The sequence below is a fragment of the Phaseolus vulgaris genome, chromosome 2, assembly GCF_051622355.1.
Source record: "Phaseolus vulgaris cultivar YP4 chromosome 2, ASM5162235v1, whole genome shotgun sequence".
NCBI lineage: Eukaryota > Viridiplantae > Streptophyta > Magnoliopsida > Fabales > Fabaceae > Phaseolus > Phaseolus vulgaris.
In genome coordinates, this window is record NC_143499.1 from 24,344,305 (window position 1) to 24,416,393 (window position 72,089).

At 35.6% G+C, this 72,089-nt stretch overlaps 8 protein-coding genes across 8 annotated transcripts in view; 1 reads left to right on the forward strand and 7 right to left on the reverse strand.

The window, feature by feature from the left end:
* Positions 1-526, forward strand: part of LOC137809659 (vacuolar iron transporter homolog 4) — a 1,008-nt gene extending 482 nt beyond the window's left edge. The window contains exon 1 of the mRNA XM_068610758.2: positions 1-526. This exon is cut by the window's left edge and continues 482 nt beyond it. Within this exon, the coding sequence (XP_068466859.1) occupies positions 1-358 (358 nt within the window). The 3' untranslated portion in view covers positions 359-526.
* Positions 527-21,123: 20,597 nt separating this feature from the next.
* On the reverse strand, positions 21,124-22,142 carry LOC137809660 (uncharacterized). The gene has a single exon (XM_068610759.2). It carries the CDS (start codon positions 22,095-22,097, stop codon positions 21,225-21,227), a length of 873 nt encoding a protein of 290 aa, XP_068466860.1. The 5' UTR covers positions 22,098-22,142; the 3' UTR covers positions 21,124-21,224.
* A 2,394-nt stretch (positions 22,143-24,536) lies between these two features.
* Positions 24,537-26,136, reverse strand: LOC137809661 (uncharacterized). Its single transcript, XM_068610760.2, has one exon. It carries the CDS (start codon positions 25,559-25,561, stop codon positions 24,689-24,691), a length of 873 nt encoding a protein of 290 aa, XP_068466861.1. The 5' UTR covers positions 25,562-26,136; the 3' UTR covers positions 24,537-24,688.
* Positions 26,137-30,546: 4,410 nt separating this feature from the next.
* LOC137809662 (uncharacterized) lies at positions 30,547-31,607 on the reverse strand. The gene has a single exon (XM_068610761.2). The coding sequence runs from the start codon at positions 31,527-31,529 to the stop codon at positions 30,615-30,617; it is 915 nt and encodes a 304-aa protein (XP_068466862.1). The 5' UTR covers positions 31,530-31,607; the 3' UTR covers positions 30,547-30,614.
* Positions 31,608-34,611: 3,004 nt separating this feature from the next.
* LOC137811011 (putative DNA (cytosine-5)-methyltransferase CMT1) lies at positions 34,612-40,480 on the reverse strand. Its single transcript, XM_068612559.1, has 21 exons — positions 40,212-40,480; positions 40,080-40,117; positions 39,886-39,988; positions 39,688-39,795; positions 39,467-39,586; positions 39,061-39,160; positions 38,728-38,945; positions 38,577-38,642; positions 38,229-38,489; positions 37,367-37,425; positions 37,214-37,280; positions 36,801-37,130; positions 36,613-36,681; positions 36,412-36,498; positions 36,212-36,299; positions 35,830-35,951; positions 35,647-35,748; positions 35,506-35,549; positions 35,351-35,420; positions 35,064-35,167; positions 34,612-34,925 (listed from the first exon to the last, which is right to left on the reverse strand). The coding sequence occupies exons 1-21, from the start codon at positions 40,386-40,388 to the stop codon at positions 34,742-34,744; spliced, it is 2,517 nt and encodes an 838-aa protein (XP_068468660.1). The 5' UTR covers positions 40,389-40,480; the 3' UTR covers positions 34,612-34,741.
* Positions 40,481-43,244: 2,764 nt separating this feature from the next.
* Positions 43,245-44,141, reverse strand: LOC137809239 (uncharacterized). Its single transcript, XM_068610373.1, has one exon. The coding sequence runs from the start codon at positions 44,139-44,141 to the stop codon at positions 43,245-43,247; it is 897 nt and encodes a 298-aa protein (XP_068466474.1).
* A 7,359-nt stretch (positions 44,142-51,500) lies between these two features.
* Positions 51,501-53,304, reverse strand: LOC137811013 (endochitinase). Its single transcript, XM_068612560.1, has 3 exons — positions 52,857-53,304; positions 52,175-52,322; positions 51,501-52,065 (listed from the first exon to the last, which is right to left on the reverse strand). The coding sequence occupies exons 1-3, from the start codon at positions 53,146-53,148 to the stop codon at positions 51,693-51,695; spliced, it is 813 nt and encodes a 270-aa protein (XP_068468661.1). The 5' UTR covers positions 53,149-53,304; the 3' UTR covers positions 51,501-51,692.
* A 15,351-nt stretch (positions 53,305-68,655) lies between these two features.
* Positions 68,656-71,256, reverse strand: LOC150029062 (uncharacterized). The gene has a single exon (XM_090297910.1). The coding sequence runs from the start codon at positions 71,254-71,256 to the stop codon at positions 68,656-68,658; it is 2,601 nt and encodes an 866-aa protein (XP_090154036.1).
* Positions 71,257-72,089: the final 833 nt, after the last annotated feature.

A 72,089-nucleotide genomic window follows, 5' to 3' on the forward strand; every position in this document is an offset into this window, starting at 1 on the left:
AAGAGAGAGAGAAAATAATATTATTGGTGGAGTGAGTGAAGAAGGTCAAAGGGAGAAGTTGCCAAATCCATTTCAGGCTGCTCTAGCATCAGCTCTAGCATTTTCTGTTGGTGCAGTGGTGCCACTGCTAGCAGCTGCATTCATAAGGAGCCATAAAATCAGGCTTGCAGTTGTTGTTATTGTGGCTAGCCTCACATTGGTGGTATTTGGTGGAGTAGGAGCTGTGCTTGGAAAAACTCCACTCACCAAGTCTTGCCTTAGAATGCTCATTGGAGGTTGGTTGGCTATGACTATTACATTTGGCCTCACCAAGTTATTTGCCTTTGCGGAGCAAATTATTACTCATAAACCTGGATGAGATCATAACATATACCAGATTATTACTAATATGTTAAGAAATATTTATTAGATTTTATTAAAATAGAATAATTTTAAAATTGTATTGCATCAGTTTACACTTTATCACAACAGCTTGTTTACAAGTTAATAAGTTATTGAATGTAACACTTTTTACATTATTAGAAAATTTGTTATGTAGTGTTTTATTGGATTAGGGACACTACAACAAAATAACCAAATAACTAAGTCCCTTTGAGTCACCAAAGCTTTAACCACTACACCATACAAGTTTTTTTGTCATCTTATGATTTTTATTATACTTATTATTACTAGCGAGAGGTCAGGCGCGATCTGCATTTTCTACTTTTATCATTTATATATATATATATATATATATATATATATATTTAATATTAAAATTTACTTAAATAAATATGAATATTGTTGTCGCCGGTTGACTCGCTCGGCAGTCCCTGGCCCGCCTATTTTCGCCTGAGAATAGAACTTCCTTGGTTGAAGAATCTCCCACCTGCAAAGACAAATGGCGTCTTGACGACCGTTTGCACTCCGACGCTCAAGTCAGTACTAGGACAAAGAACAATAAGTGTATCAAGTAGTTTCAGTCTCAGAAACGGTGTACCTTGTTAGGGTTCTTAGCAACCTTTATATAGGTTGTAACTAGGGTTTACTTCTGTTCTGTTACCCATGTCTAGGGTTCCTTGGAGAATGTCCCTGCGTCACTATTACGCAATCTTAGCATAATCTGGCACATAAGACTTCCCTTAACTGGAGTGCAACGACTAACAGAATGATCGCCTGGGTACCAACTTGTGCACCAAATCTCTGGGGCCATCTGTTCTGTGGGTGCCCTAAGTATTCACGTGTCATGCATGCAGCTTCCCTTGGAAACCCTAACCCTAACGGGCCTTAGTGCCTCCAAGGACTATTTACTCGTGTCGCGCTTGAATGTGCTATACACACCACCTACATGGATCCCTCGTGTCTTAGGGCTTCCTCTCATATCTGATGTTTTAACCAGTAACTAGTATAATTATGGGGCCCACCTTATGTGGCCCAATATAGTTGTTCAGACCATCGACGTCCGATCTCTCCCTCTGTTGGCAAGGTTTGATGTCGATCCCTGACATCGATGTCCGAGGACTGGTCGGTACACAAGCTCCCCAGTCTCGAGCTATAACTTGTTTCAGCAAAGAGACTAAGTGATCGCCCTAGGCGACCTACGTGGCACGGGGTGACAGGTTGTAAACAGTGCACCGAAGTGACATCTCACCATACTTTTTTATCAGCAGACACGTGGCAAAATCAACAGCTAGGGCTCGTTGCCGCTTGTGCTTCTTCGTATATGTTTAAACCCTTACACTCCCTTCACTGTTTCATTACTTCACTTTAAGCATTTCATTTCTCATTCACGAAACGCTCTCTCTTCCTCTTCGATAACTTATTTCTTCAGACCCTACCTGATCAAAGGTATGATCTTTACACATATTTTGCTCTTGCTTTATGATTTTGCTGCTCATAACATGCTATAACTGTTATGGGACTTTTTATGTTTTCCGCATTTTATGTTTCCTCTGTTTTTCGCTTTGAGTCTCTGTTTTCTAGGTTTCCTGAGTCACATCCCTCTTTTTCTTCTGAAACCTTCGTTTTTCCTCTTTTCTCTTCTCTCTTTTTAGCTTCCTTATCGAGATAGCCAGAAAAAAAAACCACATTGAACCCTTCTCCTTCTGTCAACTACAAAACCCTATACAAATGGGCTCCTGATGAACTTTTAGCCGAAACTTCCCAAATGAAAACCTTCAAAGACATTGACACGTAGAAGCAGTGCAAATCTCACGACAAGTTCCATGTCTTCGGGAAGGAACTCGACGTGTACCTAAAGGTTCTGCCTTGTCGGGAAGGTGTTCCCGTGTGTGTTGACGATCGCACGGATCCTGAAGAACCCTTCTTTTTCATGTACACCACCGTTTTCAAGCGGCTCAGACTCCGCCTTCCCTTCTCGCAGTTCGAGCGCACTCTCCTTACAGAGGTCAACGTGGCCCCTGCCCAGCTGCATACTAACAGCTAGGCCTTTGTACGGACCTTTGTGATCCTGTGCCACCATCTTGGCCACCGTCCCTCCGTGGACGTCTTCCTCTACTTCTTTGAGGCAAAGAATCCTGGGAAGAAGCTATGGTTGAGCTTCAACGGAGTAGCGGAGAGAGTCCTCCTGACTCTCTTCCAGCAGTCTTATAAGGGCTTCAAGAAGAAATTCTTGAAGATATGCTGCAGCATCCACGACCCCACCTTGCTAGATGGTTTTCCGCTTTACTGGGTGAAGAAACCGGGAGTCAAGAAACCTAGAAGCCTTGAGGACTTGACCCCTCCTGATCGTGAGATGTGCCAACTCCTTTCGAGCTTGGGAGTAGTGTTTGACACTGCTGAACTGATTAAGCTCGAGTTTTGTGCCAAGGCTCTCAAGAGCTATATTGGTACCCCCTATTTTCTTTGCTTTCGCTTATCCTGTATGCACTTATCTTTGCTTGTGTGTTTACTGACACTATGCCTCTTGTGTAGAGATGGTTCTTAACGCAGAGAAGAGGAACAAGCTGGCTGAGCTGGTTGCCCGTCGCAAGGATGCTTTGGCCGATGCGGGCACCTCAACCCCTGCGGGCCCTCCTCCTGCTACTTCTGCTCCAACCTCACCTGTACCAGCCCCCATTGACAATAGGCAGAAGGGGGTGGTGGTGGCCACTGCCTCCGAAGACGAGGACACCTGCACGGGCCTCGTCTTTAAGAGACAAAGGGTGGTCAATGTCGTGGCGCCATCACACTCTGCCTCTGATGGCCATGCTCCATCCTTCAAGGACAACCCTCCCAGTGCCTCCTCCCCACGCGACTTGATTATGCACGAAGGCAAAGGGGAGAGTGCTCCCGAAGGTGACCAAGTGTTGCCCGTGGTCGAGCTCCCAGCCTTCGTCTAGCAAGCCCTTAAGTGCTTTCAGAATATAGGGGCATTCTAGAGCTTGAGTGAGGACTCCCTACAGGATCGTGTGGCTCAGAGCCTTGGGGAGTTCCTTATCGCGTCCAACCTCTCCACGAGTAAGGCGCAAGACTCGCAGGCTGAGATGGCGAAGCTGAGGGAAGAATTAGCTCTCCACGCCAAGACCTTCTCCAAGCACGAGATTGCTTTGTATCAGGAGTTGGTGAGTCTTCGGCAATCCGAGAAGGAAACCAAGAAGCTTCTCTTCGAGAAGTCTCAAAAGGCCCTCCAATCCGAGTCGAAGATCCTACCTCTCCGCAACGAAGTGATTGATCTAAAGGAGAAGGTCGAGGAGGCGCAGGCCAAGATGGCCAAACTGGAGGAAAGGGCCACTCAACGAGAGGTCCAGCTTGGTCAACTAGAGGGGGAGTTGGACCAGAAGGTCGAGCTCTTCAAGCAGACGGAAGAAGAGCCCACCAAAGATGTCGCCGATGCTTATGGCGCTGGGTTTGAAGATGCCATGGCTCAGGTTGCCTGCGTGCATCCTGAGATGGATCTTTCTCCATTCGTGGTAACGAAGGTGGTCGTTGATGGGCAACTCGTAGCCAGGGAGTAGCCTCTTCAGCATTGTAATTTAACATTCTGACGAACACTTTGTAATTTGTACATATTTTTTTTATGGAATCCGTCTTTCTTTAATTTGCTTTCTTGTCTTGGTTGTTGTTCCGCCGCGTCTTGCACTAACTTTGCTAACAACGCCTTCGACGCATACTCATACCTTAGGTAGCACACTTCTTCCCACCTACTTTACCTCCTTGCGACCTTCATGGTCTTGAGGCATCGGTGATGTGTGTACAACCCTTAGCTGGTCTTACCTTCGTTGCACGGAGATAAGGAAAACCTTTCACTTGTTGTTTCTGACCTTCTACTCGTAAGATAAAAGGAAAGGTCTCCTTATTGATCTCGTCCCTACCCTCTTCAGGTCGAAGGACATGCCTTGCTAGTGATACCAGTGAACCATGCTGCTCTCGACCTTGACTTACAAGCAAGGGAGAAGCGCACCTTTCTGACCTTGACCTTGCTCCAAGAGGGCAAGAGTGGGCTCAACTGTTGAACAGTGTTGTTTCGACCTTGGTGTTTTTACTAAAGAGGGAGGCATTTTCTGCGAACCATCCTATCCCGATCTCGAGATTTCTAACCCAAGTGAAAAGCTCGTGACTGACCTTTTCTTTGCCTCTTAGGGCAGGGGAGGATTTAACTGGTGAACCATATTGTTCGACCTTGGCGTTCTCACTCAAAGGGGGAAGGTGTTCTCTACGAACCACCCTACTCCCATCTTGAGACCTCTAACCCAAGGGAACGGTCTGTAACTGACCTCGTCCTTGCCTCTTAGGGCAAGGGAGGATTTAACTGGTGAACCATATTGTTCGACCTTGGCGTTCTCACTCAAAGGGGGGAGGTGTTCTCTACGAACCACCCTACTCCCATCTTGAGACCTCTAACCCAAGGGAACGGTTCGTAACTGACCTCGTCCTTGCCTCTTAGGGCAAGGGAGGATTTAACTGGCGAACCATACTGTTCGACCTTGGCGTTCTCACACAAAGGGGGGAGGTGTTCTCTGCAAAACTGTGTACAATGCAATAATTCAACTGAAATAAAATTTAAGGTTAGTTGCGTTCCAAATACGAGGGATCGCTCCACCTTCTAATGTCTCGAGCCTGTATTCCCAAGGGCATCTGTCACTCTGAAAGGACCAGTCCACTTAGGGGACAACTTGTTCTCTAGCTAGTATGGGTGGGCCTTCCGCATCACCAGGTCGGCGACCTGAAACTACTGAGGTCTCAGCTTGAAACTGTACTTGTACTTGTACTGGTCCACGAGGACGCGATGCACCCTCCTTCCTGTTGTCACTACCGAAATCACCATCGGGTCATTGTCATGTGTTACGACATCCCGACGGTTGGCCTTGGTGAAGACGAGGTCGACATCGGGAGTATGATCTGCCTCCTGTACCTCTATTGTCGTCACCTCTCGTGCGTACTTCTTCCGTTGGGATGCGGTGCATCCTCCTCCTGAGAACCCTCCGGAGATGGTGTTGATCTCACCATGAATGGGCATCTCGTGCCCCTGATCTATTCTTATGGCTACTAACGCCTGGTCCTCCTGCGACTTTAGGAGGTAGTCATTCAAAAAGTCGTTTTTCACTAGCTCGTCCAACTGGTGCCCCAATGACAAGCAGTTGCGTATGGGGTGGCCATATGCTTGGTGGAACTCGCACCAAGCGTTCTTGTTGGGCCCCAACTTTTTGACGGTCTTTGGGGGCACCTTCAGCCTTGCCGCGATGTTGGGAATAGCGATCAACTCCTTGAGCTCTAAATGAAAATTGTGCTTGAGGGGCAGGTCTCCCCGTGTGCGTGCTCTAGTCTAGGGCTTCTCGTAAGGTTGCTGCTTTCCCGAGCCTTTCTTTTGTGTTGTCGCCTCGTGCACCCTCATGGGTTGAGGTCGACCTGTTGCTCAAGGTCGGACAGGACCGACGAAGCCATGTTTCTCTGTGACTTGATCTTCCGCGGTGATGTGCACCATAGCCCAACGTCTGATCTCGCAGAACGTCTTCGGGTAACATCTAAGCAGCGATTCACTGAAAGTTCCTGGTAGCATTCCTTTGGTGAAGGCGTGCACCGTCATGGCCTCATCTGTGGGTTTTAGCCTTACCACCTGGACTCCAAACCTGTTCAAGAACTCTTTCAAGGACTTTCCCTGGTACTGCTTTATGTCAAAGACATCGTTTGAAATTAGAGATGGAGCCCTGTTGATAAGGTACCGCTCTTTAAACAGCGTTGCGAATTGGTCGAAGGTAGTAATGTGTCCGTCAAGGAGATTGACGAACCATTCCAGCGTCGTGTCTGCCAACGTGCTCATCAATAACATGCAGTACACATGAGTTATTGCATGGTGACGTTGTCCCCTCCAGAGGGCACAACACCAGGGGGCGCAGCAAATCCCTGCCTTGTACTCCTCATATTGTTGGTAAACTCTTAACACGATTGCAACTGGGACCTTGTTTTATCGGGCCCCACGGTGGGTGCCAAATGTTCTCGTCGGTTGACTCGCTCGGCAGTCCCTAGCCCGCCTATCTCCGCCTGAGAATCGAACTTCCTTGGTTGAAGAGTCTCCCACCTGCAAAGACAAAGGGCGCCTTGACGGTCGTTTGCACTCCAACGCTCAAGTCAGTACTAGGGCAAAGAAATAATAAGTGTATCAAGTAGTTTCAATCTCAGAAACGGTGTACCTTGTTAGGGTTCTTAGCACCCTTTATATAGGTTGTAACTAGGGTTTACTTATGTTTTGTTACCCATGTCTAGGGTTCCTTGGAGAATGTCCCTGCGTCGCTATTACGCAATCTTAGCATAATCTGGCACATAAGACTTCCCTTAACTGGAGTACAATGACTAACAGAATGGTCGTCTGGGTACCAACTTGTGCACTAAATATCTGGGTCCATATGTTTTGTGGGTGCCCTAAGTATTCACGTACCATGAATGCAGCTTCCCTTGGAAACCCTAACCCTAACGGGCCTTAGCGCCTCCAAGGACTATTTACTCGTGTTGCGCCTGAATGCACTATACACACCACCTGCATGGATCCCTCGTGTCTTAGGGCTTCCTCTCATATTTGATGTTTTAACTGGTAACTAGTATAATTCTGGGGCCCACCTTATGTGGCCCAATATAGTTGTTCAAACCACCGACGTCCGATCTCTCCCTCTGTTGGTGAGGTTCGATGTCGATCCCCGACATCGATGTCCGAGGACTGGTCGGTACAAATATAAATGAAAAGACATAAATTATCTAAGTACACCTACTGATATATTGTGAAAAACATAGCCAATATAATGTTTATATATGGTAAATTCATGCAATATGGTAAATTTACAAGTGTCATGCAATATGGTAAATTTACACAAATGTCATGCAATTTACATAGCCAACATAATAGTTAACCATGAATTTGGTGTCTTAAAAAGTTTAGTAATAAAATATAAACTTTATATATATATATATATATATATATATATATATATATATATATATATTCTAAAGAAGAAAACACTAATTTACCATGTCATGGTTTTGTAGTAATAAATTTTAAGACACCAAATAAATATTAATATTCAAGATGCCTTTCATTTTTCCTGTCATTTAAAAGAAGTAAAGTATTTGTTCTATGCTTATCTTTTATTTGCAATATTTAGTCTCCAAGTTTGTCTTTCTCGTTCTAGTGTTAATCTTTTATCACTTATATTTTCCATTTTGCTATATAATCTAAACAAAAAATAAAGGAAAAATTATTTAAAAAATTCTAAAATATAAATATGATTAATGAAACTTGTAAAGTAAAAGTTTAAAAAAAAAGATGCAAAACAATTATAGTGTATAGTATTTGCTCTTATACCCTCCTTCAACATTACATTTTTAATTTTATAACTTTCATTCTTATTGATAACATGAACCAAAGTCTCAGAATGGAGATCTTGAACCAAAAGCTTTGTCTTCTAACCTTTTCCGTTCTTTTCAATGGACACGTTATGAGTACAAAATAATAATAACTGCTTAACACAAAAGCGGAAAAATATATAATATTCACTTGGTTCTGAGCATCTACCTACAATTATTGGCCATACCATCACTACCCATAATAAACCCTAAACCCTAAACATCTACTCACAAACTTCAATTACAATTTCATAAGACAAAGGTCAAATTAGGGTTCAAGAAAGATTAATCAAAACATAGAAAGAGAAAGAGAAGTGAGAATGAAAGTGGAAAGTGTTAGAATATATGGCTTTAAACTAGAGGGGGGTGAATTGTTTAAAGAGAGTTTTCGAAAACTTTTCAGCCTTGAATGAAATTACTTTAAGAAAACCTTAATTAAGAAATCAGTTTTTCAAAACATAAAGCAAAAGGCACAACACTAGTAAAAACAATCGGTTGTTTTACCGAAACAATCGGTTGTTTATACCAGTTAACAAATATCAAAACTTAATTTAAAGAGTTAGGGATAGAGAGAATGCACACAGATGTTTATACTGGTTCACTCCAAATCCAGAGCTACATTCAGTCTTCTCAGAAACCCTCTGAGGAAATCCACTAAGCAATCACAACTTGATCACTTACACCACAACCAAGAAAGTGACCTTGAACACCTCAAGACACACACTCTTCTTGGCCAACACATCAACACTAAGATTGTTGATCTTGATCCCCTCAAGAACACACAGCCAATCTCAGCAAACACAGAAACGAAACTTGTTCAGCAGAGTACAAGGATTACACTTGTTACAGAAGATAATCTGAAATCAATACAAGCAGAATCCTATTCCACACACTTTGATCAATCACAAACTCTAAGCAATCTCAGCTCTTTGAAAAACTCAAAAACTCTTTTCAAAATCTTGTAAAGATTGATTGATTCTCAAATCTGTTTCTCTGAATTTATTCAAAGATGTTTTTTTTTTATCAAATCTTAACAATCTTAAATTGCATTAAAAGATTGGTCAAAGCTTTTAATGACTGGAGCGTAATCAGTTAAATCATTTAAAGCTCAGTCAAAAGATAAAATAGTTTTTTTGTTATGGTCCCAAAACAAACAATCGGTTGTTTCCTCGAATCAATCGGTTGTTTTGGTTTTAACAGTTCAACCATTTGAAAAACAATTTTCAATCTTTTCTCAAAACATCTAAGTATAAACAATCGGTTGTTTCGACAAAACAATTGGTTGTTTTAACTTAGTTTGAAAAACATTTTACTTTCAAAAAGATTGGGAATGCCTATGCTTTAGATTTAATCAAAAGGTGGATTACAACACTCAAACTACCCCATAACTAAACTAAGTCAGCACAGCAACAGCAAGCACAACAAAGGCTTCAACATCCTTCAAAGGGTTTGGATTCTTCAAAGCTTGAACACCACTTGGTTCAACAATCTCCCCCTATTTGATGAAGACAAATCCCTGGTGCTTGTGTTTGAACTGATTGAATCTGAAGCAGTACCTGCAAAAATAGCATTTATACTATCCAATGCTTCTTACAGCAGCAGGTTAGATTTTTATATATTCAAAGCATAAAACATGATAAACAATCGGTTGTTTACACGAAACAATCGGTTGTTTTTATCAGCAGCAGCAGAAAACACTTTTATATCAGAGATTTTTACAGATTATACAGTATCAGATAAAGATATACAAGAACCAATTAATTCTCCCCCTATTTGTCTTCACAAATAGACTTTAGCATGTATCAAAACAGATTTAGGAGAGATTATTAAGATAAAGGTTACCTAACTCATTTCTTAAGAAGAAAAACCTCTCTTTTGATAAAAGTTTTGTGAAGATGTCAGCTAACTGCAGTTTGGTCTCCACAAACTTCACTTCACAGTTCCCATTGTTTACATGATCCCTGATGAAATGATGCCTTATCTCAATATGTTTGGTCCTTGAGTGCTGAATCTGATTTTTGGTAAGATTGATGGCACTTGTGTTATCACACATCAAAGGAACCTTGCTAATTTGTAATCCAAAGTCTGCAAGTTGTTGTTTGAGCCACAGAATCTGTGCACAACAGCTTCCAGCAGCAATGTATTCAGCCTCAGCAGTAGAAAGAGCAACACATGCTTGCTTCTTGCTATGCCATGAGATTAGGCTTGAGCCAAGAAGGTGACAAATGTCACTTGTGCTCTTTCTATCTAGCTTGCAACCTGCAAAGTCAGAATCTGAATAACCAATTAAATGAATTGGAGAGTGAGAAGGATACCATAATCCAACATATGATGTTCCTTTGAGATATTTCAGAATTCTTTTTGCAGCTTTGAAGTGTGACTCTTTAGGATTTGCTTGACATCTTGCACATAGACACACCGCAAACATGATGTCCGGCCTACTAGCTGTTAGATAAAGCAAAGAGCCAATCAATCCTCTATTTTTTGTTTGATCTACACCCTTTCCAGCAGCATCCGCATCCATGTAACAACTTGATGGCATTGGAGTGCTTGCTTCTTTGCAACTCTCCATTTCAAATTTCTTGAGAATCTCCTTGCAATACTTTGATTGACTTAAAAAGATCCCATCCTTTGTTTGCTTAACCTGCAATCCAAGAAAGAAAGACAGTTCTCCCATCATAGACATTTCAAACTCACCTTTCATTGCAGCCACAAATTCTTCACACAAACTATCTTGTGTAACACCAAAGATGATATCATTAACATAGATTTGCACAAGAATTATTTCTGCATTTGACTTCTTGATGAAGAGAATCTTGTGTACCATTCCCCTTTCATATCCATGAGATAGCAGGAAGTTGCTAAGCCTCTCATACCACTGTCTTGGAGCTTGCTTCAGTCCATATAAAGCTTTCTTCAACTTGAAAACATGGTTGGGATACTTATGATCTTCAAAGCCCGGTGGTTGATCTACATAAACTTCCTCATTGATGTAGCCATTCAAGAAGGCACTTTTGTCATCCATTTGGAAGAGTTTGAAACCACTCATACACGCAAAAGCCAGCAGCAACCTCACAGCCGCCAATCTAGCAACAGGAGCAAAGGTTTCACCATAATCTATGTCCTCTTCTTGATTGTAGCCTTTGGCAACTAGCCTTGCTTTGTTCCTTGTGATCACACCATCCTCATCTAGCTTGTTCCTGAAAACCCATTTCAAACCAATAATATTCATTTCATTAGTTTTAGGGACAAGAAATCATACCTCATTCCTAGCAAACTGATTCAACTCTTCATGCATAGCTTCAACCCACTTCTCATCCTTGAGAGCTTCCTCAATTGACTTTGGTTCAATTTGAGAGACAAAAGTTGTGTGCCTGCAGAAGTTTGAGATGGAGCTACGTGTGGAGACACCTTCCTTTATCTGCCCTATGATATTTTCCACTGACAGATCTCTAGGAATCCTCCACTCCTTGGGCAGCTCACTCTGTTGTAGAATTTCATTCGGTTGTTTCTGCGAATCAACCGGTTGTTTTTTTGCACAGATTTCCAGCTTCTCCAAACTGATGCTCTGTTCATCTTCTTCAGCACTGGTCTTTGGGATTTGATTGATTCTGCGATCTACCTCATCAAAGACAACATGAACTGATTCTTCTACAGTCATCAACCTCTTGTTGTAGACTCTATATGCATGACTTGTGAGTGAATATCCTATGAAGATACCAAGGTCCGCTTTCTCATCAAACTTTCCCAAGTTTTCCTTTCCATTGTTGAGAACGAAACAGTTGCAGCCAAAGACTTTGAGATGACTGATGTTAGGCTTCCTTCCATTGAAGAGTTCATATGGAGTTTTCTTCAAAATAGGCCTTATAAGCACCATATTCATCACATAACATGCGGTGCTCACTGCATCTGCCCAAAAGTACTTAGGAAGTGATGATTCACTAAGCATTGTCCTTGCTAGCTCTTCAAGAGACCTGTTCTTCCTCTCTACCACTCCATTCTGTTGTGGTGTTCTTGGAGCAGAGAAGTTGTGCAAAATTCCCATCTTCTCACAGAATTTGCTGAACTTCTCATTCTGAAATTCTCTTCCATGATCACTTCTAATAGAACCTATGTTGCTGTTCTTTGTATTTTGCAACCTTCTTGCTAGCTTTTTGAATGCAGAAAAGGCATCACTCTTTGATTCCAAGAAAAGAGTCCAAGTGTACCTAGAATAGTCATCAACTATAACAAGAGCATAATAATTTCCACCAAGACTCATAGTTCTTGAGGGTCCAGAGAGATCCATGTGAAGAAGTTCAAGAGGTTACAAAGATGAAACAACATTTTTAATTTTGAAAGAACTTTTCACTTGTTTCCCTTTTTGGCATGCTTCACAAATGTGATCCCTCTCAAACTTGAGTTTTGGCAGCCCAATCACAAGATCCTTTGAAATTAGCTTGTTCAAGTGATTCATGTGAATATGAGCAATTCTTCTATGCCAAAGCCAAGATTCATCTTGCTTGGATAGAATACATCCAATTGAACATGGTGAAGAGATATCTAGAAGATACACATTATTAATTCTCTTACCTACCAACATTACCTCTTTGGTGTTGGGTAGACAGATTTCACATGTCTTTGACTTGAACATCACTTGATATCCCTTGTCACATAGTTGGCTAATGCTCAGCAGATTATGCTTTAGGCCTTCTACATAAAGCACATCATGGATTACCAAGATGTCTTTGTCTCCTATGGATCCTCTCCCAAGAATCCTTCCTTTGTTGTTGTCTCCATAGGTGACATGACCCTCTTGCTTAAAGGGGATACTCAGGAACTTTGATTTGTCCCCTGTCATGTGCTTGGAGCATCCACTATCCAAGTACCACAGTTGCTTGCTCTCCTCCAAGATTTCCTACAAAAAGGATTTTCAAGTACAAAGATTTGGTCCCCTTATGAATGTGGGTCCATTTGGTTTACACTCATCAATTAAAGTTTTATAACCCTTAGGAATCCACTTCATAAGACCTTTAGGAACATCAAATTTTCTGATTTTGCAGAACCTCACAGAATGTCCTCTTTTCATGCAATAGAAGCATGTAACAATCGGTTGTTTCGATGGTCCAATCGGTTGTTTTTCTGGCATTTTCGAAAATGATTTTGAAAATCTATCTTGTTTGTTTTGTGGATTAAAACTCAATCCTGCTTTTCCAAAAACACAGTTTTGAGATGCTAGAACACTCTCAAAGTTGGATTGGCCTTTAGAAAGTTTATCCACAGTTTTAACAAGATAGTGGACCTTCTTTTCAAGATTTTCGCAATTTTCACAAACTAGAGCATCACACTTGCAAGAGGAGTTTTTGTAGATGATTTCAAGATTTTCAAAATCTATTTTTTTGTATTTTCTAATTCCTCTTCCAGTGTCTTTACTCTATTTTCAAGCCAGTTGTTCTTTTCTTTTAACCGATTGTTCAAGAGAGTCAATCGGTTGGCTTCTTCATGTGTTTCTTGAAAGGCTTGAAGCAATTGACCATAATTTTCAGAGTTTGAGGAGTTTGATGAACTTACACTACTTGAGTCATCCTTCTTTCTGGCCATGAAGCAGAGGTTGAGGCTTTTCTTATTTTGCCTTCTTTTCCTTCTTGCTTGACTCTTTGTCATTGCTTCCTTTGGTTCATTGTGTCCATGAGCAGCCTTGAGTGTGTCCCACATATCCTTAGCAGTTTTGCATTTTGATATCCTGAAAAACTCATTAGTATCTAGTGCAGAAGCTATTATGTTTTGAGTAGTACAATCAAGCTTGGCCATCTTACATTCATCATTGGTCCATTGAGACCAAGGTTTTGCAATGAAAGAACCATTCTTTTTAAACTTTGGAATGTAAGGACCATTCTCAATTGAATCCCAAATTCCTTGATCAATAGATTCCATAAAGATTTTCATTCTTGCTTCTCAATATTTGTAATTCAATCCACAGAATAAAGGTGGTTTGTAGATTGAAGCACCTTCCTCAAAAGATAGTTTTCCAGCCATAGAAAAAAGATTTTTGGATCAACTTGAATAACTTTCAAGAACCAAGCTCTCGATGCCAATTGTTAGAATATATGGCTTTAAACTAGAGGGGGGTGAATTGTTTAAAGAGAGTTTTCGAAAACTTTTCAGCCTTGAATGAAATTACTCTAAGAAAACCTTGATTAAGAAATCAGTTTTTCAAAACATAAAGCAAAAGGCACAACACTAGTAAAAACAATCGGTTGTTTTACCGAAACAATCGGTTGTTTATACCAGTTAACAAATATCAAAACTGAATTTAAAGAGTTAAGGATAGAGAGAATGCACACAGATGTTTATACTGGTTCACTCCAAATCCAGAGCTACATCCAGTCTTCTCAGAAACCCTCTGAGGAAATCCACTAAGCAATCACAACTTGATCACTTACACCACAACCAAGAAAGTGACCTTGAACACCTCAAGACACACACTCTTCTTGGCCAACACACCAACACTAAGATTGTTGATCTTGATCCCCTCAAGAACACACATTCAATCTCAGCAAACACAGAAACGAAACTTGTTCAGCAGAGTACAAGGATTACACTTGTTACAGAAGATAATCTGAAATCAATACAACAGAATCCTATTTCACACACTTTGATCAATCACAAACTCTAAGCAATCTCAGCTCTTTGAAAAACTCAAAAACTCTTTTCAAAATCTTGTAAAGATTGATTGATTCTCAAATCTGATTCTCTGAATTTATTCAAAGATGTTTTTTTTTATCAAATCTTAACAAACTCTTAAATTGCATTAAAAGATTGGTCAAAGCTTTTAATGACTAGAGCGTAAGCAGTTAAATCATTTAAAGCTCAGTCAAAAGATAAAACAGTTTTTCTGTTATGGTCCCAAAACAAACAATCGGTTGTTTCCTCGAATCAATCGGTTGTTTTGGTTTTAACAGTTCAACCATTTGAAAAACAGTTTTCAATATTTTCTCAAAACATCTAAGTATAAACAATCGGTTGTTTCGACAAAACAATCGGTTGTTTTAACTTAGTTTGAAAAACATTTTACTTTCAAAAAGATTGAGAATGCTTATGTTTTAGATTTAATCAAAAGGTGGATTACAACACTCAAACTACCCCAAAACTAAACTAAGCCAGTACAACAACAGCAAGCACAGCAAAGGCTTCAACATCCTTCAAAGGGTTTGGATTCTTCAAAGCTTGAACACCACTTGGTTCAACAGAAAGTACAGTGGGAACGTGGGTTTATACAGAGATATTCATATTCAATAGGGACCAAGTAGAGAGGAATTAAAAACGGTTTCTTAAATCAATTTGAAAACTGTTCTCTATGAAATTACGAAATGTCCAAAATAATTTAATAGAATGAAAGGTTGTTATAAGAGTAAAATGAAAAAAAAAATAAGTGTATGCAACTTTTTTTTTCTATTCACAAACAAAACTATCAACCTTTCCCTACACTCTCCAGTGGATGTAGAAGCGTATGCAACTTTTTTTCGAGGATGCAACACGCACCGAATCCAAATTACACACGTTCTTAACAATGTTCCTTCACATTGGAACCTTGCACTTGGGGGTAAGCACGACAATGATAGGAACACGCATGGGAAATAGTGTCTTGGGTTTAGTCTCTTCCTCTTTTTACTTTCTTCTAACTGAAGTTTCTCCCTATTTGAAGATTGTGAATAGCTAAATCAGCTTCGAAGTAACTTTTCAGTAAAACATGAGAAAATGATAATCTTTTTGAAAATTTAAAAATTTGTTGAAAATTTAAAATTTTTCAAAATTTGAAGTGTTTCGAAAAGCTTTAGAGTTTGAAAATTTTAAAATTTTGAAAATTTCAATTTCTGAAAAATTTAATTTTTTTGAAAAAATAGGAAATGATGCAATATCCATAATAATGAAATAAAATCAAATATTATATACATAAAATAAAATAAAAAATTGAGAAAAGTTAAAGAGGAGAATCCCTTTATATATAGGTATAGATTAATATTAATATTATAAATATTATTAATATTATAAATAATATTAATTTTATTATTATTATAAATATTAATAATAATATTATTATTAATATTAAAAATATTAATAATATTAAAAAAATCTTATATACGGATAAAATTCATATGTAACTTATTTCAAATTTAATTAAAAATAATTAAAAATATTACAGATATTATTCGTATGTAATTGTTTGTTTCTTTAATTTCCATTATATATGGATATAATTCGTGTGTAACACATTTTGTTATTTTTTAATTAAATTTAAAATAAGTTACATACCGATTAAATCCGTATGTCACAATTTTTTTTATTTAAATTTTTAATACATTACATACAGATTATATCCGTATGTAACACTTTTTTTTAATTAAATTTGAAATAAATTAATACGGATTATATCAGTATGTAATAATTTCTGTTTTTTGAATTAAATTTTAAATATTTTACATACGAATTAGAATCCGTATGTAAATATTTGTATGTAACATTAATTTTACATACGGATTTTTATCCGTATGTAATAATCGGTATGTAACTCCAAATTTTCTTGTAGTGGGATGACAATGCGGGACGGACAATGTGGATTGACCCATAGTCTATTAGCAAAAAGTGTGAGGCAGATTTTGGAATTCAACTCGCTGACTCGCTAAAGTTTGCCCTGCATAACCCACAACTCACGTGGAAAAAAAAAAACAAGTTGTGTTTTGTCATAATTGAATTATTGATGTTTGACTATGTTTGAAATTAAAGAATGATGATATTTGTTTTATATCAGTAGCAAACATAAGTTCAATTTTTTATTCAATTATAATTAATTTATATTCAATTTTTTATAATTATTAAATTTTTATATTCAATTTTTCAGTATCAATGTAAAAAAAAATAACAAATATTTGGATTGAATTTCTTTATATTCAATTTTTTTATAATTATTGATTTTTTATATTCAATTTTTCAATAAGATAAAGTAACAAACATTTTTATTTATAAAAAAAAAAAAAAAGCTTATGTGAACTTATTTGTAAACGCACGAGCTAGTCATTGTGAGAATTCAACTCGTGTTATGAACACAGGACATACTAACCTGGTCCGCATTCTGGTCTGCAGTCTAATCAAAGAAACAGGTTTTTGGTTTTGATCCAAGAGTGGGATACTCCAAATTTCCTTTCCATCTGCTTCAAATATGTGATCAACTTCTTAGTATTCTTCTTCATCTTCTTTGTAGGAACTAATTGAAGGAAATAAGAGAAGACAAAAGGTTGTAGAAACTGATTGAAGGTAATTGCACAAGATTGCAAAATTGTTGAGCTGATCACATTGATTATGATTTACTTCAACAATATATATAATAAAATTATAATTACTGGAACTTATAAAATAGGAATACTAACAACCCTATAAACTGACCATTAATGCAATAATAACGGTATAATATTTTAAGGGTAATAAAATCAGAATTAATAATAATAAAATTAGAATTAATAACCAACATCCTTCCTTAATTCTGATTTGGAACAACCTTCATTCCCAACATATCTCTTAACTTGATGAAAGCATCGATCTTCAATGGGCTTAGTGAAAATATCTGCGATCTGATATCCTGATATGCAGTATTCCAATTTGATCATGTTTTTCCCAACTTGGTCTCGCAGGAAGTGATATCGAATATCAATGTGTTTACTTCTTTGATGAAAAATTGGATTCTCTGCAAGATTAATTGCAGAGACATTGTCAAGATAAATCTTAATTGGAATATCTATATTAAAACCAATTTGAGTCATGATATTGTTTTTCTCAATCGCCATCAATTCTTCATTCATAGCCTTTTGCCATTTGGGGTGTTGAATGGGATCTGCAAGTCTCACGGGTTTTGAATCTGCAAGAAAAGCAAAGTGAACTAAATCTCCATTGTCATCAACTTCATCATCAAGATTTACTTCGCAATCTTGAAGGTGTACAAGTTGTCGTTGTTGCCTTCTTGGTCGCTCCATCATAGTTGCAATTGGAGCTGCAACTTTAGGTTGAATTACAGCTTCAGGTTGAACTGCAGGTGCTTCAAGAGTGACTTCATCTTCCACATCATCGTTCAAAACGTAAATATATCGTTTTTTCGAATCCATTTTAGCTGTTTCATTCCATTGTCATTCCTCATCTTCAGCAAATGTAACATCACGACTGACAATCACCTTCTTTGTCATTGAATTGTACAGTTTGTATCCCCCATGCTTATATCCAATGAAAATGGTCTTCACTGCCTTATCATCCAACTTCGATCTTGCTGCCTTGAGGACATGACCATAAGTAATTGAACCAAATACCTTTAAGTGTTGCACATTGGGTTTGAATCCGCTCCATGCCTCAATCAGAGTTGTGTTAGGAACACTCTGAGTGGGTGATCTGTTTATCAAATATATCGCACATGTTACGGTCTCAGCCAAAAAATAATTTGGCATACCTTTCGCTTTAAGCATGCTTCTCGCCATGTCCATGATTGTTCTATTCTTTCTCTCAGCAACTTTGTTGTGTTGAGGTGTGTAGGGACAGATTATGTTATGCTGCAACCCAAGTTCTTCACAGTGCCTCTTGAACTCATTAGACTTATACTCACCCCCTTCATCACTACGCACCATCTTAATTTGTTTGTCACTTTGTCTTTCAACAAATGCTTTAAATATTTTAAAGCAGTGGAATACCTCATCCTTGCTTTTCAATAGATAAATCTAGGTTTCCCTTGAAAAATCATCAATAAAGGTTAAAAAATACTCATTACCTCCAACTGATGATATGTTCATCGGGCCACAAACATCTGTTTGAACAAGCTCCAACGGAAATTTTGCACGCCAAGACTCCTTAACAAATGGTATCCTTTGATTCTTTCCAAAAATGCAAGTCTCGCACAATTGATCAGGGTGATGAATATGGGGTAAGCCATTCAGTAAATTTCGTTTGGAGAGATTTTCCAAACTCTAAAAATTTAAGTGCCCAAAGCGTAAATGCCACAACCACGATTCATTATTCACTATTGCATTCAAGCACTTGAAATCACCCATATGAATATCTACTAGAAACATGTGGTTTTTTGATAAAAAGGTTTTAAGAATCAAATTACCTTTTTTATCAAAAATTGAGAATTTATTTTCAACTATGTGCATCACGTAACCCTTTTCGGCCAGCTGTCCCATACTCAATAGATTACTTTTCATATCAGCTACATAGAAAACATCATCGATGTACCTGTGATCACCATTCTTCAATGTGATAAGAATTTGCCCTTTTCCAGTCACCGGAATGAACCTGCCATCACCGAATTTCACTTTTGTGAGAAATGAGTCATCCAAATCCGCAAACATCTCCTTCTGACCACACATATGATTCGTGCAACCTGTATCCAAATACCAAGTCTGATTGTTTGGAGTTTCATTTGATGCGGCTGCCATTAGTACTGCATGATGCTCTTCATCTTGTACGTGATTACTGTCTTCTTGAGCACAATTGCCAGCATGATTATCACCTTTTGATTTGCACTCATTTGCATAATGGTTGCGTTTATGGAAGTTAACACTCCACATTTGATTTATTATAAATGCCTTCTCGTCCTCCACGACCATGTTCTCCGTGCCAAGAGTTATGATAACAGACTAGCTCTTGATACCAGTTGTAGGAACTAATTGAAGGAAGTAAGAGGAAGACAAAAGGTTGTAGAAACTGATTGCACAAGATTGCAAAACTGTTGAGCCGATCACATTGATTCTGATTTACTTCAACAATATATATAATAAAATTACAATGACTGGAAGCTATAAAATAGAAATACTAACAGCCCTATAAACTGACCAGTAATGCAATAATAACGGTATAATAGTTTAAGGGTAATAAAATCAGAATTAATAATTCTTTCAATGCTTGAATCTCCTTCCTCCTTCCTCCTTCCTCCTTCTAACAGCAGAGTGAAGAGCTTTAACATTTTTCTTAATTTGTAACAAGGTGTCTCTTGTGATGCCATATATGCAAACCTTGAAGGAAGAACAAGCCAAAGCCAATGGACTTTGATGAAGATGTGGACACTAGGAAAACTATTTGAGCGAACATAAAAGTTCTTTGCCATGGTAACTCCTTTTGTATTTTTTTTCTTTCTCAAAGGAAGCTCAATGTTTTTGTTCTCTCACCAAAATATATATATATATATAGATAGATATAAATAATGCAATTCATGATTCATTCCTACTCATCAACAAAATAGACATCAATGTGAGCATGTGGTACCCTCATGTGTTTCCTACTAATTTGGTGAGCTTGTCACATCTCTCTGCCAAATATTATGCATTATCATTTATAATACAGGCCATGTTGATAATGAAATGCGTTTGCTGTGTATAGCTGACATGTTCTCCTAATGTTGGCAATCGGAAAACCTTATCAGTCATCAACCAGTTTGCCTCCTTTTCTGCCAAATTATAAAAATGTTTTAGTTTCAAGGATATCCATTAATTGGCTTGTCTAAAGGATAAAAAGCTAAAACTGCAAAATGGTGTAATGAATGGCTTTTGGAAGATGAGGTTTGGATCTCGAGGGATATAATATCACTTGGACAACAGTTTTGAGTTATTTATAATTTTGATTGCAGTTTGGGCAGCAATTTGAGTTGTATATAGTTTTGATTACAGATTTCGAGAACAAAATGAGGGTTATCTGGTGTGTGCACGAGTGGCGTGCAACCCTTATGTCTCCCTTGTTGATTTACCACAGTAGTTCACTAGTTCTACTCTCACCTTAAACCAATATTTTTTGTCTTGTATGTGTATTTCTTAATTCTTGTAGGGAACATTATTTCTTAATTCTTGAGGTGTTAGCTCAGTTGCAGGAGCATTATTTCTTATGATTATCATTTGAAACATTTTTCCTAAGAACAAATTTTGTAAAAGCAGTAAGCAGGAGACAAAAATGTATGTTCTGTGGTATTATAGTTATATGTGGTTAGTGTATTGTGGACTAATTGAGGCTAATTCTGTAAGATGTAAATGTTCTATGTTAAGATTTAAATGAGGAAGTTGATAAATATATATGGAAAAAGTCTCACAAACTTATATTTATAGATTTTGTCTAAAAAAACAATCCTTTGAAAATGGTATAAAATGATGTTAAGGCTATTTTTTATACCCAGTATTATCTGACAAGTAAATTATAATGTTCAGTCATAAAAACAAGATAAAGGTAAAGGAATAAGGAAAAAGCTGACTGCAAAAAGAAAATATCGAAATATAGAGTATAAACATTTTGTTGTATTTGGTAGTGTAACTATTGAGTTGTATACATGTACAAATTGATGGGACAAAATTTTTGAATCCTCAGTGGATCCATAAAATTTGAAGAGAAAATCATGACTAAACATTCTCTGATCTCTATTGAGTCATGATGTTCAAAAGGCAGGCTCTTGTTTTAACCATGCGCCTAAATAAGCTCTCTATACCATTTTCTATGCTTTCAATGCCTTTCTCCAAAGCTTCCAATCTTTCATGTGCAACTTGCATCCTTGCAACATTCGTACCTTCACTTAGAAGGTTGCTTAAAGATGCTTCCACACACTGCAACTCGTTGAAATTCTTCTGGTTCTCTTCACATGTTATCAATCCCTTGTGCATTAATTTTGCTAGCAATAACCATTTGGTTGCCTTTGTCTTTGGAGCAGGCACGGCCAAGAAAGCTAGCAGGGACTGGAAGATAGACATGTTCATTACAATCACCTCCCTAAGCACTCTAGTCAAAGCAGAGAGTTGTTGGTCTTGATCCAAGAGTGGGGATGCACCAAATTTACACTCCATCTGCTTTAAAGTTGTGATCAACTTCTTGGCATTCTTCTTCATCTTCTTTGAGAAGAAATTATATTCGGCTACAACTCTTTCAATGCTTGAATCCCCCTTTCTCCTTCTAAGAGCAGAATGAAGGGCTTGAACATTCTCCTTAATTTGTAACAAGGTGTCCCTTGTGATGTCACAGATATCCAAAATTCTCACTGAACCATCCATTAGCTCTTCCATGAATTTCTCACCTTGATGGCTGGAAATCAGCTTTTGAGTTGAAGCCATGTTGAGAAGATCTTCCAAGGAAATATGCAAATCTGATAACAAGGACAAGCCAGTGCCAATTGATTCTGATGTGGATGTGGAAGTTGCTTCCCATGTTTTGAGCTTGTTCAACTCTTCCTCTACTCTACTGATGTTAGGATGAGATCCAGAAGGAAAACTGTTAGAGCGAACATGGAACTTGTTTGCCATGGTTACTCTTTTTGTATTTTGTTCTTTTTCGAAAGAAGCTCAATGTTTTTGTGCTCTCACCAAGTGCTTAACTCTATATATATAGGAGCAATTCATGATTCATTCCTATTGGTCAAGAAAATAGGCAACACAGTTAACCTCTCATGATCAACGTGAGCATGTGGTAGCAGCATGTGTTTCCTATTAATTTGGTGAGTTTGTCACATCTCTGCCAAACATTGCGCACTATTATTTGTGATATAATACATGCCTCATTGGTAATGAAATGGGTTGGTTGTGCATAACTGGCATGTTCTCCAAGTGTTGGCAATCAGAAAACATCATTAGTCATCAATTAATTTGCCTCATTTGTTGCCACATTGCCTCTTGACTTAAAATTATAAAGTGTTGTTTTAGCTTTAAGGATATACATTACCTGGCTTGTCCGATGATAAGAAACTATAACTACAAAATAGTGTTAAAAATGGCTTTTGGATCGGTGAGATCCGAATCTGGTGGTATTTGACAAATAGACAACAAAGAGTTATTTTTAATGTTGATTACAGATTTCGAGAACAAAAGGATGAGTTATTTGGCGTGTGCACGAGTGGCTTGTAACCCTTGTGTCTCCCTTTTTCATTTTAACAACTCCTTTTTATTATGTTTGAAACCAATGAAGAATTTTGTATTTACATACTAAAGGACGAGTACCCACCGTCCTAGTTTCAAGGGGTTGGATTATTGTTTGAGACGCATAAATTATTAAGGAGACATCACAAGTTTCCAATTCTCAAAATCAAAGGTTATAAAGGTTTTGTGTGTGCAAATCATTTCTGTTTAGCATGTGACTTTATTGCAGAAAAAATGGGCATCTTTGTTTGAGTAAAAGATCTCTTCTCTAAAAGAAAATAAGACTTTTTCTAAGCAGAACTTTTGTTAATGTCTTATACAAGCTACTGAGGAGAGAATGTTTATAAGAAAACAAAATATTTATAGAACAAAGGCAAAAAAGATTGGAGCAGTTCTAGAATTTTATAGACTATTGTTTTATTTATTAATTTCAAAGACTAATTTGATGTAGTATTACAATTTTAAAAACTAAATTGATGGTTTACTCATAAAAAAATCACAGTTTTTTCACCTGAACTGTGCTTTGTTTCATTCACTTACTCAAAAAATGATAGACAGGTATAAATACATGAATGGTGTCTCCAAAATTTGGAGTCCAAATACTATAATATTGTATATATTTATCAGCACTCACTTGCTAAACTCTTTCACTGATGCTACAGATGACATATTAACACCTAGCACAACCAAAAGAAAGTTCATTTTTTCCATCTCAACTTTTTTTCATTGTCACCTATTTATACTATTTTAATAAGCTTTTATCTGGATGAGTCTTAATGGTCTACTTATATGACTTTAACTTTAAATTAGTTGGTTAATTGTCTAAACATTCATCAATATGTAATCAAAATACAATAGAGTGTTATTGGTATACTGCAGAAAAGTTCATAGATAATTAATGCCAAGATATTCTCGTTTTACTGTCTTACTGTCTGTAGAATTGCATTTCTCCATAGTTAGAATACAATCTCTTATATTTCTTTCATTGATGATTTGATAATGAAAATCAATATATATTGAAATTGGTTTAAGAAGTACCTTTATTGGTTTTAGTGTAAGAATCTATACGACACATTTTCATTATTCTGATAAACATGTAATTACTTGTCAATGTATGGTATGAGTTTGGCAGTTTTATAGCTTTTATAACAAACAACAATAAATATGAATTTTTAACTGATAAGGAAAGGATGGTGACTTTACCCTACATGAATTTTTAATTTCTAAATTCTTGGGGTGTTAACTCAGTTGTAGGAACGTTATTTCTTATTATTATCATGTGAAATAATTTGTCTAAGAACAATTTTTGTAGAATCTAGTAAGCAGGACACAAATTATTATTTCTTTAGCATGAGTTACCTGCCATTACTGTATGGACTAATTGAGGCTAACTTTGCACAGTGGAAATAATTAGAGCAGTCAGCTTTTCCATTATCTGTTTTTGTTCTTTAGCATGTGTTCCTCAATTTTTCTATCTTAATCTTTAGCATTTTTTTAACTTAAAAATTTATGTGATTAATGATGCCAAGATAATCTTCGACAACATTGAAGTTGATTAAGCTGACTATTAGTGCATTTGGAGTGCGAGAGCAAGTCATGTTGTCCCAATGTATAGAAATGGGAAAGTTGGTCAAGTTGAATTACACATACATGACAGAAACCCATAATCCTTAGTGTCTTGAGCTCTGATTTCCTAGTAAAGATTTCCTAGTATTTATGCCAGTAGTCTCTAACAAGTAAATTATAATGCTCATTCATAGAAACATGATAAATGTAAAGGAATATTTTCTCTAGGAAAAAGGTGACTTTAAGAAAAAATATATCGAAATATAGAGTATAAACATTCAGTTGTATTTGATTGTTTAACTATTGAGTTGTATAGATGTACAAAATTGATGAGGCAAAACTTTTCAATCCTCAATGGATTCCAAAAACTTGGATACTTTCCAGGATTTTGGACAAGATTGAACACTGTCTAATCTCTATTGAGTCATGATGTTTAAAAGGCAGGCTCTTGTTTTAACCATGCGCCTAAATAAGCACTCCAAACCATTTTCTATGCTTTCAATGCCATTCTCCAAAGCTTCCAATCTTTCATGTGCAACTTGCATCCTTGCAACATTCGTACCTTCACTTAGAAGGCTGCTTAAAGATGCTTCCACACACTGCAACTCGTTGGAATCTTCTGTGTTCTCTTCACATGTTATCACTCCCTTGTGCATTAATTTTGCTAGCAATAGCCATTTGGTTCCCTTTGACTTTGGAGCAGGCACAACCAAGAAAGCTAGAAGGGACTGGAAGATAGACATGTTCATTACAATCACTTCCCTAAGCACTCTAGTCAAAGCAGAGAGTTGTTGGTCTTGATCCAAGAGTGGAGATACACCAAATTTACTCTCCATCTGCTTTAAAGTTGTGATCAACTTCTTGGCATTCTTCTTCATCTTCTTTGAGAATAAACTATATTCGGCTACAACTCTTTCAATGCTTGAATCCCCCTTTCTCCTTCTAAGAGCAGAATGAAGGGCTTGAACATTTTCCTTAATTTGTAACAAGGTGTCCCTTGTGATGTCACAGATATCCAAAACTCTCACTGAACCATCCAGAAGCTCTTCTATGCATTTCTCACCTTGATGGTTAGAAATAAGCTTTTGGGTTGAAGCCATGTTGAGAAGATCTTCCAAGAAAATATACAAATCTGATAGCAAGGACAAGCCAGTGCCAATTGATTTTGAGGTGGACGTGGAAGTGGCTTCCCAAGTTTTGAGCTTGCTTAGCTCTTCCTCCACTCTACTGATGCTAGGATGAGATCCAGTAGGGAAACTATTTGAGCGAACATGGAACTTGTTTGCCATGGTTACTCTTTTTGTATTCTTTTCTTTTACAAAGGAAGCTCAATGTTTTTCTGCTATCACCAAATCCCTCACTCTATATATATAGGTGCAGTTCATGATTTCTATCTGTTATTAAAAAAAATAGGCAGCACAGCTAACCTCTGATGATGAATGTGAGCAAGTGGTAGTAGCATGTGTTTCCTTCTCATTAGGTGAGTTTGTCACATCTCTGCCAAACATTATGCACTATTATTGGTGATATAATACAGAACAAAATAGTATTGAAATGGGTTTGTTTTGCATAACTGGCATGTCCTCCCAGTGTTGGCAATCAGAAAACCTCATTACTCATCACCCAGTTTGCCTCTTGGGCTTGTCTGAAGGAAAAGACATAACACTAAAAAATGATGTAATAAATGGCTCTTGGATCGATGATTTGCAGATCTTGTTGGATGCAACAAGAGTTACATAAAATATGATATTGATTACAATTTGGAGAACAAAATGATGGGTTATTTTATGGGTGCATGAATGGCTAGTAACAACTTATGTCCCCTTGCTTGATCTTACCAATTTACTCATTATGTTTTAAACAAAAGAAGAATATGATTCCTATATTTGCATTTATTGAGAAATCTTGTGGAGTTGTGGTACATTCAAAGAACGAGTATCCTACGGTCCCAATGTTAATGTTAATTGTTGGGAAGAAACAAAAACATACCAGACCAGTGCACCTCCTGTCTCATAATAAGTATAATCTTCTTTTCCCAAACATTTTTTCAGTCATGAAGACAACAGAGTAGAATCCGAACACATCTTGTCCATCTCTTCCACGCAGGTTCTTCAAGATAACCAAATACATCTCCCATAAAACAATGAACATGGAAATGAAGTATGGTTTTATTTTATTTTATTTAGTATTTTATATAGTTTTAGTTCTGTACCAAGTTTCTTTTTATTTTTATTTTTGGAGAATTATTTTTGAATTTCTGGATTGAGAATATATTTTAAAATTAACTTATGTCACAAATTGTAGAGCTACATAATAATATATGTAGATGACCTTCTTACAACAAATGGGATTTTTTAGCCTGTAAAGAAATTATTTTTCTGTTTCTGAAAAAAATGGCCTGAAAGTCTCTTTTATTCTGTCAGGTCAGGTAAGTTTCTTTTTTTGCGACTCACATGTTTTTAGGTTACCTTTCGTACATTCCTAAACGGGCTCCGGAAAGCCCATTCCAGAATGAATGGGATGTGGTCCAAGAAATATATGGCAATTTCTCCCCGTACCATATATTTTTTTATGTACACTCAACATAACTTTTTAAATCCAATTTTGCTTTTTTTTTCTTTTTTTTGAAAAAGGCTGCATAGGAACTTGGTGTCTGTTTTAGGTGGAGAGGAGTTGGTGTTGGTGCAATGTTGGTGTGGTGATGGAGGAAACACTCTTAGCTGCGGGACATATTGTTTTGAGATAAGAAAACACATTGTATCTTGTTTTCGTCATTTTTGAGGTGAGTTGTTCCTGGATTATGATATTTGAAAGCTTGGATATAGGCTTACAGATACATGAATCTAGAAGACAATGTCAATATCTCTAGATATAAAAATACGTAAGGTAATTTCATTCTCAAATTAAAGTTAAAGTTCTGAGTACACACGTCCAGAAGTAAAAAATGAATTCCCAATATCTATATCCGGAAGGAGTATTTGAATTCTGAATATGAGTATCCAGATTCCAGATTGCTAGGTTTCTTGGCTTCTGGGTGTAGGGTGCATTTATATGTAATCTAGTTTCTACTTCATTAAGAGTATTATAGTAATTTTACATGAACATGTTGGGTATGAATCTGAAATAATATAGTGTAAGGAGAATCAGCTGAAACATATTGGGTGCAACAAGTTGGGCTCAGGCCAGGCACAGATGATAGATACGAAGCGCTTGCACTCCTATAATATCTAACTGCAACACCATAATTTTTAAATAACAATTATACTCTTTGTAAAAGTGATTTCCAGATTATCTGTTCCAAAAAATCTTTTGGAATAAGGTTTCTGCAATTGGCAGAACATATATTTTTTGAAACGGACTTTTTGGAACAAGTTTTCCAGGACATGAAATGTATTCCAAAAGGAGTTTTTCAAAACATGTTTTCCATAACTTATATGAAAGTTTTCAGAACAAGTTTTCTAGAATAAGCTATCTTTCTTTTTCTTCTTCCTCTCAAAAAAAGTATAGTGGAGAACAAAGGTGCAATGTTGATGGCGTACTAACAGCGATGATAGCAGCATTGATAGCAATAATGACAGCGACGAAGATGTGATAGAGTGAAGGAGAGTATTTTTGTCTTTTTCTAATAAAAAAAGGAGTGTAGTTAGGAATAATGGGGTAGAGGAAGAAAAGGTTTATGCTTAATCTGATCCCCTTAAGGCTCACTCGAGACAAAAGTTCATGGACTCTCTCTTCCTACACCCCCTATAAAGACAATATTGTTGGGTTTATTAATGTCTAAGTTCAAGAGTAAGGAGGGTGAATTGAGCTTATAAAATTTTCAAGGGTTTTTAACAATATAGAGCAAAAGAATCGATTTATTTTGGAAATAACAAATTTATTTTTCTGCTTAGTTTATCAAGACAGTGTTTCAGTTATATGTTTTCCAGATAAGAGAATTAAGCAGCAAGCAATGTATCACATTAATATGCAAAGATGAAAACTAAGAGTTGAATCAAGAGACTATCTTTGAATATTAAACCATACACTTGAATAGAACGTGGCACTTAATTGGCTTTGTTTTAACAGAGAGATTTACTTCTAATACAACCAAAGCAGACACTCAGTTAACTACAAGTTATTTAGATCAGTTTTCAGAATATAAAGAACAGTATGAACAGACTCAGAAAGAACAGATTCAATTTTAATTGAACAAGTTTATTTTCTAGCAAATCAACACAAGAAACCGTAAATGAGTGCAAAGATTAAGAGAGATTGAACACCACACATTTATATTGGTTCACTCAATACAACTACATCTAGTCTCACCTTACCCAAGGTGAAATTCACTAAAAAAAGTACAAATCAATTACACAACCTTAAGTTTCTTGAACCCTACAAGAACAAGGCATACCAAGCTGAAAAATACAATTTCAGCACTACCAACACTTCAAGAAACACAATCAAGAAGTGTCTTACAAACACTGTTATAGAGACAAGAATGATGGAATCGAATACACGGAATGCAGGAAACTGAAAAAACCAATAGAATTGATTTGCAACACACTAGTGACAACACCTCCACCAAGCTTAGGGCACACAAGAACAAGCACACTTTGATTTCTTTTGGAAACTCTTTCAATAACACGTGCAAATCTTTTTCAACTCACTGAAGAACTTTTAATCTCTGTTTTAAAACTTGATTGCTCATCAGCATTCTTTTCAAATGAGATGTGTCTCTTTATATAAGAAACGATTTATAACAGACTTTTAAATTTAAAAAACAGTTAAAAAGTTGTTATAAAAAGAACATATTGAAAATAAAGTGAACAGATTTATTTTAAAAAAGGCAAAGAGAAATTTTCAACTGTTTCAGCTCAATATTTTGATAGCATAAGAGACTGAGCCAAGTTTCTTAATGCAAAAACAAAGCTATGAAAAAAACTTTAAAAACAAGGCACCAATTTAAAAAAGAATTTATTCTTTTAAGGAACAACAGATTCATTTTTTTTGCAGTAAAGCATATTTTGAGAAAAGACATGAGAAAATCATTAAGAAAACTTTGTGCTTGATCTTATCACCTTGATTAGGGTCATGAGGTGGGTTACGAAGCAAAAAGCTACCTTAAATATCCTTGTCTTTTTATATGTACATAAGAGGGTTTTTTTCTTCTTATTTTATTATTGGGAAGTTTGTCTTGATGGAATAATTTCAAATATATTTTGAAAATTTGTTGTTATTATCCACTCCAAATAATATGTTTCGTAGTTCTAAACATAAAAGTTATAAAAGTTATTGTTGGGAATCTTACATCAATTAGAGATAAGGATATTTCATAGTATAAGTGGATATAAATCTTACGAGTTGAATTAAGCTTAGAGTCAACTTCTTAATATAATATCAGAGTTATTTAGAACATATCTTAATGAGAGTGCAAGCATCAATTTATGAACTAATTTTTGTAAGATTGAGTTTAATCCAATTTTTAATTATTGTAAATAACATTTTAAATTTTTTTTATGAAATTCTTTGATGTCATAAAAATGAGGTGTTACCTAAATAATGTCTTTACAACTTTTATGCTTATAACTACCTATTCTGTTATCTCAAATGTAATATTTGTTACCTAGGATATATAATTTTTAACACCAACAAAATTTCAAAATATATTATAGATTATTTGGTCACGACAACTTCCAAATAACAAAATCCTAAAGAAAAAAAAAAATTCTTACACATTTTTTTTCAAAACATTAAACATACAGAATAATATGTTCTTTTTTTTTTAATGAGAGGCTATATGAAGAAATTATCAAAATGGAGGGGAAAAAAACAAAATTCACTAAATAATCTTAATGTTTTTGGTGAAAAAGGAACAAAGGCATGTGGATATTCTATAGTGGGATGGTGAATTTATTAGAGAAAGTATAGTCTTTTTAACTAAATTGGTTTTAAAGGTAACACTGTACATATTGCTTCAAGATTACATATTAATCGTGATAGTGATATAAATTTTACAACTAGTTTAATCAATTCACATTAAAAATCCATACATTTCATTCTCAAGAAGCATTATTGCATTTGAAACTTTAATTAAATATTAGATAATTAAAAAAACACTTTTCAGGTCTAAATATAACTTGACTCAAATATCTTACATAATACCTTGAGTTTCAACCTTACAAAGAATGACAAAGATATTCTAAATATTCATGAATAATTTAAGTGGATAAATTCCAACTTAGTCATTAAGATTTTCTACCTCTGTTAACATTATTGGAATGGTTAGCATTATTTTAGATAGTAACAATATATTGGAATGGTTATATTTACAAATAGATACTTTAAGTCCATTATTACTCTTTAATGAACTAACATATTCAGAAAAGAAACTCTATTTTTCACTAAACATCTAAATATGCAATCTAATCCACCCTCAAGAGCTTCAATATCAACATTTAACGTCTCCAACACTCCTAGTGCCCTTTGAAATCCACCACTGGAATCACCATTTTTTTCTCTTCCAAAGAGGGAGCACAAAACATTGTGGAGATCTGCAACCCCATTTGTGTTCTTCTGTTCCTTCTGTGAAGAGAACAAAACAGTGGTCTTCAACTTTGAGATCAAGGAGGAGGGCCCTTTTGTTCCAAATGTTGGCATGGACAAAAATACTAATATAGAATGTAATACAGAGATGGTGATGGTGTTTGATTCTCTTAGAACTCTAGCCAAAAATGCTAGTTGTTGATCTTGATCCAGTAAAGAAAAGGAATTAACCTTATTTTGCATTCTCTTTAGTTGAACAAGTTGTTTAGAAATTGTCTTCTTTGCCTTCTTCTTGAAGATATCAAGAGAAGAAATGTTGCTTTCAATGTTGGAATCTCCCTTTCTTCTACGTACTGTTGAATGAAGGTTTTGCATGTGTTCCTTTAGAACCAACAACAAATCCCTTGCAGACTCACATGTGTCTAGTAATGTGACTGAGCCACATAATGCTTCTTCTACTAGTTTCCCATCTTGGTAGCGTAGAAGAGCTTGTTGGGACTGTGGAGAATGGAAGAGCTCCTCAGAGCAGTTGTACACCTCAGCAAGCACAACTAAGTCACTCAGAATTGTTTCTGCCTCTAAACCTGTAGTGCTTGAGACAGGTTGAGAATGATGATGTTTTAGGTGGTTTAGAAGTGCTTCAACTCTCTGAGAAACTGAGTGTGCTCTAGTGGGAAAACTAATGGATCTTACAGGTTGATGTACATAAGGATATTTAGAAATGTCTTCCATACTTTATTTCAGTGTTTGCTAGAAGGGTGTTGCTGCTATAGCTAACACAAGATGCTTGATTGCTTGAATGGCAACTAGTCTTTGTTGAATCTATTTAAAGGACCATGATTTGGGGAAACTAAACATGGTACCATGTTTATGAAGGTTAATTATGTGATGTGTACATGTGATGGCAATGTGAGTCATCCAAACTTTCATATGACTTTCTGACATTTAGGGTCAGAAATTTGGCAGCTGTGTTGTGTCCATTTTTTTAATCTCCATGGTCATGGGATGAGCAAGATAGAATTTTATAACTGTGATAAACACAATGTCCTAAACAATGAATACAGTGAATTACTGGCTTGTGCTCCCTCTAAGCCATCAATAATTTCATCTTCTTGGCCACAATTTAATAATATAAGATATTTTCAAACTATCACTGTGTGTGTTCTGCTATCATCCTATCTTGTCAATTCATGTTCTATTTCAAAGATAAGAAATGAATAGATTTAATAATTCTCACCAACTCAAACTAGTGGTTGTAGCCTAAAGTTTCTACTGTAGTCCTGGAATCTAGGTTATTAGAGGACATATGAGTAATGTTTTGTTCAATTGTCATAATCATTTTTTTTAGCTGAGTTGTGATGTCTGCATTTAGTGTTACTGGGAGACAAAAAAGGACACTCAACAATGACACTTCTTCTACCTTAGAAATAGATGTGTTAGCATCATGAAAAGCATTACAGCATTAATAATTTCTGGTACTTGGAAATGGTGTGGCTAGTGGGTTTTTATCAAGAATAGGAGACATAATACACTAGAGAAATTGATTTCTCTTTATTGGTTTTTTTCTTCTGCGGAACATTTAGCTTAAACAACATTATGTTTGAAAAGCAATGTATTTAAGAATAATGTTCTCTGGCAAATTGTAGTTTATAGCAGTAAGGACTTTTTGTCAATAACTGTTGAATAAAATATTCATTTGCTCGTGTTACTGTAATTACAGTTGTTTTGAATCATTGAAAGTTATTATCTTAGTCTTGCAATATACTGATATTTCTCTAGTTTTTCCTTAACAAATTTATAAATTTAACACTTAATAATCCTTTAGAATGCACTTAATTTTATTCCTGGTGTATATTTTACATAACATTTATGTACAATTAATATTTTTTTTCTTGTCCATAAGATTTTCATATATCTTGAATATTTGTGAGTTGAACTGAACTGATCAGTAAAACATTTAAATTAACTGATAAAACTTGCTTTGAAATTAAATAATAAGAAAAAGTATACACGTTTCAAGGGACTAGACTACATATTTTGAATGAAGGTTGCACCTTATGTTGTCAGCATTTCTTGAATATCATGTCACTAAGCAATGTCAGAAATTATGTGATTTATTCTTAGGCCAAAGCAAAAATGTTGTATTTTGTGACTATTTCAACCATAATTTCTATCATTTGTTGTAATTTCTAGTTATCAATATTATCCTGTTTTAATCATTTTAAACTGAAAAATAACATTAAAGGTCTCTTTTTCATCAAATATTCCAAGTTGAGAAAGATTGGTATCAACTTAGAATGAATAACTGCCTAAAACACACCAATATTGTCCCCATGTGGATAGGGTGGATTTCAATTTTTTCTAACATACAAAACATATCTTCATTTTAGTTATGTTTTTAATGGGTATAACATATAAAACATTTTCATTAGCATACTCTATATGACAAAATATGCACTATAGAATACCTAAGGTGCATGTGATGTAACTAATCATTCATATCAATTATGATCCAAAATGTAATGTCCATTGACTAACATGTGACTTTGATTCTTGACCTAATCAATCAAACCTAAAACTAAAACCATTATTGTCATTTTATATTTTTAAATATTGACTAGTTATTTCTGTCACCCTTATTATATGTTAGTAGTTTATACTACAATGCACGTCTCATCAGCCACCCCTTCATTAAAACTCATGTGATTTCATTAATTAAGATATAGAATGTTAAATAGTAAAGCTTCTTATCAACTTTAATATAGTATATTACTAGCTTAACATCAATCAATATTTACCAGACTTGGTGGCAATGGATATCTACCACTAGATATAAATATTACTTTTTCATGTTTTGGTATGTATAATATTACTTTATTTTTTAAATTAAATTTATTATTATTATTATTATTTATATTTTCCATCATATTCATTTCCTTTTTCTGATCAACTTTACTATTTTTAGATCTTAGATTGTAATATTATTACTTTACTTAGTAATAAATTACTAATACTTTTATATTTTATAAATATTTATTATTTTTATTGTTACTATTTTAATATACTTACATTTGAAATTAAATATTATTCATATATATTATAAATTTTAATTAGCATTTTATTATTATTTTAAATATGTTTATGATATTCCAATATTAATAATATCATTTTATATTATAACTTTTAATTAATATTTATTATAAATTTAAGTATGTTTATGATATTTAAATATTAATATAATAACATTTTACTATCATCTATCATTAAGAGATAATTATTTTTACTAAATAATTTGAATTTTTACTAATCTTAATTTAATAATTTTGGAAATCTAATTTTCACACATTATATAATAAAGTCTCTGTAAATAACTTATTTTTAAAAAAATACTTCAATTTAAAACAATATATATTCAAGTAATATTTTTAATTTTTTAAAAATATTTATTTTATAATTATTTTAATATTCTTGTCAACATTTAATTGTTGTGTATATTGTCTTATTGTTTTTATAAACTTTAGACTATTATATCATTATTGTAGAAATAATTACTTTACTTTTTCAAGATTATGATTTATAAGTATTTCCAAAGATTACTTACATAAAGGTTGTTATTGAGCTTAAATGCATCCCGTATCTGATGATGATTATTACTTAAACCACATATTTTCATTCTGAATTTAATAAGTCTGATTTACATAAATGTGTTAAAGGTTTATTATTTAATTACAATATTTATTATTTCAATCTTATAACTGTGAAGAGCTACAGTGCCAAGGTACACCAAATTTAATAAGATTAGGTAATAACAATGTTGATTAAATGATGTCAAGTTTCATTAATTTAAAAACATTTTGATTTTGAATATACAATGATAAGTGTACAAATTTGCTCTTCTAGTGTACACTCACACTTACATTGGGAAAAAGAAACAATCTCAACTCTTAACTTGATTCTTCGTCATTATCCTCAGTTTTGGCAAAAGATGAACGGACAAGACAATTTGGATACTTAAAGGGAAGGGTTGCCAAAGGTTTATCATCAGACAATCCCTGACAGGCCAAACCAAACGTGTATCCCATTGCAAGAGCTACAGGAACAGCAACAGCATTTCCAACTTGTGTGTATCTGTAGAACCAGAATAATATTGCAACCAAGTTAGTTATAACTTATGGTGATGAAAGAGAAAGAATACTCAATCAATGGAGTAATATATGACTACATCAGGAATATATCAAAGAGATTTTGAACCTTGCTAAATCTTACCTCTCCTTAATAGGCCCACAAAGTTTATAACAATCGGGAAACCCTTGTAATCTTGCATTCTCTCTGATAGTTAGTACTCGATTTTGTGCTGGATGAAGAATGACCTGACATAAAGTAACATTCGAATTCAACGATGCATACAAAAGAATTGAAAAAACTACTATTCACATAACCATTTCAAATGGCTAAGATGGAACCATGATTTTGATTATTACATCAAATGCAATATAATTAATCCAAAAAAAATCTGCATTTGTTCAAATAATGTAGATAATGAAAGTAATAACCTGGTTGTGAGGCTCAGCCCTTGTCACCACTGTTGGCACAATCTCGTCCCACCACAAACGACCAAATGGTCTGTGTTTTGTCAGCAAGTTATATCAGAAATTCTGATACAGACAACTAAATACGTAATATAATCAATCACTTTGCATATACTTACTTAGAAGAGGTTCCACGAACGAATGTCATTGCATAATCCGGAACCTATGCATGAACATAAAATAAATATGTATTAGAGATAGGTATTCAACAAAGAACCAGTGTCAAAGTTCCTACGGAAAATAAGACAATGGCCTAGTACCAAAGGCTTCCCAGAATCTAGCTTCACTCTTTCAATCGATGGATCCCATTCAACTTTATTGTCCTTAACAAGTACTCCAGGTAGATCTCTGAAGTTTGCACCCTATAAAAGTTACCAAGAACCAATAAAATTAGAATAAACCAAAATAAATTTTCTAACAACACATAATGTCAAGTTATGAACCTTCTTCTGGGGAATCCGGCAAACTCTGTCATAATCATCTTTGTTCAATTCCAGAGGACGATGATCATACAGTATCCTACTTGCCATGCTTTGAGCAGTACCCATATTACCACCTACCATCTCTTCAAAACAAAAGACTTGTAATGTCAATATCTATAATGTAAAGTGGGATTATGTAATTGAGAGCGATGTGCCAAATACTATTACCCTACTAAACTACAGTCAATGAGTCAACCAAAAGCAAATACAGACCAAAAGAATATCCAACCATGTCTTAAATAAGAACACAGATAATTAGTAAGCAGATAAAGGCCAAGGACCTTAAAACAAAGTATAAATAATATTAACATGCTTTAAATGGCAGACACATATAAAAACGTACCACTTTTCTTCAATCTAATATACTTTTGAAACTCAGTACGAGCCTTGGTTCCATAATTCATTTCATCCTGCTTCTCATAATTTGTAACCTGGTTGAGTTGAGAATTAAGAAAAAAATGTGATCAAGATTCAAAACTCACATCAATCCAACAAATTTAATTAACTCATGTACTTCAGAACAAAATAAACATATAGACATACAGGTGGAAGATCTGATATTGCATCCTCAAGTAGGAGAGCTTCACCCAACTTACAGGTTTCCTTATTATTATAAGTAACTGTAATTTCCTGCATTGTAATGACAACTATTAATGCTTCCACTTCAAACTTAGTTAGATTAACATAGAAGACAATGCCTTTCAAGGAAGATGGAGAAAACACATCTAAATCTATTGTCCTTACTTCAAACTCAGTGGGTACGAAACCTCTTGACACGACCTCATGAGTTGGTAACGGATATGGAGGCAATTTCTACCCATCAAAGGAGAAAAAAAAGTGTAATCAAGTCAGCTAACTTCCATACAACATTGAAGTTATGCCACCACAACAACAGCAAAAAATTATATAAGCACAAGCAATAATAATTTTACCTCAGTAGGACGAGCACCCCAAAGAAAAACACGCATACGAAATTGTGGAAGGCCGTAAGACCCTGCTGCCATCATGCCCATTCTTGCTTGATAATTCATAGCCACAAGTCGACCAATAGCATAACGGCCCAGATAACCACCCGAAAACTTCAAAATGTCAACGACATTCTCCATGAGGATATATTTTGGCTTCAGAAAATCAATAATATCCATGTAAACAATCAACTGCTTATTTTTTATATCCTCTAACGGAGCTTCTGCGTTCCTGAAGCGGTTGAAACCGCTTACTCCTTGACATGGAGGTCCTCCACAAATAAAATTAGCATCGCCCTGAAAAAAGTTAAATGCAAAATCAATTGAATAAACATCACAAGTTAACCAGTAGCCTGTAGGCCAAATTTGGAGAATCTTACAGGAAGAGGCAATAACTTCTTCTTGTACCCTTTTGTCACAAAATTCTTCAAAACATCCTTGCAATCACTGGCAAAAACAAGATCAGAGTCATAATTCTGCAGAGATTTGGTGTAAAGTGTTATGTAACAGATAGCAGATAAGAAGGAATTTACCTCAATCCATCTATTGGCTCCCATGTGTCGTAACTTGAATCATAACCCATCCAACGCACCTGAGTGATTTAAAACAGATGTCAGACCGATTGATCATTAACTGAAACTTATTCATTGCACAGGAAAATAAATAAAAGAGGCTAAATTAACACCTGATATTCCAGTAAAATCAAAACCTAAAGTCACTCCTTGACAACTAATTGTTTAAGTTTACTTCTAAAGGTGCTATTGGTACCTCGGCTCATAAGATGAGAATTCCAATTTAAGTATCAAATTTTAAGAACTTCATTAAGTTGATTAGTAGAACAGCTATAGTAAATTGCAATAACTGTAATTCGTTGAATCTTATTTAAAAAGGAGTATAAGCTATTGAAAGATTTTATCATTTATATCAAACTGTACAAAAAAAAATTATAGCAGTTTGTTATACCCATGTTCTAGATTTGTATTAATTTTTGTCTATATATCTTATCACATCAAGTATAATAATCATAGTCATACTGTGAAGCACATGTTGCACCATTTTAAGAACTGATATCTGCATTAATACAGATATAATTCTCCTTGCATGCCTTGAAGAAATTAAAAATTTAGATCACCAAATAATTACCTTAGCCTTCTACATATGGAAGAACCAAAGTCATAAACATCAGGATGATTGTGTAAGCGTGTGTATTACAACCTTAATTGATACTCATTTGTTATACGGATTTCTCCCAAAATTAGACACCAAATAAATTTTAAGGAATGACAGGACGAGCGAAGAACTCTCCCGCGCATATGCCAATCCTAATAACACTAACAACATTCAACTAATTATGTAAACCAATTAATGTATTATGCAAGCTTGAAGGCAACATACTTTAAAATATAGTCCTGATTTCTTGACATTGTTTGGATCACCATGGCAAACAGCGAGTAACTTTTCAACTTCAAAATCCTCAGAGTCAGAATGATCTTCTGACTCTTCTGTTTTCACATTAACATCTTCATCATCAATTTCATCTTCCTCCATGTCTGGACCTGACTCTGAACGTTCTGATCCTAATAAAGAAAATTCTTCACAAAGTTTTGCCCAAGCTTTTACTAAAGCCAAAAAGTTTTCAGCAGGTTCATTTCTAACCTGAACGTTATTTTTTGAAAGTAATATCAGAACAAGATTGAAAATCCAATAAAAAATGACAATTAAAGCATGTTGACACAACCTTACCTGAGTTTCAGGATGGTTCTGCTTCAAACTTTTACATGCATGGGCATTAATGTCTACGGCCCACCTCTTTAAAGTGAAATATAAAATCATTATAAATTGCTCATAAAACAGCCAAATAAACCAAATTTTTCAAAAGAACCGCTCTGCATACCGTGACAAGTTTTACCCCAGCCAAGGATGCACCCAAACAAAGCCCCGTGGACATTGCTCCACAACCAGAATACAAGTCCAGCAAAGCCCACTCCGATGAATTGGAACTGTTCTTTTTAATAGTCTTTCCATTAGCAAGGTTAGCACCATTAAAGCAGCCACTAGATCCAGATTCACTAGAAATTGTGGATGATGCATCGCTCTCGCTTTTAACTGTGTCTGGATTATCAAAGGAAACCACATAAAAAGGTAAAAGTCAGCAAAGTATAGAGCAAAAACAATAGAGACCGTGAGTGGTTTGGTAATTTCATACAAAGCATCATAACATTCTTACCGTTGACAACATTGGAAAAGGTTAGGTATGGCAAAGTATACGTCATGTCGTAATAGTAATCACAAGGGGGAATTTTTCTTTCCTTTGTAGTCAAACCTACCTGTAGTATGCAAACTTCAAACACTTGTAACCAACTATAAAGGTATAGCACATGTCTTATAAAATCAACTATTAATTCAGTAATCTTATCAGACAATAAGACATTCATAGACTTGACCATAAAGTTTGTTGATATAAGCTTAAAGGAAATCTTGGGCAGAGCTTCCAAGATATGGATTTAAATAACCTAGAAAGGAAGCATATAAAAACAATTCCAAAAACTGATATAATACTTTCCAAACACCTAAACAAAATTCACAAAATTGCCAGACATTTGCACGAAACAATGTAACAGCACAACACTTACATTTGGGGTTAATTTAACAATGTTGACTTTTGAAACAATGCAATCAAGCGGATTTTCATCTTTTACATCAGATAAAAACACTCGTTTCTTATCCACGAGATCACCGTGACTTTTTATGACCTGCACTTGTTCAAAACTTCCAAAATGAGTTAAACCAGTTAACACATGGTGCAAGTAATACTAAACAAAAAAAAACAAGTCATGAAAAAACCGAGTCTTACTGTGTCCTCAGCCCTATAAAACCACCGAGCCATAAAATACATCCCATTATCAACGGTTGCAAACAGCTCAACAATCCGTGCAATATAATCAGGTTTACCATCCTCAGCCTGAAACAATTCAACAATAATATCATTTTTTTCAACCCTCTGCTCTCACCAAGCATAGCACAAAGAAAATTAAAGAACAGAGCTTTATACCTTGACATAAGCATCGTCATGTAGGTTAAACACAACCCCATCTATTTTAGCCTGACGATAATGACACGTGGCCAACATAACCTCATTGTCTTCACCCGTAGCCCTACACAGAAAAACGCAACTATATACATTAAAATTGAAGTTCGCGGATAAGAAACGAAGCAGAAAAATGCAAAATGAAATAAAACACTAACTCTTTTGAGATGCTAGCAGATGAACCCTTCTTTTTTCCCTGATTATTCATATACAAAAAAGAAATGAGCCGATAGAACAAACAAAATTAATTATAATAAAGAATTTTGAACGGAAGAGGTTAAGAATAAGACCTCGGAGGGATAACGGTGGGGCCACTTGGCACGGGCCTCGGTGACTGGAATTGGTTTTCCGACGAAGCAGACGACCGGATTAGGGGAAGAGAGCTTGGCCTTCTTGCGTTGGGAGGGAAGCAGCGATACGGTGTCGTTTTCTGCAACAGGTGGGGTTGATGCTCCGCGTTTAGGCATGGTATCGCTGCTTCGGGTGTTGGAGAATAAACAACGAAGATTGAAGATACACTCAGAGAAATGTTAAAATTCTGCGAATAAAAAGTGAGAGAAGAATGTAACAAGGAAAAGGGTTTTAAAAGGCTGCAATGGCGGGAACTTTAACTTTGGAGTCATTATTTTCCCCCTTTAGACGCTTGAAAATTTAATAAAATAAAAAATAAATAAATTAACTAAGATAAAATATTTGCATTGCATTTATTTGGTTTTATTAGTTTTTTTTTTAAAAAAAGGGGAAGAAGCGTTTGTTTTAGAAAAATATTATCTATTTATGTAATGAAATTTCTCTCATTCATCTTTTTCCTTTTTTTCTATGTTCGCGGGAAGGAAAGAAAATAAATAATATTGTAACAGAGTATGAAGAGATGACATGGCAAAACGTTGTAATTGAATTTATTTATTTTTATTTAATTCTAATTCAACTTTCAATTAGTTTTTATCTTTTTACATAATTATGCAAATTTATTTTCTCAGATTTCAATTGTATCATGATATAGTGGCACGCGATGAGTTGATTCTAATATACTCTTTAATTAACTCCAAATAAATGTAATTGAATTAGGTTGAGATGAATTTATGTTCTTTTTATCTACAACTCAATGCAATCATAATTAAGTTGGATTAGATTGTGTCAAAAGTTCAAGTAACTAAAAAACAATTACCACTTTATAACAAAAGAATATTTCAAGATAAATATTTTGAATGATTTTTTAATGAAGTAGTGATTATAGTCATGCTATCTACATAAATTATATTAATGTAATAAAATATAAAATTATTTTTATAGTTAAAATATCAGAACATTAATACTTATACATTTATTTATTTATTATGTAGTCATTATCTATTTTAAAACTCGGTCTAATTTAATGGCTCAACATAATCCTAAAAAATACATTTTGAGTTAGATTGGGTTGGTACAATCCACTCATACCGTTGCAATAGATACAAATTTTCAATTTTTTTAAACGTTGATTGAAAAATCTAAACTTGTCGATAAACATAAAAAAAAATGATTGAGATTAACGGAAAAAAATATAATAAATATACCACTGAGCATTAAACAAAATATATTGAAAAACAACATCGCATTTTTATACAATGGAGAGGAATTTTGACTATACTTTTAGCGCAATTTTTAAAAAAAATTATAAGCATTTTAGACATTTTGATTATTTTTTATTTTCTATTTATTTAATAAGTAATGAAATTATTATGAAATTTAAAAGGAAGTGAATTTTATGCATATTCTATAAAATAATTTATTTCATTTTTTAGTTATTATACATTAGAAGAAGATGTTAAATTTTAATGTTTCGGTTATTGATTATTTGAATTTGTTCCTTTTTTATTGTCCTTTTTAAACTTTAATTTTCAGAATAAAATATAATATTGAAAAAATGAATTTTTTATTGTCGAAAGTGTTTGAATTTTTCCGCTCATTTATTATAATTATGAACTTATTTTTTGTAACAAAAATTCATTTACAAAACATAAATAAGAAAACATTTGGTAAACAAAAGAGGTTAAGAAAATTGTTCATTTATTTGACTTTAATATATCAAATAGGGTTTTCCAGAATCATAATACTTAATGACGGTTGAAAATAAATAAATAAACTCCTTTAACAATTTAAAATAATAATATCTTTATAATATTTATTTTAATTTAAATTTAAAATTATAATATATATTATTATATTATTAAAGTGGACTGTAAAGCTTCTTTTAAGAAGTGTAAAAGTCAAAATATCAGCACTCTAGTAAATTTGCAAATAATCTGGCCGTAATTTTTTTCAAAAAAAAAAATATATATATATATATATATATATCTAAATTAATTTGTGCCTAAAGTTATTTCCAATGCAAATTGCATAACATAACATAACATGAAGTTTTATTTCATATACATCTCATTATCTCATATTATTTTTAGGATATTTTTACAAAATTTGTTTCAATACAAATATTTGTTTCATTTTTATGAGTGAGAATTTTAAATTTAAAAGTTAATAATTTTAAAACTCCAAGACTCCAATTTTAAGCATAACATCATGACTATAGGCTAAGTCAATATATCAAAGCATGAGTTACTGTTAGGAAAAAGCTAAAAATCCAGTGCCATTGATACTTTTTAAAAAAAAAAATAGTTAACATTTATCCGATGACAAATAAGATTGATGTGACAAAGGATAATTTGTTAAATATTACATATTCTTATAGAGAGTGGGTTGTCATTCTTTCAATGTATATATGGATATGACAATAATTTCAAAGTTGTTTCAATGAGTGATGTTCCACTTGTAGAAAATCCTCTGACTTTAAAGTCATTATATGATTTTATATATAAGTCAATGAATAATAAGATATATCTATTTTCTGAGAGGATTGAGATACTTATAAGCTCATGAGCTTAAGTACACACTAAAATAAAGTGACTACTTTGTAATACTCATTTAGGTCACGTTCTTCTTTACGTGTGTCACATTATTAAGATGTATTAAAAATTACTTGGTAGTTAAGATGGAACATTGAATAACATGAATAGTTAATGTCGAACTATAAAGTAAACTACCATTAACATCGATTTTTATTCACTTACATAATATTTTGTAAATCTCTATTAGTTAGGTAGTGGATATATAATTTTTGAGAAATTGTTAGTTATCAAATGGGAGTGTGTTAACTTAGACTCTGAATATATCACCTCCCTTTATACTCGAAAAACTTCATCCTACCAAATCTAGAAAATGACATTTGAAAGTTGCCAAAATTACAACATTCTAACAGTTACACACTTACAAAAATTCAAAAATCTTTATGAAGTGAGAAGATTAAGAAGTGACACCCTTTGTTGTATCATGCACCTAAAGAGACAATCTAGTCCTGCCTCCAATTCTCTAATGCTCCCCTCTACTTCCCCTAATCCTCTCTTTACAATTTGTACTTCTGTTTTAGCATCAATTTTCTTACAACGCTTATGGAAGTTGCAGAGAGCAACATCAATGTCCCCCATCTCATTTATGACCTTATTTTCCTTATCAACACTGGTGGACACCATTCTGCTCAACATTGACCACCCACCAATGTTTTTCTTCAACACTGGTGCACACATGAAAAGTAAGAGTTTCTTGAAAAATGAGATGGTGATTTTGCTTATTTCTCTTAGCACATTGATCACCATTAGTAGATGGTGGTCTAAGTCCAAGAGAGGGTATGTATACAATTTAAAACCATTCTCCATTTTCTTTAATGCTTTGAGTCTTTTTGTGATGTCTTTTCTTGCATTCTTTCTAAAACAAATGTAACCACAAATTTGGCTATTGACACTTGAATCCACACCCTTTCTCCGCAAGGCTGATTGAAGGTCTAGCACATGTTCCTTCATCTGTGTCAACAATTCTCTTGCTGATCCACACGTGTCAAGCAAATAAACTGACATGTCAAGTGGCTTCTCTACATGCTTTCCTTCATGGCGTAGAAGAGCTTGCTGAGTGAGTGGACAACCAACAAGTTCCTCTACACAATTATACAACTCTGCAAGCCCTTTTAGACCTTCTTTGATAGCCTCACTCTGTGATTGTGATGAGGCTTCCCAAGTCTTCATCCTCTTCAACACTATTTCGATTTTGGGTAATGAAGAATGTATTCTACAAGGCAAGCTAATGGATCTAACATGGTAGTGAAATTCCTTGGCTATGTGTGAGACAGACATGTTTTTCCTATGTTGCTAATTGTTCTGAAACACTAATGAATTTCTCAGGGTTGTAACAAGACATATATATAGAAAGTACCACCATGGACCCTCTATGGCAAGTAATATGTTTTATTCATGTTGTGGAAGTAAGTATCCCCTTACCAATATTGAAGATTTTTTTGACATTTCAGCCAACAATGTTTAGTACCAAATGCTTTGTTTAGTCTCTTGGTGATTCCAGTGGCAACATATGGTGCATAAGAAATTGTTTAGGAGGCTAAGATTGCAGACATGTGTTAATTGGAAGAATAACATTCCTTATTGTCTCCCCAATCATTGGCAGAAGGATCTGCTTGAAAGATTCAATTGAAGCAGTGGCATTTGTTGATGAAATCCTGAAGCTGGCAGTGTATGATTGTGTTGTTTTTAATGATGATAAAATGTAACACTGTACATGAAAAAGGATTAGAAAAGGTAAAACGAAAATGACAAAGAAAGCAGGATCTAGCACGAAATGTAGAGGGAGAATCTAGGTTTTGGTGTGAGGAGGTATAGGGTTATTCCGTCAAACATCAATAATGCAAATACATTTTCTTCGTTTAACGTTGTATTCTATGTGCTGGAAGATTCCAGACAATTTATGTCTCGTAATACAACAAAATATTGTGGTCAGGCAAAATAAATTGATCTGGTTAATTTTAAAACATTTAACACTTAATTTTTAACCTTTAATTAATCCACTAACCTTAGTTTAGTGTATGAAAAAAAAAACTATTGTTATGAAACCTACTTCAATTATTCTGTGGCTATTCTTAATTTAAATAAACTTCAAAGGAATACTTAAATAAAAAATTAATACATATTTACTTATTTCCTTTAGAGAAAAAATCAATTCAAATCATTATGCTTGTCATTTAGAAAGAAATTTTGGTATCAATTTCTTGAAGTATAATATTGAATTAATAAACTAAATATTATAAATGATATGATAATTGTAGTAAACAGTGTAATATAAAAATAGGATAACGGTGAAAAAATGCAAATAAATAAATAAATAACCTTATTTAGAAAAAAGTAATAAGGAATTTCAATTCATATATAAAGAATAAAAAAATACATGTGAATTATATGAAATTAATTCTAGGGGTATAAGTCCGTTCAAATCAACATAATCCAGGTTATTAACTTATGTTGAGTTTTTTTTACATAATTAAAATCTTTTTAGTAACATGTTGAATTTTAAATTTGATAAATCCATGTAATAAAAATATTATTTATTTAAGACTTATTTTATAAAAAAAAATACAATTTATTTTCTATGATACGAATGTTGTTTTTTTATTGTGAGTAAATATTTCACATGGCATATATTATTTTAAATAAATGTTTGTGTATGACTTATTTGGTGGAATCCAAATTCATTAAGGCTTTATTTGGATTAGGAAGTGGAAATTAAAGAATGAATTTGAGATGATTTGAAGAGAAAGCATAAGAGTTTTTAGATTAAGGTAAATAGAGTAGAAAGTATATGGAAAGTTTATAAAAGTTTTATAAAAGTTTCTGAGTGATGTAATGGGTGTGATTGAAATTGTATTCTTTTAATTGATAAAAATATAACTTTACACATTTGCCCTTACATTTAAAAATTGATAACAAATTAATTTGATTGATTATTTGTGAATTATAATTGTTTTTAATTAAAATTATTTTTTCAGCAATTGAAACATTATTTTTATACAGTGTTGGAGCTAACTTCGGAAAAATATAAATTATATAAAAATTTTTGGATCATATTTATGATTCATAAACTTTATTTAGAACAAAGTAGTAATTGTGAATTATTTATTTTTCAATTATAGTTATATGTAATTAAAAGATTATTTTTGATACTGGAACAAATAATTTTTGATAATGTGTTGGAGTTATAATTCGATAAAGGAATTTTTTTATGAAATAAATATTAATGCAGTATTTTAGTTTATTAAACCAAAATTCATTGATAAATTTTGTGAATAATAATAATAATAATAATGTTTCGGAAAGTCATATGAATGTGATACATATTAATGATACATTAAAATATGTATCATTCAAAAGAGTCATGAAAATCCTTATTTTGTTTAGGGATTCATGTCATAAATAAAATTACAGATTCGAAAAGAAAAACACATATGCATAATAAAATACAACCAATTGTTTACGTAATTTAGGGATTTGTAGTTATTATCTTGACCAGCTTTCTAATTCTCTACTCGAGAGGCAGACTAAAGAGTTGTTTTACCGCATTAAGATGACCACACAAGAAATCATAACAGTTATCCAACAAATCTTCATCCTGTATGTTCATCTCCACTAACATTTCCTAGATATCAGATTCATAGTACTGGAAAGTCGATGTACGACGGAGTGTGCGCGTGTATTCACAAAATATGGAGTTTCGTTCTTCTTTTGCAACAACATGGCGTCTATTATATTGCAGATTTTCTTTTGTAGCATTAGCCACTCGCTGTGATGACAAAGCAACAACCTCAAATGAAATGGCTTGTCGCTCAGCAATATGACATAACCTATCTGACTTATCATTACCCCTCCCAAGGATATCAGTTAATCCTTTCAAACCTTGTGTTAAGCCTTTCCAGTTGCAGATCAATGACGTCTACCATGGGGACTTTTCTTTTTTAGCCTCTAGAAGAAGAAGTACCACCTGATGGCTGGGATGGTTGAGGTGGCACCAATGGGGGTGCTAGATTAGGGCCAAGGCTGTATGAATCAACATTAGGATCAACTGAGCGAGGAGTTTCGCACTGAGTCGCATCCAATTTTGGCTCCTTTGGGATGTCCTTCATATTGTGATCATTAGATATACATTAAAATGACGAGATTGAGTTCGACTAGATGACTGCTATGTTGTTCTCCCACTTGTAAGTGCCTGATGGGATTAACACGCCACTTTGCGGCCGAGGGCTTTGCCTGTTCATTAATGAAAAGAAATACACTCATATTCATAATTATTGATTAATGTATGCGATAAGTGAACATCAGGTTGAATACGTTACCTTTATCAAGATATCCCACACTTCATCCTCAACCTCGAAAATTTTCGTGCTTGGATTCCAAGCGAAACCACTATGTCCACTAAATAGATCATGGATCTCACACCATCTGTCCTTAAGGCTTTTCTGTCTGTTCTTCACATTATTTTTTGTAATCCCTACCAATCCCCTCTGATGTAAGGATTTAACGATGTTTGTGTAACCCTGCGTCATCCAACTACCATCAATGCAGTTACCCATAGATGCCTCATCGATCATGGCATTCAGTAGTCAGAAATCCATGTTGGTAGTCCATTTTTTGTCTTCACAGACACCTGCAAATAACTCTGAAGCAATACCCTTCCCGTGATCTATGATAAAACCTAATAAAAAAGGTTAAACTTTTGCAATAACATAAATAGTTTTATACGTAAATATTAATAAAGGTGGAATGTCAACATTAAACCATGAAATTGTTCTTACAACAATATAAATATAAGTTCAGGGATGTTACATAAAATTAATTATTACAATAACCTATCCACATTTCATTCGCTATAGTATTCTTAATTTGTGACCCGAGCCTATAGTCTTCCTCACGCGTTTGCGAGTGTGACGCATCTATATCTCCTTGCATCAACTCACGGTCAACTTCTTTCAACAAAGAGTCATCATTATCCACCCCGCGAAGAAAGTTATGAAGAATACAACATGCTAAAACAATATCGGTCATAGTGTCCACAAAGTAATGAGACTCTGTTTCGCTAGCGATAATTGGAAATCGCTTTTTTAGGACACCAAATGTTCTTTCGATAACATTTCTTAGTGAGGAATGACGATGATTAAACAACTCACGAACATTTTGTGGATCTCTTCGGGAATACTTTTTTAGATGGTATCGAACTCTGCGATATGGAGTTATAACTTGGGCTTTGAGCATAAAATCTGCATCTCCAAGGTAATATTTGCCTACAACCATCCATTAATAATTATTGCTTATAAGTCATGTGACCAAATGAATATTTATTGCACTTGAAAACACGTTCAACTAACCTTCCAGAATGACCAATGGATCCTCTCGTACAAACGCATCCTTCAATATCCTGAAATCGGAGGTTGTTTCTTCCCATCCGACAAGAACAAATGTGAATTTCATGTCAAAATCACAAGCAACAATTACGTTTTGCATGGGCCAGTCTTTTCTTCAACGAAAACGAGGAGCATCAGCTTGGGGGACTTTAACACGGACGTGAGTGCCATCTATGGCACCCAAACAATCCTAATACACAACAACTTCACATTTATAAATAACTTGCATTACATACAACATAAATTAAATATTTAACTATTTTTCTCATATTCATACCTTAAAGTATGGAAAAAATCAATTGTTCTTTAAGATATGAGGTTCAACCTCAGTCCCAGCTGGTTGAATTAAGAACTCTCCATGCAACATCAATATTGTCTTCAAAACATTATGAAAGTGATGAGACATTGTTTCCCTGGACCTATGAAAGAAGAACAAAACACTTCGATTCTTGACATTATGACCAATGATGTGTAAAAATTTAGCTACTTGTTCTTCAACTGTAGATCGGAATGCATCTTTAACCATTCTCGTTCCTCTTATTCGTTGACATAAATTAATAAATGCTTTCAGACTCATGCGAATAATGTCGCGACATCTTTCAGTTATGGACCAAGTACGACATCAATTCTTGTCGACGACGCTCTTTTTGTGGAATAAACTCCGATATAGCATTATTTGTCTTGGTTAACACACACAACACATTCAATCCATATCCAATCATGCAAAGGATTGTCATTGCTGCTACTTGTGTTCACAATTTGAGTTGCTCTTGTATTTGTGAAAGTGTGAAATCAACATCAACTACATCGAGATTCATATCATTCGTGCTAGACATCTCGACATTTTCGAAATACATATACCAAATGATTATCGTTATCCATGGTTACAAATCCTTGACAATCATATAAGTTTAATTATTAGGTCTAAAAAACCACATTTTAGAAAAATAATAGTACTAAAAGAAATTTATTTATTTTTAAATAAAATATTATATATAAACTCTGGAAAATGGTATAGTTATAGTTGTATTACAAATTCAAAATAATATTTATAAAGTTTTTTACTTGATTTTAGAAAAAATAAATATACTATCGAAGTATTTTAAAATATTTAAATATTTTGTATAGTTATAATTATTTTATAAATTCAAAATAATAATGTTTATAAAATTCTTTTACTTGATTTTAGAAAAAAAAATATTATATGTAGACTATGTATTTTAAAATATTTAAATATTCTGTATACTTATAATTATTTTAAAAATTCAGAATAATATTTATAAAATTCTTTTACTTGATTTTAGAAAAAATAAAATATTATATGTAGACTATCTATAAAGTAATATTTTAAAATATTTAAATATTCTATATACTTGTAATTATTTTATAAATTCAAAATAATACTTATGAGTTCTTTTAGTTGATTTTGGAAAAAATTAAATATTATACGTAAACAATCTATAAAGTAGTATTTTAGATATTTAAATATTTTGTATACTTATAATTATTTTAGACCCGGTTCAAAATAATATTTATAAAGTTTTTTCCTTGATGTTAGAAAAAGTCAAATATTTAAATATTTTGTATACTTATAATTGTTTTATAAATATAAAATAATATTTATAAAGCTTTTTTACTTTATTTTTAGAAAAAAATTAAATATTATACATAAACTCTATGTATTAAATATCAGAAAAATTTAAATATTAATAAGTTTTTTTTTAACTAGCAAATTAAAGTATAACTCATTCAAAATTTCTTTAATGCTCATTAATGTGTTTAAGCGAAAGAACTTGGAAAATCAAAAGACAACAACGTACATCTATTAACATGAATAAAAAAAATAAAACAAATAAGTAAACATTATAAATTCCTTCTCCTCTAGATTTCATTCTCCAATTCCAAATCCATTATCTATGAAATTTATCTGCAGAAACGTAGAGAACAACATGCCGGAACCACCAATGACCACCGCGAACCACAACCATCCATCGAGTACCACCAACGGAACCACCACCCACCACCACTACCAGCGAAACTGTCCACCGTCCAACGACCACCAACAACACCACCACTAACGAAACCCCACCACACCTTGCACCTCTGATAACCGCACACCTCCAACGCTTGCAAACCTCTAACAACCGCGCACCTCCGACCACTTCTAAGGTACTCCCTCAACTCAAAACAAATAACTCACCTCCTTTCCTCTTCCATATTTATCATCCCTCTCATATTTATTCATCACCCACCGAACATTGTACGAATCTGTGTTTATGCAGATGGAATCTCATGCGTGAGAATCTCATGTGGAGGAAATATCTGCAACTGCATGGCACGGGCTGCTATGGCACATAGGGTAGTAGGTGATGTGTAACATGGTAAAACCAAATACTTTCTGACCAAATCTTCTCAACCTAACATAGAACCCTTTTTCACTTTCTTCGCTTTTCCTCTCCCTCTAATACCCACAAACACCCAAATACAAATGTGATGTTTCCTTCCTTTTCAATTCGGGTGAACAGTAATCACCTGGCACAGGCTAAGTTATAAAAATATATTTGTATTTATTATTTTATGATTTTACTTTTAGTATTTTAAGAATGATTATTTATGCACGTTATGGGTGATGTCTTGGTTGGCTTATACAACAATTGAGAAACATAGAAAAGAAAAGGTTAATTTTGAACTTCTGTAAACATTAAGAATACAATAATATATAATTGAAATTATTCAGCTTAACTTAAATCAAATAAACTCATATTTACTTAAACTGATATTAATTAAAGTAAATAAATTAAATTAAATTAAATTCAATTTCATCATTCAAGATCATCTAATAAAATATTAATTAAAATAAATAAATTAAACTAAATTCAATTCAATTTCATCATTCAAGATCATCTAATAAAGACAATGACATTTCATAATAAAATCGATCTAATAGAGATAAAAATGTTTTACAGTATATAAGTGGATACAAATATATTTTTATAAATTTTGGTTAGACTTAAAATTTATTTTTTAATATTTAATCAAAATTATTTAGAATTTATTTTAACAATAATTTGTTGGATTTATATCTGAGACCGTTTATATAACTGTTATTAAACCAGTTGGCAATCTTGTATAAAAAATATATTATTGATAATTTTATAAAGTTAAGTTAAACTTATAATTTAATTCTTAATAAAAAAAATTAAAACTTATGATGATGAAATTAGATTACAAAATTAAATTTGACATGTGTAGTATCTAAAGTTAAAGGCTACAGTAAGTATCATTTATACTTTTAGGACCAAGAAATGATTGATCAACAAGTTCTCAATATGGACTTGAGCAATCCTTTTGCTGAACTCATACACTTGAGCTTACATAGCCAAATTTATTCAGAATCACACAGGGAAGTACTTGTGTTCTTATTCTTATTACTGGTTAAGTGGTGCAATTATTTGCCAAAGGGCGTTTGGTTACTACATTCCAAGTTGGCACCATGTGAGAGTCCCAGAATGTCACAAAAGCTTTTATAAAACCCGATCCTGTTATCTGAGCTTGAAGTGGGAACATTCCCACATTCAACTTTACCATTGATGATGTTGGTAATTACACCATAACCTGGAACTCTGTTAGCTGCCATGTCAGTAGCAGATGGTGTCCACGCATTAGTGATCACTTGGTGGCATGAAGGTTTATTATCCTGTGGTGTCATCCAAAACCATATAGCTGTCTTGAATGATATCACTGCATTGTGGGCTACCAAGTCTGGATTGTTTATCAGGTCCAATTTTAAGGCATTTCCAGCTAGATCATAGTTGTAGTTGCTATTTGTCAAACACAAAAAATCAATAACGAACAAACACAGTAGACTCACCATCACAAAAACAAAGTTTTTGAAATAATAATGTGAGGAATATCTATGTATGCACTTACTGTGTCAGTTGAATTGGCCCTCGACCATAGTATGATTTTCCTGCGGGACATGGTGCTTTCCCATCACAGTACCTGTTGGATTTATCTCTTTCTGTTACAAAGCAATAACCCCATGCATATGGTCCATCTGGTGAAGTTGGTGATCCTCCTGTCGCACCCAAAATGAGTTGAGTTGGAGATACATCCATTATAAATAAAGACATTTGATGGTGTTCTACCAAGAATCATGCTAATTCGCAAATTAAATAGATTAAATTTATTAAAAAAGATAAAGTTTGATTAAAAAATGATTAGAACTACGCTGATCTTTACGCAATATCAAAGCTAATAAAAATAAATTAAATAAGAGGAGACTTATGGTAGAAAGAAGTGATTGTTTCAATTTTGAATTAGAAAATTAGATATAAAATTTATCTGATTTGAGCGTTGAAGTTTTTTTATAGGTATCCATACTCACACGTAGAAAGAACAACTAAAAGACTGAAAAGAAAGAAGACGGAAGAGACTTGATAGAAAATATTGAATCACAAATAAATTGTAAGAGCACATAATATATAAATAGAAATAGAAGTAAATCTCCCACTTTATAAGTCTGCGTCAAGTAAAATTTAAAGTGAACTTCTTAATAAGTTGATTAATTAATGAGACATGAACTAGTAGTTATATGAGTGATGAATATAACCTGTGGTCTCGTGAGAGGATTGGGCTAGGAAAGCTACAAGCTCCCTCTTGCGAGTGTCCAAATCACCTGTGTTGCCAAAAGCTCCAAAGGAACTTGCTGCTGTGAGAAAAGCATTGTAGGTGTAGAACCCTTTACCCTCACAAACTGGATCGTTTCGGTGTTTCAGCAATTGTTCAAATAAAGATTCGCTGATGATGCTGCCAACATCGTCTCCAACGACACTAGGAAACTCTGGTGAGGTTACCAGCAAAATAGAAACTAAGGCAAAGCAGAAGGTAGTGTCTAACTTCATAAGTGGTTTTGTTTTATGAGTTATGACTGAAAGTGTGTGTGTACTCGTAGTAGTAAGGTTTTTTTATATGGTGGCAATGCTCTGTTTCACGACATCATCTTGGAAAATAATATGTAGAGATAGATTTTGAGTCAATGGAGTTTGATTGGGTTTGTTGATGAAACTTGTTTCATGGGCTAAGTTAATTGATTTTTGGTCATGATTTCACACACATGTGGAAAGGAAACAAATTAAGGAATGGGTCAATGAGTTGTCCTTTTGGGAAAGGAAAGGGAGAGATTAATGATGGGAGTTCCGTGTAACTTTTTCTCCACCCAAATTCTAACCCATGCTTTACGTTCTCTCTCATCTCTAATTACACTGCAATCACTCTGTGCCAGAGGATTCTAGTATTTGAAGTGACGGACGAAAGCGTGAGCTGTAAAAAGAAATCCCTTCGTGAAAAGGCCTTCATGGTTTTAATGGCCCAAACAAACAAACATTTGGAAGTTAGAAACAAACAATGTGGGTTGGCTAATTCTCCCTCCCCCAACCAAATTAAGACTCACATCCAATTGTGTATGCGAAAATATTAAAATATTTTTAATGAAATTGAAATTAGGTTAAGTGAAATTTGCACCCAATCACAACACTCAACTCCCCTTCATTTTCGCAGGCAATGCAGCAGTCACCACCTCCTTCTTCATTTTCATTTTCGCACTCAACCCAGTAACCACTGTCGTTTTCCCATTCTTTCGTTCGCATTTCTCCTCTAAGGCAACAAAAGCTTCACTTGAACGAGCCCTTCAACAAACACGAACCTATGAGCAAAGGACGTCCATTGTCTGTGAGGGAGTTCGACAACGACAGAGAACGAAGTCACCGGAGAAGACAAAGTGAGTTTTAACATGCCCTGTGCGTTTCGGATACTTTTATGCGGAAGTGATTTTTTACTTCCAGATTTTCTTATAAGGAAGTGATTTATGTGATGCAGATGACTTCGTCCAGAAGATTGTATGTATACTTCTGCATCCCCATTACATAACACATTTAAATCTTCTGGATATGTACATTCGAAATGCAGAACCCTATTCCGGATGATGATATCCATAAGCCATACGGACATGGACGTCCGAAAACTTCAATTGCAAATGTTAAAGAAGACAATGGTAGAATGGGGTTTTAAAAAGTTCGTTGGGTGCAAGAAGCAATTGATTGGGTGCAGGAAGTAATTGCCAAATGGGTTCTGTATGTAAAGGGGGTTCATGCAGGGCATTTTTTTTCTGAGATTCTTTTTGCACCCCCATAAAAATGAAAAAAAAATCATTTTGATATTTTTACAAAGTATAATATGGAAGTGAAGTGTTTTCTTGATTGCACAAATCATAATTCATTTGGTTACTCGATTACATAATTTGAAATTCATTTTTTTTTTAAAATATTTCAAATTGTACAAGTTGGATGTCATGTGACCTTCTCCGTCGAAAAATGGACGAGTGGCGGATAGAAGTCACGAGAGAGATGACAGTGTCGTTGGCGATGAGCTCAATATTGGTGATAGTTTTATTCTTGATGGTGATACCACGAAAAAAGATAGCTAAAATGATGGAAGTCTTCTAGATTGTACAATCTAAAGGTAAAAATGACTTCTAGTTGAAAGCTTTTTTAAGGAAAAAATAATTTTAAATTGGTAGCCCATAAATCAAAAGTGATTTTGCATTGTACAATTTGGAAGTATTTTTTAAAGAAAAAATGACTTCAAAATTGTGAAATCCAAAAGCAAAAAACAATTTTAAATTGTATAATCTGAAAAACATTTTTAACTTATAGGTTTCACAATAAAAAAAGATATTTTTTTTATATTTATGTGGGTACAGAAAAAATATATGAATGTGGTGGAAGAAAAACGGGGATTAACTATTGTTCTTGCCGGTTGACTCAACCGCCGTTGACTTCAAAGGCAGATGGTGACTTCTTCTATTTCATGGTGGTTTATGCTCTCTCCTCGGGTGATCGAGAATGGCTCCGTTGAAACAGAGGGGGCCCTTCGACGATCAAGTTACTACTGTTGATTGCACTCCGACGATCAAGTTACTACTGGGCTAAGAAACAATAAGTATGTAAAGCAGTTTCAGTCTTAGAAACGACGTACCTTTTTAGGGTTCTTACCACTCTTTATATAGGTTGTATCTAGGTCAACTCCCTGCCCCACGAGAATCTTTCCTTAAGTGGAATTAGGGTTACTAGCGAGGTATCTTGTGACGCGTTGCACAAGCTTAGCACCGCCGATGCACATGACTTTCCTCTTTTGGAGTGCAAAATCTTAACAATATGGCCGCCAGGGTACCAACTCATCCACCAGCGCTGCAGGACCATCTGTTCTATAGGTGTCCTAAGTATTCACGTGCCATGCATGCGGTCTTTCCTTGGAAACCCTAACCCTTACGGGCCTTAACGCTTCCAAGGATTATTTTCTTGTGCTAGACCTGAACGTACTATACACACCACATGCATGAACCTTCCCCTGACTTAGGTCCTTCTTACGTCTGGATGATAACTCATTATTATTTCTGGGACCCACTCACGTGGCCCATTAATGCAACCGAACCACTGAGGTTCGATGTCAAAGTCTGACGTCGATGTCTAACTTGGCCTGGTATTCTCCCGTAACTTGTCCTGTTACTAACAGGGAGTCACTCTTTGCCAGCAAACTCTTAGCACCCATCTCTTTGACTAGCAACATTCCCGCGATCAAGGTCTCATACTCCGCTTGGTTGTTACTGGCCTTGAAGGCAAACCGTAGGGCCTGCTCGATCAACAACCCATCTGGTCCTTCCAGAATGACGTCAACCCCACTACCCTGTTGGTTGGAGGATTCATCTACGGAGAGGACCCATTTGAAACCTGCTTCCTCTTGGTGCGTGGCTACCGAGGAGAGCTCTACTACGAAGTCAGCAAAAACCTGGCCTTTGATAAGTCCTCTCGGTTTGTACTGTACATCGAACTCTGATAGCTCAACCGCCCAACGCACCATTCGACCTATCACATCAGGCTTCTGTAAGACCTTGCGAATGGGGGGGTTTGTCATTATTATTATGGTAAAACTCTAGAAGTAGTGGTGAAGCCTTCATGGTGAAAACACCACTGTCAGGGCTGCCTTTTCTATGGCCTGGTATCTCATCTCAGGCCCTTGCAAAACTTTGTTGACAAAATATATTAGCTTTTGCACATGGTCCTGCTCCTGGACGAGGACCGAGCTTATCGCCCGATCTGTGTTGGCGAAGTACAAGCGAAGCGGGGTACCTAACTGTGGCTTGCACAATACTGGTGGGCTGGCTAAGTATTCCTTCAACTTGAGAAACGACTCTTCGCATTCCTTGGTCCATACGAACCTATTGTTTCTCTTCAAACACTGAAAATAGGGATGCCATTTGTCCCCTCCTGCTGACACAAATTTGGACAAAGCGACCATCCGCCCTGTCAATTGTTGCACCTCTTTCACTGAGATCTAACTCCTCGTGATTATAATTGCAGCGCACTTCTCAGGATTTGCCTTTATCCCACGCTCAGTGAGTAGGAACCCTAAGAACTTGTCTGCCTCTACCCCAAACACACACTTTTCGGGGTTTAACTTCAATATGTACTTGGCGATTGTGGTGAATAGCTCCTCCAAATTAGCGATGTGCTGATCCTTCACCTGGGAGGTGACCACCATGTCATCCACATATGCCTGAACGTTTTGCCCTATCATGGGAGCGAGCACTCTATCCATCAACCTTTGATAGGTTGCACCTGCATTCTTGAGCCCAAAGGGCATCACCTTATAATAGTAACTAGAGAGCTCCGTCATGAACGCTGTTTTGCACTCGTCCCTGGGATGCATCCAGATTTGGTTATACCCAGAGAAAACATTCAGAAAACTAAGAAGCTTGCAGCCTGACGCGTTGTCCACCAAGACGTCGATACTGGGCAGTGGGTATGAGTCCTTCGGGCAAACTTTGTTCAAATTTGTGAAGTCGACACACATCCTCCACTTGCCATTGGCCTTTTTTACCTATACTACATTGCCCAACCACTCGGGATACTGGATCTCCCTAATGTGGTCAGCACCCAACAACTTCTTGGTCTCCTGCCTGATGATCGGCTCCTTTCCTCGTTAAACTTTCTTCTCCTCTGGCGCATTGGTCGAACCTGGGGGTCCATGGTGAGACAATGGCACAAGAAATCTGAGTCGATGCCTGGCATGTCTGAGGCAGTCCATGCCAAGGCATCCAGGTGTCGCGTTATCACCTTGACAATTTGGTCTTGTGCCTCTTGGCTCAGGGATCTGCCAAACTTGAACTTCCTTCCCCCAATATCCCTTTCCAGCACCTCCTCTGCTGTCTCAGGCCGATCTTCTTGGGTGACCTCTGCTCAGGTAACCCCTTCTCCCCCTAGAGGTTGGTTGGTTACGGTGCACACCCCTATCTTCGTCTTTAGGCTACTCTCATAGCACTTCTTTGTTGCCTTTTGGTCAGACTTGATTGTTATCACTGTTCCCTCAAGGGAGGGTAACTTCATCTTCATGTGCCTCGTCGAGGCCACTGCCCTCGTTCTGTTTAGGGCAGGTCTGCCCAGAAGGATGTTGTAAGCTGAAAGGGCGTTGACAACAAGGTACCTTATGTTAACTATGCGGGATGCGATGCCATTTGTGAAAGTGGTTCTTAGCTTTATGTGCCCTCGCACCTCCACCTAGTCCCCTGTGAAGCCATATAGGCAATCGTCATAAGACCTCAACTAATCGATCAACAACTACAACTTATTGAAGGTCGACCAGAACATCACGTCTGTCGAAGTTCCTTGATCGATGAGGATTCGATGCACCTTTCTTCCTGTTGTCACTACTGAGATCACCACGGGATCATTATCATGTGGAACCACATCTTGCAAATCGGCCTTCATGAAGATGAGGTCGGGTTCCAAGGACTGGTCGGGCTCTCCTGCTTCTACTGCCACCATATGCGGTACATCCTCCTCTTGAGAACCATCCAGAAATTGTGTTGATCTCTCCATTGACATGTATCTCATGTCCCTGATCACCCGCTGGGACTACTGTCATCGGGGTCCCTTGACTCTCTTGCAAGTACTCCTTAAGGAATCCATTCCTCACCAATTCGTCTAACTGGTACCCCAACGCCAAACAGTTGCGTAGGCTGTGGCCAAAGGCTTGGTGGAATTCGCACCAGGTGTCCTTGCTGAGCCCTAATATCTTGTCGGTCTTCGGGGGTGACTTTAACCTATCCACGACGTTGAGGATCGCGATCAGCTCCTTAAGGTCCATTCGAAAGTTGTGTGTGGTGGGGATGTTTTCCTTTGTACGTGCCCTGGTCTGAGGCTTCCTCGCTTCATATGGCGGCTGCTTTCCTAGTGCTTTCTTCTCTGTCGTGGCCTCATGTACCTTCATGGGCTGAGGACAACCAGTTCCCCGAGGTCGGATGGGGTCGATGCTTCCGGGCTTTTCTGTGACCTCTTCTTCTGCAACGATGTGGGCTACGACTTTGTGGCGGATCTCGCTGAACGTCTTTGGGAGACACCTTATCAGAGAATCACTGAAGGGTCCTGACAGTACTCCCCTCCTGAAAGTGTGTACTGTCATGTCTTCGTCTTTGGTGTGCACTTTTACCACCAGTGCCATGAACCTATTTAAGAAGTCTTTCAAAGGTTCTCCCTAGTATTGCTTTAAGTCAAAGAGATCGTAAGAGATAGGAGGGGGAGTTTGGTTGATGATGTACTGTTCTCTGAATAATGTTGAGACTGATGAACCAGTCCAACACTGTGCCTGAGAACGTACTCATAAACAGCTTATAGTGCATGGCGTTGGTGCCTCCTGAGATCATCATTTGGGTGTGGAAAGTCGTGATATGGGTTTGGGGGTCCTCCACGCTAGTGAAGGCGATCTTTGGACCCATGAAGATGGCTGGTATCACAGTGTCCATGATTGTTTGTGAAAACAGCATGGGGCGAGCCCTAATTGGTATGGGCGGGGTTCGCTCATCAGTTGTACGCTCACCTATGTGTTGCAAATCTCTGCGCAGTTCTTTGTTGGCTCTGCGCAGTTCCTCATTGTTTGCGCGCGACCCTGCCAAATCATCCTGGAATCGGTTCTGGCTGGCTGCCTGTTCGGCTTGAACCTCAGCCATAATCCTGTCTTGGTCAGCCTTGGATGCCGCTACAGCCTGCTGGAGAATGCAAATGGTCTCCATGAGTTGTTGCATGGAGACCATGAGTTGTTGCATGGAGACGCTGTCTCCTCCTTCTAGTGTAGATGCACCTTGCTTCGTATTCCTCATGTTGTTGGATGGCTATCAACACGATTGTGAATGAGACCTAGTTTTATCGGGTCCCATGGTGTGCGCCAAATGTTCTCGCTGGTTGACTCAGTCGTCGTTGACTTCAAAGGCAGATGGTGGCTCCTCCTATTTCCTGGTGGTTTCTACTCTCTCCCCGGGTGATCGAGAGTGGCTCCATTGAAACAGAGGGCGCCCTACCTGTTGATTGCACTCTGACGATCAAGTCAGTACTGGACTAAGAAACAATAAGTATGTAAAATAGATAAAAAGATACTAGATAAATGTAAAATAAGTAGTTGAATATTAGTATAATTAATATAATCAATATTGTTGATATTGTTGTTATAATTAATAACATTAATATAAATATTATAACTAATATTATTAATAATAATATTATTATCAATATTAATAATAATACCAATAATATTATTATTATTTATAATAATAATATTTTTTTATTGTAATAATAATAACTATTGATAATGCTAATTTTATTAATAGTATTAATATTAAAATTATTAATAATAATAATATTATTGTTAGCATTATTAATATTCATATTTATAATAATTGTACTAATAATAACAGAGGATTGTAATATTTGAAGTGACGGAGGAAAGCAGGGAAGCATGAGGTGTAAAAAGAAATGTCTTCGTGAAAAGGCCTTTATGGTTTTAATGACCTAAACAAACAAAAAATTGGAAGATAGAAACAAGCAAAGTGGGTTTTGTATGTAAGGGGGTTCATGTAGAGCATTTCTTCCTGGGCTTCTATACTTTTGTTTTTGCACCCCCATAAAAATGTTTTTTTTTTGCTCTTTTAAGGTTGTGAATTTTGGAAGTTAAAAGTATCTTTTTAATTAAACAATCTAGAGGTCATTTTTAGCATCTAGATAGAAGAAGTTATTTTTTTCTTAAAAATATTTTTGGACTGCTCAATTCGTAAATTATTTTTGACTTTCAAATTTTACAATCTAGAAGTCATATGACTTCCTCCGTCAAAATATGAAGAGTGGTTGGTAAGATTGCTCTTTGTGTTTGTGGCTCCTTCGTTGAGTGGTTGGTAAGATTGCTCTTTGTGTTTGTGGCTCCTTCCTTGAAAGTCACCAGGAAAACAACAACGTCGTTGGTGATGACTTTTATGTTGGTGTTGATTTTCTTAAAAAAAAAAAAAGATAATCTGAAAGTAAAAAATGACTTTAAAGTTGTGTATTTTAAAAAAAAAAAAAAGAAAATGACTTTCAGAGTGTATAGCTCTTCTTGGATTTTTGAAGGTTCTTCATGTGCTTCTTGTACATGGTAATTGGCGGTGCAGTGAAAAAAAAGGATAGGAACAGGGAGCGGTGTACGGTGGTAAAGGGGCAGAGAGAATAACCACAGTAGTTAATCATAGAAGAAAAAAAACTTTATTAAACTTCAATTGATTCATTACAAGAGAAATGTGTATATGCTAAATACACTGATGACATTTCATGAAGTTCTTCTTGAATCAATGTAGAGTATGGGGCGGAAGCAATGAATGAGAGTGAGCAAGATCCTCCTAAGAGTGGTGTTGATCTTGTAGGTGCATGATAAGTATGGGTATTGAGTGGTTCGGCCAGCTCAAGGGAAAAGATGAAGGAATTGAAGTTTAGAGCCTAGGATTCTAGGGAGAAGCAAAGTTGAGCACAAATGGGCAGCATAACTTTACTCACAATAAACTTGCAAAATACATGAGATAGCCTCCCTATTTATAGGCTATTTGGGACGTAGGAACTAAGCTAATACATAATGAAATGTAAACCAAATGAAATGCATAGCCTAGGCCATGTGCCATGACCGGTCACACCTAGCAAGGTTCTAGAAAGTTTCACTCAAAAATACTTTCTACACTACTCTAATTACTAAGTACCCCTAATGGGCCTTTATGTACCAATTACAAGGCTTTTCCAAACTGTAGCTTGATCCATGTGTGGTGAGCTAGACGGTCCTTCTAGATGCTCCTTATGTAGCCACTCCTCATCATGGCCTAGACGCTCCATATCTTAGGCTAGACGCTCCTCTTTGAGTCTAGACGCTCCTCTTCATAAGCTAGACGGTCTTAGCCTTGGAAGCTTGGCTTTCATAGTGTGGTGAGCTTGGGCCCTCCTCCATCATCCCCTCCCTCTTGAAAAGGATTTGTCCTCAAATCCAAGGCTTTTGCTCGGGGGATGGTTGTGGCTGGATGGTGTCCATCATCTCCTCCTTCATGAGAAGATCTATCCTCAGATTTGCATCCTTGATCTCGGATAGCAGCCTCTTGCTTCGTCAAGATGTGTCCTCCCGGATCAAATATCAACCTATGTGAATCTTGAAACAAAGCAAAGGAGTTAGGGTGAGCCTTTGGAGAACAAATAATTGTATGAAGTTGCCATTCTTGTTTTTCTCTTGTGTTGGCCAACTTCTCACAATATCTCCCTTTTGAGGGTTGTAGGTGCCCTCTAATCCTCTTATATTTTCTAAAATTTTCAAAAGTAGTTACTTTTTCCTTAGGCATAATCCCTTTAGGAAATGGTGACAACTTTAAAAAGGCAAGAGGACTATGTTCACATACAACTTCAAATGGAGAGATATGAGTAATCTTGTGGACTACTCCATTGTATGCATGCATAAAAGGAAAAGGATTCTCATCCCAAGAATTGTGGGTGTCCCTCATGATTTCGTGAAGCATAGAAGGGAGAGCTATGTCTTCAAATTTTGGAGCTCTATCCCTTATTTTTGAAAATAAATCATGGAGGCTTGTCACTTTTCTTAAGAAGAGTTTATCCACTTCCATGAAGAAAGAATCAAGACCTTTTGTTGTCCTAGGAAGCTCTAATATGAAATGTGTGTCTTCCCAAGTATCTTTTACAAAAGGTGAAGGAGTATAGAGTTCTTGAGACTTTGCTTTAGGTGTAGTTTGAAAACAAGAGTTGTACCTAAAGTAATGTCTTTGAACCTCTTTTCTCATGGGTGACAAAAGTTTTCCTCTTAAAAGCTCTAGAGTTTCATCAATTCTCATTTGCCCCATGAGTTCTCCTTCTTGTAGACTTTTTCTCTTATGTGCAAAGAGAGTCTCGTTGGTACAACCATTGTTTATGACAATTTGTACATTTTGCAATGGTTGTCTCAATAAGACATGGCAAGTTGTTCTAGGCACTACTTCATACAAAAATTGGTAGGTGCTTATAGATAACTTGTCATTCTTTTGGGGATATCTTAACACATTGGAGAAATAGTCTTGATCTATGCAAGCTTCTTTTAAAGACTTTTCTTTGGTGCTCATGCTTGCAAGTGTTCCTTTACAATAGGAAAGGCTAGGTTGTTCAACAAGAAGCATGTTTGTAAAGGTAGTTTCATTGTGCTTGACTTGTTGAATGACCTTGTGGGAAGGAACACTATTCTCCCACGCCTTTTGTTTCCCAAAATTTTTCTCTTTTTCTATTTTTTCTTCATCCCTTTTGTGTTTCATTTGTATTTGGTCTTTTACCACTTGGGAATGTGGTAAAGGGCTAAGTACAAATCTTTTGTGCTTGTGGATGAAAGAAATCTCGTTAGTTAGACCATTATGCGAGGTTTGCTTATCAAATTGCCATGGTCTACCTAATAAGATGTGGCAAGCTTCCATAGGTACTACATCACAGAAAACATTGTCTTTGTAGTTACCTATAGAAAACTCGATTTCCACTTGTTTGTCTACCGTAGTTCTCCATCCTCATTGATCCATTGTAAATTGTACGGTTTTGGATGAGGAACTACTTGTAGTTTTAATTTTTCAACCAATCTAGTGCTACAACAATTGCAGCATGACCCACCATCCACAATAAGAGAGCATATATTTTCTAAAATATTGCATCTAGTATGAAAAATGTTCTCTCGTTGTGTCTCGTTGGATGCACTAGGTTGATTGTGGAGGATTCTTTGAATCATCAATAAGTCCCCCTCCAAAGGATTTATCCTTTCTCCTTCCCCTTTTTCTTGAGTACTAGGTTCATCCTCACCACTTGTGTACTCATCTTTTCCTTTTAAAAACAAAACCCTTTGGTTTGGACATTGCGCTTGCACATGCCCTCGTCCAAAACATTTAAAACACTTGGTGTCCCTAGCACGGATGTATGGGGTGGAGGCATCTTTCACTAAGGGTTTGGTAGTTTCTTTGGATTCGTCTCTAGGTGTACTACCCTCCCTTTTAAAGTCTTTCTTGGGATAAGAGTTGGAGTAAGAACCCACCCTTAGACTTGAAGTTTTGCGTAAATTTTGTTGTTCAACTTTAATGCAAAGTTGAACCAAATCATTCAAGTCTTGGTAGGGTAATAGTTCTACTCTATCCCTTATCTCAAGGTTGAGCCCACTTAGAAACCTAGATATGGTGGTGGTTTCTTCCTCTCTAATGGATGCTCGCATCATGTAGAGCTCCATTTTCTGCCTATACTCTTCCACACTTAAGTTCTTTTGTTGGAGTCTTTGGAGCTTGTCCATCAACTCCCTATGGTAGTAGGAAGGTATGTGGCGACGTCTTAGGGCTCCCCTAAGGTCATTCCAATATTCTATGGAAGGCTCCCTATGAAGACGTCGGTCTCTCTCTAGAGAGGTCCACCAATACATGGCATTGCTTTGGAAACTAAGGGTTGCTAAGGGTACCTTCCTCTCTTCACTCACCCTATGGTAAGCAAAGAGTTGCTCTACTTTCATCTCCCAATCTAGGTAGGCCTCTACATCTTCCTTACCATAGAAATGGGGTAGGTCTACCCTTACTTCCTTTGGGCTCTCTTGCTCCCTTTGTCTAGTTCTTCTAGGGGGTGGTTGGTAATAGTCATTAATTCTAAGGCTTCCCTCCCCTAGAGTCTCATTACTTTTAGAATGGGATGCATGAGTTTTTTATTTATTTTTGTGAGTTTTGTGATTTCTCTTCTTGAGCTTTAGCCAACTCATTGATTTTGTTCTCATTCTCCAATTGTCTAAAAGATATCAATTGTACCGCTTGGGATACTTCTTTTAAAAGAGTTTTCAAAGATTTAACTTCACTTTCTATAGACTTTGGAGAGTGAGAAGAAGAAGACATGGCTAAAACTTTGTGTATATAGGTGTTTTACTTTGAGAAAGTTTAGGAAAGTTAAAGAAGGTAGTTTTCCAGGTAAGGGAGGTGAGTCACAAAGGACTACTTAAGTACCAAGCCTTTTCCTTGCCAAAAACTATCCCCCAATATCTTCACACAAGACTTTCTCTTAGTGAAACACTTAGAACACAAATAAGTTGAGAAATAAATGCAAGAAAACAATGTAAGCTAACTATGCAACAAAGCTAGTCGGTTTAACACACAATTAAACACAATTAAACATGCAAAACGTAGCTAGGAAAGCAAAAGAAAAGCAATTACAAACAAGTAACAATTACTAATCAAGAATGCTATGCTATTCGGCCCTAGGTGAGGCTTCTTGGACACTTTGAGCCCTTGAAGACACACTCACCGTCTAAACGTAATTAACAAGGTAATTAACAATAAACCAAGTTGCAAAGGAAATAAGAGAACTCCCTTTGTTGATCCTCTTTTTGGTTAGTGCACTTCCTTGTTGTCTTTGCTTGTTGATCTTCCAAGTGTTTGTAGTGTTTTCTCAAGAATGCTTGTTTCGGCTTTGGCCTTGTCTTCTCCTTAGAATGATGGCCTTTAATCCTCCAATTTCCAGCACCTAGCAAAGGGCTAAACCTTAACCAAATCAAGTTCCCATTCACATAAGCACCAAAGAAGAATTAAATTCCAGCACCCAAATTAGAGGTCAAAGAACAAAAGCAAGAAACAAATTTAATTGAATAAAACAGTACCACCAAAAGGATTTAGATGATGACAACTAGAACGAGAGTCAAGTAATTAAAGCAAACAAATAAAGGTACTCAATTAAAGGTTGGCACACAAAAGAGTTCCTAAAGAAAAGCACTAGATTAGATGACCAAATAAAAAATAACAGCACCACTGGAAAATGTTGTGGGCCAGAAAACGTGTTTGTTCCCCGATTTATGCTGAGCTGTATTTTTAGAATTTGGCTCTGAAATTTGTTATGCAAGATATTCAGGATCTTATCTAAAATCTGGCTTTGGAATCACTCAAAACGGATGCACCATTTTTTTTTAATAAATTTTGAAAATTTGGTGTTCGGTTAGGCCAGCTGGGGCGCTTCAGATTTGCACTGATTTTAAAAGATTTATCATTTTTTTTCTGTTGCTTCTTTTGACCTAATTCTTTTTTTGTCCTTTCTATAACACTTTAAACTTGCATTTTCCAGAGAATCAAAATTTTCCTATGGGTGGAAATATTTTTCTGGCTTAAAACAGCCAAAACAGAGAAGGTGAAAACAGGGGAATCTAAAAACTGGAAACAAAAACAGCAAGATACCAAAGTTTAGACACAATGGAAATTTGTGAAATAGAATTGTGTAGGATCTAAACACAATATGAACTCAAACTAAAAATTAAAAAGGCACCAAAGGAGCAAAGAACAGCAGATTCAAGCAAATAAAGAGACCCAAAATCAAGAAACAATTAAGCCAAATAAAAGGACTACTATGAATTGTTGACAATTTGGATGAACATGACTTGACAAAACATGTATAGATTCAGAAAATTAAAGACTCAAAGCATAATATGAACCAAAATAATGAAAGCAATAAAGACTCAAAGCCTAAAAGAAAATAGCAACACAAAGGTGTATGGAATCCTATCACAAATTGCACAAGAACTTGTTCAAGATCAAATGAACAAGAGTGCTTCGGTTGGATCTTCCACAAAGCACACCAAGAACAAAATAAAATGTAAAAAACAGCAAGACAAGTAAGGAAAGTAAATGACAATATGAAATAAAGAAGAACTAAAATTGAAAAGACAAGGAGCTACTCATCTTGAAGAACCAAAGCTCATGATACCAAATGATGGCATTTCATGAAGTTCTTCTTGAATCAATGTAGAGTATGGGGCGGAAGCAATGAATGAGAGTGAGCAAGATCCTCCTAAGAGTGGTGTTGATCTTGTAGGTGCATGATAAGTATGGGTATTGAGTGGTTCGGCCAGCTCAAGGGAAAAGATGAAGGAATTGAAGTTTAGAGCCTAGGATTCTAGGGAGAAGCAAAGTTGAGCACAAATGGGCAGCATAACTTTACTCACAATAAACTTGCAAAATACATGAGATAGCCTCCCTATTTATAGGCTATTTGGGACGTAGGAACTAAGCTAATACATAATGAAATGTAAACCAAATGAAATGCATAGCCTAGGCCATGTGCCATGACCGGTCACACCTAGCAAGGTTCTAGAAAGTTTCACTCAAAAATACTTTCTACACTACTCTAATTACTAAGTACCCCTAATGGGCCTTTATGTACCAATTACAAGGCTTTTCCAAACCGTAGCTTGATCCATGTGTGGTGAGCTAGACGATCCTTCTAGATGCTCCTTATGTAGCCACTCCTCATCATGGCCTAGACGCTCCATATCTTAGGCTAGACGCTCCTCTTTGAGTCTAGACGCTCCTCTTCATAAGCTAGACGGTCTTAGCCTTGGAAGCTTGGCTTTCATAGTGTGGTGAGCTTGGGCCCTCCTCCATCATACACCCTGACGATGCAATCGAGACGCAATTGGGCTTGGCCCATACAAAACAGAAAAAAGGCCCAGAAAGATAAAACCCCCCCTCAAGCTGGTGGGTGAATGTTCTGTACACCAAGCTTGCTAAGAAGCCTATGAAAAACTTCATTGTGTAGTGGTTTTGTGAGAAGATCTGCAGGCTGGTTTTCGGTGCTTATAGGGAGTAAGTGAAATAAGCCTTGTTGCAGTTTCTCCCTTACCACATGACAATCGATATCAAGATGTTTAGTCCTTTCATGAAAACTGCTGTTATGTGCAATGTGCCTCACAAATTGGCTATCACAGTAGAGGCTTGCTGTTTTGTTGTTATTGATGTTCAGGTCTTCAAGCAAATATTTGAGCCATTGAATTTCACAGCATGTGGATGCAAGTGCTCGATATTCTGCTTCAGAGGAAGACCTTGATATAATGTTCTGCTTCTTTGTTTTCCATGATACAAGAGATTCTCCAAAAAAAATGCAGTATCCAGTAGTTGACCGTCGAGTAGAAATACAAGAGGCCCAGTCAGAATCACTAAAGGCTTGAATTTGAATGTTTGTGTCTCTAGGATAGAATATACCTTGTGCTGGTGATGATTTCACATATCTTAGAATTCTCTGAGCAGCTTGATGATGTAGCTTTGTTGGTGCTTGAACAAATTGACTGAGGAACTGAACAGAGAAACTAATGTCTGGTCTAGTGTGCACCAAATAAAGTAACCTTCCGATAATTCTTCGATATGCGGTAATGTCATGCACAAGGTGGTTCTGTTCGAAAAGCTTCTCATTCTTTTTAACCATAGGAGTTGTTGCTGGCTTAGCATTTAGCATACCTGCATCTGCCAAAATCTCAAGAGCATACTTCCTTTGACATATATGGATACCTTTCTTAGTTCTAGCTATTTCTAATCCTAAGAAGAATTTAAGATTACCGAGGTCTTTGATTTCAAAGGCAGCATTTAAAGAACTTTTCACTTTATTGATCTCATTCATATTATTTCCAGCAATAAGAATATCATCAACATATATGAGGAGAGCCATAAAGGAGGTTTCAGTTTTTTTTATTAGCATAGAACTATCAGCTTTTGAATGTACAAAATTAATGGTAAGAAGAAAGGAAGTGAGTTTATCGTACCATTGTTTGCTAGCTTGTTTCAAGCCATATAAAGCCTTGGTTAGCCGACAAACCTGATGAGATTTTTTAGTGATGACTCCAGGAGGTAATTCCATGTATACTTCTTCTTGTAGATCACCGTGTAAGAAAGCATTGTTTATGTCCAACTGTTCTAGGTGCCAATCCATGATAGATGCAATAGCCATAATACTTCGTATGGTAGTAAGTCTAGCTACGGGTGAATATGTTTCCATATAATCAATACCTTCACGCTGCGTATATCCTTTCGCTACAAGCCTAGCCTTGTATCTCTCGATGTCTCCATTAACTCTTCGTTTGATTTTGTATACCCATTTGCAGCCAATGGGCATTTTGTTGGGAGGAAGATCCATGATTTCCCAGGTCTTATTGACTTCTAGCGCCTTAATTTCCATCTCCGTAGCTTTTACCCATTAAGGGAACTCTTTAGCTTCTTCATATCATCGTGGCTCAGTTTGTGTTGAAATAGACAAAGTATACTTTAGTTGTCTTTCTGACAGTTTTCTATAAGAAATAACAGAACTGAGTGGATAGAGTACCTTATCATTGTTTCTGAGAGTCTTGTTACATGGTGTTGTCATGATTTGATGATGATAATCTTCCAGATACGCAGGTGTTTTTCTTTCTCTTGTAGATCGTCTCAGAATTCCATGTTCAGCTTGTTCTTGACTTTGTCTCAGTTCTTCTTGTTCTGTTAAGTTTTTGTCAATTCCAATCTGCTCAGGATCATCACAGTGATACCTCATTGGATCATTGGTCTCTTCTGCAATCACCTGCTCATTCCGTTCTTTTAAATCATAAAAATAAGTCTCATAAAAAATCACATTTCTGGATACAAAGGTTTCTCTAGAATGCACATCCATAACAATGTAACCTTTTGTTCCTTGTTTGTAACTGAGAAAGATGCACTTTCGTGCTCTAGGATCAAGTTTGCTTCTGTTTTGTTCAAGAGTTGAAGCAAAGCACAAACAACCAAACACTTTGATATCATAAAGATTGGGCACACAATTATACAAAAGCTTATAAGGACAATTATTTTGAATAACAGGTGAGGGTAAACAGTTTATTAAATGGACAGCATGCACAACAACAAAAGACCAAAAAGCTCTAGGCAAATTAGATTGAAACATTATGCAGCGAGTAACATTAAGAACATGTTGGTGTTTTCTTTCAATAGTAGAATTTTGTTGTGGTGTTTCATTACATGAAGTTTGATGCATTATGCCATGCTTATCATAGAAATCCTTCCAACAAAATTCTTTTCCATTATCAGTCCTAACAGTTTTAATATCTTTATTAAATTGACTCTTAGCATAAGTGACAAAACGTTGCATATGCTCTCTAGTTTCACTTTTACTTTTCATTAAGTGTATCCAAGTATATCTGCTAAAATCGTCTACTATAGTTAAAAAATATTTGTGTCCGTGTATGGAGGAAACACCTAGAGGACCCCATATGTCCATGTGCACAAGATCAAAAATGCATTGACTATTAGTTTTGCTAAGGGGAAAAGGGATCTTACGCTGTTTTGCAAGATGACAAGGAGCACAAACAGTTATGTCATTAGCATGTATACTAGCATGATTCTTGGCTAAATTTTCTAAAACTTTATTTGATGGATGACCCATTCTGCAATGCCAAACGTTCAAGTTTTCAACAGCTTTAAAAGTGTTATCATTCTGAAAGAAAAAAACAAGATTGTCTTCCTTATCTGCACACAGTTGATAAAGACCATTCTTGATCTCAGCTCGACCAATCATCTTCAAAGTAGTCTTCTCCTGTATCTGACAAGCATTTTGTGAGAAAAGAAGTTGGCATCCTAAAGAGTTTGTCAGTCGCTGAACAGAGATAATATTCAACATAAAATTTGGTATATATAGAACATTATACAAAATAATGTTTTTAGCCAATATAACAGTTCTAGCACATGTAGCAATAACAGTTTGATTATTTGGAAGCTTAACTTTTACAGGTTTAATTTTATAATAGCTAGTGAAATAAGAGAGGGAGCAGGCTACATGATCTGTAGCCCCAGTGTCAATGATCCAAGAGTGCATACCTCTCTTACCTATGTTGTCTTTTATGGCAAAAGAATCTCCTATGGTGTTGTTTATCACCTTGTCTTTGTTCTTTGAATCTTGAATCATGTTTATCAGTTGTTGAAGTTGCTCCGGTCCAAAGGCTTTAAAGATTTGCTCATTGAGAGTTTCATTGTGTGCTTGTTTTTCAGTCTCAGACACCAAATCACCCTCCTTCTCAAGAGCGTTTGCAGTGTAATTCATCTTCTGCTTCATCCAAGGTGGGAACCCGTGTTTTGAATAACACTCGTCAGCAGTGTGATTCATCTTGTGGCAGTAAGAACACTGCTTTCCATAATTTTTTCCTCTTCCTCTTCCATAACTACGCCCACCTTGACTGGTGTTGTTGCTCTTGTTGATTTTCTGATTGGCACTGTCGAACATTATCTTTGTATCTACCCCCATGCCTTCATTCAAGTGACGTTCCTGTTGAAGAACCAAAGAGAAGACACGGTTGATTCCTGGTAGAGGTTCTGTCAAAAGAATTTGCGTTTTAACAGCATTATACATTTCTCCCAATCCTTTCAAGAAACACATTACCCGTTCGGAGTCCCTATAGCTGGACATGGTCTTCATCATGTTACAACTGCACTTGACCTTACAGACATAGGTAGGTAAGGGGTGCAAGGCATCAAGTTCTTCCCACAGCGTCTTAGAGTCAGTGTAATATTCTGTAATGTTTCTCTCTCCTTGTTTGATGGAATTTATTTCTTGTAGAAGATTTGAAACACGAAAATGGTTGGTTTTTGAAAACCTTTCTCTGAGATCTTCCCATAGTTCTTTCGCATTGTCTATATACACCGTGCTTTGTGCGATTTGGGTCGTGATGCTCCGTGTTATCCAAGAGATGACCATGACGTTGCATCTCTCCCGTGCTTCATATTGATTGTCGCTATGGGATGGCTCTGGTAGGTCTCCATTGACGAACTTGAATTTATTCTTGGAGAGCAAAGCCCTCTTCATCGCTCTGCTCCAGGAATGGTAATTCGAACCATCCTAGGGTTTTCTCCCGGGTGTAGATAATACGCACTAGCGGGATTTTGTTGTTCATTTTTCGAAGGATTTTCCTGGGTTTCAGCCATGGAGACAAATGCGAGAAAAAGAAAACAAGAAAGAAAAGGATAAGCAGGGAAAGGAAAACAGAACCGTTGGCAGCGGAGAGCAGACCCGCTCTGATACCATCTTGGATTTTTGAAGATTCTTCATGTGCTTCTTGTACATGGCAATTGGCGGTGCAGTGAAAAAAAGGATAGGAACAGGGAACGGTGTGCGGTGGTAAAGGGACAGAGAGAGAATAACCATAGTAATTAATCACAGAAGAAAAAAACTTTATTAAACTTCAATTGATTCATTACAAGAGAAATGCGCATATGCTAAATACCCTGACGATGCAATCGGGACGCAATTGGGCTTGGCCCATTCAAAACAGAAAAAAAGGCCTAGAAAGATAAAAAGTTCTTGAAAAAAATGATTTTCAAATTGTATTATCAAAAAGTTTTTTTAAGAAAAAATTACATTGAATAATCTAAAGTTAAAATAGTTTTTAAACTCCATGATGATTTGAAAGACACTTTCACTTCTATATTAGACAATCTATAAAGATAAAATAAGAATTTTCATATTTATTTACGTGCAGAAAAAAAAGAGGAGTAGGGTGGAGAAAGAAATGTCCATTGATGTATTTTAGTGATGCCATATTTATAATTGAAAGTGTAATTTATATTTTATACTAGTACGTTGAGCCGTACGTACGAGAGTTTTTCCAATATTTAATATTTTATATGTAAATATTAATA

Bases quoted from the DNA above. Each gene is read 5' to 3' on its own strand.
- LOC137809662 (XM_068610761.2), bottom strand. From the start codon at position 31,529: ATGGAAGACATTTCTAAATATCCTTATGTACATCAACCTGTAAGATCC.
- LOC137809661 (XM_068610760.2), bottom strand. From the start codon at position 25,561: ATGGCAAACAAGTTCCATGTTCGCTCAAATAGTTTCCCTACTGGATCT.
- LOC137811013 (XM_068612560.1), bottom strand. From the start codon at position 53,148: ATGAAGTTAGACACTACCTTCTGCTTTGCCTTAGTTTCTATTTTGCTG. The intron at 52,323-52,856 runs GTTATATTCATC...TGGGTGCGACAG, and splicing joins ATCCTCTCACGAGACCACAG to GAGGATCACCAACTTCACCA. The intron at 52,066-52,174 runs GTAAGTGCATAC...TTTGACAAATAG, and splicing joins GGGCCAATTCAACTGACACA to CAACTACAACTATGATCTAG.
- LOC150029062 (XM_090297910.1), bottom strand. From the start codon at position 71,256: ATGAAGAGGGCTTTGCTCTCCAAGAATAAATTCAAGTTCGTCAATGGA.
- LOC137811011 (XM_068612559.1), bottom strand. From the start codon at position 40,388: ATGCCTAAACGCGGAGCATCAACCCCACCTGTTGCAGAAAACGACACC. The intron at 35,952-36,211 runs GTACGTTTTTAT...TTTGTTTTGAAG, and splicing joins TATTAGATTGAAGAAAAGTG to AGATGGTAGGTGGTAATATG. The intron at 34,926-35,063 runs GTAAGATTTAGC...CTGGTTCTACAG, and splicing joins TGTGGGCCTATTAAGGAGAG to ATACACACAAGTTGGAAATG.
- LOC137809660 (XM_068610759.2), bottom strand. From the start codon at position 22,097: ATGGCAAACAAGTTCCATGTTCGCTCTAACAGTTTTCCTTCTGGATCT.
- LOC137809239 (XM_068610373.1), bottom strand. From the start codon at position 44,141: ATGTCTGTCTCACACATAGCCAAGGAATTTCACTACCATGTTAGATCC.